Source organism: Zalophus californianus, chromosome 8 (genome assembly GCF_009762305.2).
Source record: "Zalophus californianus isolate mZalCal1 chromosome 8, mZalCal1.pri.v2, whole genome shotgun sequence".
NCBI lineage: Eukaryota > Metazoa > Chordata > Mammalia > Carnivora > Otariidae > Zalophus > Zalophus californianus.
The window spans coordinates 87,381,817-87,453,905 of record NC_045602.1 but is presented as its reverse complement, the minus strand read 5'-3'; the positions used below and the strand labels follow the sequence as shown (position 1 = coordinate 87,453,905).

Genomic DNA, 72,089 nt, shown 5'->3' with positions numbered 1-72,089 from the left:
GCAGGGCGTTAAAGTCCTCTGCTATTATTGTATTACTATTGATTAGTTCCTTTGTTTGTTATTAACTCTTTTATGTATTTGGGTGCTCCCATATTGGGTGCTTATATATTTACAATTGTATCTTCTCATTGGATTCTCTCCTATATTATTATATAGTATCTTTCTTTGTTTTTTTTTTTTTACAGAGTTTATTTTAAAGTTTCTTCTGTATAGCTATTCTGGCTTTCTTTTGACATCCATTTGCATGATAAATGTTTCTCCATCCCCTCACTTTCAATCTGCAGGTGTCTTTAGGTCTAAAATGAGTCTCTTGTAGACAGCATAGAGATGGGTCTTTTTTTTTTTAATCTACTTTGTCAGCTTATGTCTTTTGATTGGAGCATTTAGTCTATATACATTCAAAGTAATTATTGATAGGTATGTATTTATTGGCATTTTGTTACTTGTTTTGTGGCTGTTTTTGTACTTTTTCTCTGATCCTTTTTTGTCTCTTTCTCTTTCACTATTTGTTGGTTTTCTTTAGTGATATACTTGGGTTCCTTACTCTTTATTTTTTCATATCTATTACTATTTTTTGATTTGTGGTTACCATTCGGTTTATATATAGCATCTTCTGCATACAGCAGTCTATATTAAGGTAATGGTTGCTTAATTTTGAACTCATTCTTTAATCCTCTCCCCTTCATGTTTTAGATATTTGGTATCATCTTTTACATCCTTTTATTTTGTGCTTCTTCTTTATCTTACTCTTATTATTATTTTTTTTCCACTTACAGAGTTGCCCTTACCATTTCTTGTAGGGCTGGTTTAGTGGTCATGAATTCTTTGAACTTTTGTTTGTCTGGGAAATTGTTTCTCCTATTCTGACTGATAGGCTTGCTGGGTAAAGTATTCTTGGCTGCAGGGTTTCCCCTTTCAGCATTTTGAATACATCATACCACTTTCTTCTGGCCTGCAAATTTTCTGCTGAAAAAATCAGCTGATAGTCCTATGGGTGTTCCTTTGTATGTAATGATCTTTTCTTTTGCAACCTTTAAAATTTCCTTCTTTATCACTATTTTTTGCTGTTTTAATTTTATTTACTCTGTGTCTTGGTGTGGACCTCATTGGGTTGAATTTCTTGGGGGATCTCTCTGCCTCCTGAATCTGGATCTCTGTTTCCCTCCTCAGATTTGGGAAATTTTCAGGTATTATTTCTTCAGATACATTTTCTGCCCCCCTTTCTCTCTCTTCTCCTTCTAGGATCCCTATAATGCAAATATTATTATGCCTGATGTGTCACTGAGTTCTCTAAATCTATTCTCATAATGCAGTATTGGTCTCTCACATGTTCAGCTTGATTGCTTTCCATTACTCTATCCTTCAGGTCCGTGATACATTACTCTGCTTCCTGTAGTCTACTATTTATTCCATCTATTGTATTCTTAATTTCATTTATTGAGTTCTTCACCTCTGATATGTAATTTTTATCTCTTTGTCAAGGGGTTTACTGATGTCTTCCACTCTTTTTTGAAGTCCAGTGAGTATCTTTATGATCATTATTTTAAATTCTTTATCAGGCATATTACTTATTTCTCTTTTGCTTAGATCTCCTGCTATACATTTGTTCTGTTCTTTCATTTGGGGCATATTTTTCTGTCTCTTCATTTTGTCTACCTCTCTGTGTCTGTTTCTATGTGTTAGGAAAGTTAACTAGGTCTTCTGCCCTTGAAAGTAGTAACTTTATGAAGAAGAGGTTGTGTAGTGCCCTGCAGTTCAGTGCCCCTGGTTCACCAGAGTCTGGCACTTCAGGGTAGTCTCTTATGTGTGTTGCTTGCATCTTGCTATTATGTCTGAGTCATTTTTTCCTTTTGGTACAGGTGTCTGCACTGACTCTTTGCCTGTTGTGGGGTGTGCTTGCTTTATGTGATGTTAGTGAGACCCAGGAAGGCTGGCTCTGAGGGGACATGACAGCAGAAGGGCTTGGGGGCAGGGTGGCAGTGTTAGCAAAATTTGTAAGCCACTCATCATAGGCCAGATCCTCCACAGCCAGGTGGCTGCTGGGGGCATGGTGCAAGGTGGCAGTATTTGTGGTCAGGGCACTTGGCATCTGTGTGGGTGGTGACTGGGCAGGGTGTGTGCATGGTTTTATCAAAATTTGCACTAAACTGCTAGTCCTGGGCTGGCTCCCCTGAGGCCCAGTGGCTGTAGGGGTGCAGCATACAGAGGCAGTGGTTGGGTGGGCAAGTGCAATGTTAACAAAAATTTCGCTGAGCCTAAGGCTGATGCCAGTAGGCTTGGAGTGAACAAACCTCAGGAGAATTCATGGGTGGGGCACAGTGCTAGCAGGTTAGGTAGCAAGAGTCTGTGCAGTGCCACCTCCTGCAGATGGCTCTGTGTTGATGCTGGAAGGTGGGGGAGGAAAATGGTGCCGGCTAGTTCCTTTGTTCCCAGAGAAGTACCCCAGCATGCTCCAAATCAGTATAAACAGATCTCCTTCCTGTTGTGCGAACTGTCACTTCTCTGTTGCCCCTCCTTGGGCTGATTCAATCTCTTTAACTACTATAGATTTATAGAAATTTTCTGTTTTATCTTGAATCATTTAAGTAATTTGTGTGTTTCTAGAAATTGTCCATTTCATCTAGGTTATTGAATTTGTTGATATACAACTGTTCTTAGTGTTCTCTTATAATCCTTTTTATTTTTGTAAGGTCAGTAGTAATATCTCCACTTTAATTTTTGATTTTAGTTATTTGTATCTTCTTTTTTTCCTTTGTCAGTCTAGCTAAAGGTTTGTCAATTTTGTGATCTTTTCAAAGAACAAAATTTTAGATTCATTGATTCTATTATTTTTCTGTTCTTTACCTCTTTTCTAATGTTAATTTTCTTCCTTCTGCTAGCTTTTTTTAAAAAAAAAGTAATCTCTATACCCAGTGTGGGGCTTGAACTCATGACCTCAAGATCAAGAGTTGGATGCTCTACTGACTGACCCAGCCAGGCGCCTCCCCTTCATCTAGCTTTGAGTTTAGTTTGCTTTTTCTCTTCTTCTTCCTCCTCCCCCCCATCCTCCTCCCCTCACCTATCCTCCTCCTCCCCTCCTTTTCCCTCTCCTCCTTCTTCTTCTCCTTCTCGTCCTCCCCTCCTCCTCCCCCCTTTCTTCTTTTTTGTTCTTCAAGGTATAAAGTTGAGATCTTTATTTTTTTTAATGCAAGCATTTACAGCTATAAATTTCTCTCTGGGCATTGCCTCCTCTGTGTCCCGTAAGTTATAGTATGTTGTGTTATCATTTTCATTCATCTTTTTTTAATTATTTTTTATAATGTTATGTTAATCACCATATATTACATCATTAGTTTTTGATGTAGTGTTCCATGATTCATTGTTTGTGTATAACACCCAGTGCTCCATTCAGTATGTGCTCTCTTTAATATCCATCACCAGGCTAACCGATTTCCCCCTCCCCCTCCCCTCTAGAACCCTCAGTTTGTTTCTCAGAATCCATAGTCTTAAATGGTTCGTCTACTCCTCCGATTCCCCCCCCCTTCATTTTTCCCTTCCTGCTATCTTCTTCTTCTTTTTTTAATGTAATGTATTATTTATTTCAGAGATACAAGTCTCTGACTCAACAGTCTTACACAATTCACAGTGCTCACCATAGCATATACCTTCCCCAATGTCTATCAGCCAGCCACTGCATCCCTCCCATCCCCTACCAGCAACCCTCAGTTTGTTTCCTGAGATTAAGAATTCCTCAGATCAGTGAGGTCATATGATTAATGTCTTTCTCTGATTGACTTATTTTGCTCAGCATAATACCCTCCAGTTCCATCCAAGTCTTTGCAAATGGCAAGATTTCATTCCTTTTGATGGCTCCATAATATACCATTGTATATATATACCAAAATTCTTTATCCATTCATCTGTTGATGGACATCTTGGCTCTTTCCACAGTTTGGCTCTTGTGGACATTGCTGCTATAAACATTGGGGTGCAAGTACCCGTTCGGATCCCTACATTTGTTTCTTTGGGGTAAATACCCAGTAGAGCAATTGCTGGGTTGTATGGTAGCTCTATTTTCAACTTTTTGAGGAACCTCAATACTGTTTTCCAGAGTGGTTGCACCAGCTTGCATTCCCACCCACCGTGTAGGAGGGTTCCCCTTTCTCAACATCCCCGCCAACATCTGTTATTTCCTGACTTGTTAATTTTAGCCATTCTGACTGGTGTGAGGTGATATCTCATTGAAATTTTGATTTGGATTTCCCTGAAGCCGAGCGATGTTGAGCACTTTTTCATGTGTCTGTTGGCCATTTGGATGTCTTCTTTGGAAAAATGTCTCTTCATGTCTTCTGCCCATTTCTTGATTGGATTATTTGTTCTTTGGGTGTTGAGTTTAAGAAGTTCTTTATAGATTTTGGATACTAGTCCTTTATCTGATATGTCATTTGCAAATATCTTCTCCCATTCTGTCGGTTCTCTTTTGGTTTTGTTGACTGTTTCTTTTGCTGTGCAAAAGCTTTTTATCTTGATGAGGTCCCAATAGTTCATTTTTGCCCTTGCTTCCCTTGCCTTTGGCGATGTTTCTAGGAAGAAGTTGTTGTGGCTGAGGTCGCAGAGGTTGCTGCCTGTGTTCTCCTTTAGGATTTTGATGGACTCCTGTCTCACATCTAGGTCTTTCAACCATTTGGAGTCTATTTTAGTGTGCGGCGTAAGGAAATGATCCAGTTTCATTCTTCTGCATGTGGCTGTCCAATTTCCCCAACACCATTTGTTGAAGAGACTGTCTTTTTTCCATTGGACATTCTTTCCTGCTTTGTTGAAGATGAGTTGACCATAGAGTTGAGTATCTATTTCTGGGCTCTCCATTCTGTTCCATGGATCTATGTTGTCTGTTTTTGTGCCAGTACCATACTGTCTTGATGATGACAGCTTTGTAATAGAGCTAGAAGTCTGGAATGGTGATGCCGCCAGCTTTGCTTTTCTTTTTCAACATTCCTCTGGCTATTTGGGGTCTTTTCTGGTTCCATACAAATTTTAGGATTATTTGTTCCATTTCTTTGAAGAAAGTGGATGGTATTTTGTTGGGGATTGCATTGAATGTGTAGATTGCTCTAGGTAGCATTGACATCTTCACAATATTTGTTCTTTCAATGCATGAGCATGGAACGTTTTTCCATTTCCTTGTGTCTTCCTCAATTTCTTTCATGAGTGTTTTATAGATTTCTAAGTACAGATTCTTTGCCTCTTTGGTTAGATTTATTCCTAAGGATCTTATCATTTTGGGTGCAGTTGTAAATGGGATTGACTCCTTAATTTCTCTCTCTTCTGTCTTGTTGTTGGTGTATAGGAATGCCACTAATTTCTGTGCATTGATTTTATATCCTGCCACTTGACTGAATTCCTGTATGAGTTCTAGCAGTTTTGGGGTGGAGTCTTTTGGGTTTTCCACATAAAGTATCATATCATCTGCAAAGAGTGAGAGTTTGACTTCTTCTTTGCCGATTTGGATGGCTTTTATTTCTTTTTGTTGTCTGATTGCTGTGGCTAGGACTTCTAATACTATGTTGAATAGCAGTGGTGATAGTGCACATCCCTGCCATGTTCCAGACCTTAGGGGGAAAACTTTCATTTTTTTCCCCATTGAGAATGATATTCGCTGTGGGTTTTTCATAGATAGCTTTTATGATATTGAGGTATGTACCCTGTATCCCTATACCCTGAAGAGTTTTGATCAAGAAAGGGTGCTGTACTTTGTCAAATGCTTTTTCTGCATCTATTGAGAGGATCATAGGATTCTTGTTCTTTGTTTTGTTAATGTATTGTATCACGTTGATTTATTTGCAGATGTTGAACCAACCTTGCAGCCCAGGGATAAATCCCACTTGGTCATCATGGTGAATAATTCTTTTAATGTACTGTTGGATCCTATTGGCTAATATTTTGGTGAGAATTTTTGCATCGATGTTCATCAAGGATATTGGTGTGTAATTCTTTTCATTGGGATCTTTGTCTGGTTTTGGGATCAAGGTAATGGTGGCCTCATAAAACGAGGTTGGAAGTTTTCCTTCCATTTCTATTTCTTGGAACAGTTTCAGAAGAATAGGTATTAATTCTTCTTTAAATGTTTGGTAGAATTCTCCTGGAAGCCATCTGGCCCTCGGCTTTTGTTTGTTGGGAGATTTTTGATGACTGCTTCAATTTCCTTAGTGGTCATAGGTCTGTTCAGGTTCTCTAGTTCTTCCTGGTTCAGTTTTGATAGTTGATACATCTCTAGAAATGCATCCATTTCTTCCAGGTTATCTAATTTGCTGGCATAGAGTTGCTCATAATATGTTCTTATAATTGTATTTCTTTGGTGTTGGTTGTGATCCCTCCTCTTTCATTTATGAATTTGTTGATTTGGGTCATTTCTCTCTTCTTTTTGATAAGTCTGGCCAGGGGTTTATCAATCTTGTTAATTCTTTAAAGAACCAGCTCCTAGTTTCTTTGATCTGTTCCACTGTTCTTTTGGTTTCTATTTCATTGATTTCTGCTCTGATCTTTATTATTTTTCTTCTCCTCCTGGGTTTAGGCTTTATTTTCTGTTCTTTCTCCAGCTCCTTTAGGTGTAGGGTTAGGTTGTGTATTTGAGACCTTTCTTGTTTCTTGAGAAAGTCTTGTATTGCTATATACTTTTCTCTTATGACTGCCCTGGTGCATCCAAAAATTTTGAACAGTTGTGTTTTCATTTTCATTGGTTTCCATGAATTTTTTTCAAATTCTTTCTTAATTTCCTGGTTGACCCATTCATTCTTTAGTAGGATGCTCTTTAGCCTCCATGTATTTGAGTTCTTTGCAACTTTCCTCTTGTGATTGAGTTCTGGTTTCAAAGCATTGTGGTCTGAAAATATTCAGGGAATGATCCCAGTCTTTTGGTACCAGTTGAGACCTGATTTGTGAGCTAGGATGTGATCTATTTGGAGAATGTTCCATGGGCCCTGGAGAAGAATGTTTATTCTGTTGTTTTGGGATGGAATCTTCTGAATATATCTGTGAAGTCCATTTGGTCCAGTGTGTCATTTAAAGTCTTTATTTCCTTGTTGATCTTTTGCTTAGATGATCTGTCCATTTCAGTGAGGGGGGTGTTAATGTCCCCCACTATTATTGTATTGTTGTCGATGTGTGTCTTTGCTTTTGTTATTAATTGGCTTATATAATTGGCTGCTCCCATGTTAGGGGTATAGATATTTATAATTGTTAGATCTTCTTGTTAGAAAGATCTTCTTGTTAGAAAGATCCTTTAAGTACGATAGAGTGTCCTTCCTCATCTCTTATTATGGTCTTTAGTTTATAATCAAATTTGTCTGATATAAGGATTGCCACCCGAGGTTTCTTTTGGTGTCCATTAGCATGGTAAATTGTTTTCCACCCCCTCACTTTCAATGAGTCTCTTGCAGAAAGCATATCGGTGGGTCTTGTTTTTTTATCCAATCTGATACCCTGTGTCTTTTGATTGGGGCATTTAGCCCATTTACATTCAGGGTACTGTTGAAAGATATGAATTTAGTGCCACTGTATTGCCTGTAAGGTGACTGTTACTGTATATTGTATGAGTTCCTTTCTGGTCTATGTTACTTTTAGGCTCTCTCTTTGCTTAGAGGACCCCTTTCTACATTTCTTGTATGGCTGGCTTCGTGTTTGCAAATTCCTTTAGTTTTTGTTTGTCCTGGAAGCTTTTTATCTCTCCTTCTATTTTCAATGACAGCCTACCTGCATATAGTATTCTTGGGTGCATATTTTTCTCATTTAGTGCTCTCAATATATCGTGCCAGTCCTTTCTGGCCTGCCAGGTCTCTGTGGTTAGGTCTGCTGCCAATCTAATGTTTCTACCATTGTAGGTTACAGATCTCTTGTCTTGAGCTGCTTTCAGGATTTTCTCTTTGTCTCTGAGACTCCTAAGTTTTACTATTAGATCTCGGGGTGTTGACCTATTTATATTGATTTTGAGAGGGGTTCTCTGTGCCTCCTGGATTTTGATACCCATTTCCTTCCCCACCTTAGGGAAGTTCTCTGCTATAATTTGCTCCAATATACCTTCTGCCCCTCTCTCTTTCTTCTTCTGGGATCCCAATTATTCTAATATTGTGTTGTCTTATGGTATCACTTATCTCTCGCATTCTGCCCTCGTGATCCAGTAGTTGTTTATCTCTCTTTTTCTCAGCTTCTTTATTTTCCATCATTTGGTCTTCTATATCGCTGATTCTCTCTTCTGCCTCATTTATCCTAGCAGTTAGAGCCTCCATTTTTTATTGCACCTCATTTTGATTTTGACTTGGTTAGATTTTAGTTCTTTTATGTCTCTGGAAAGGGTTTCTCTAATAACTTCTGTGTTTTTTTCAAGCCCAGGTAGTATCTTTAAAATCATCATTCTGAACTCTTGTTCTGCATCTTATTAATAGCTGTATTGATTAGGTCCCTGGCAGTTGGTACTGCCTCTTATTATTTTTTTTTGAGGTGATTTTTTCCATCTTGTCATTTTGTTCAGAGGAGAATAGATGAATGAGAGAAGAAAATGCTAACAGGGTAACAACATCCCCAGAAAATATACTCTAAACAAATCAGAAAAGACCTGAAATCGGGGGAAAAGAAAGGGAAAGAAAGAAGAAAGAAAAATAAAAAAAAAGGAAAAGATAAAGATAAGAACAGAACAAAAACCCCAGAATATTGTCAAGTATGATCAGGCTCGTGCATTGATCAGTGCCACACCCTAGAGTTTGGCTGTATTTTGGTCTGTTAGAAGAAAGGGCTTCCCAAAATTTTAAAGAAAGAAATTTATATATGTACAAAAATAAGGGTTAATATGATGAAGGGATGGAATATGACTCTGAAGATGAAAATTATAAAAAATTTTATAAAAGGAATTGATAAGAAGTTGTTTGAAAAAAGAAAGAAGAAAATTTAAAAAAAAGAAAAAAAAGGGAGAGAATGTGATCAGGCAGGAGACTAGAATAAAGCCCTACACTAGAGATTTAGGGTATATTTTGATCTGTTAGAAGAAACTGTATCTCAAAATTTTAAAGAGAGAACAATAGGGTAACTACTATGAAGAGATAGAATATCACTCTAAAAATGAAAAATTAAAAAAAAATTTTTTAAAAGGGATTGATAAGATGACACGGTTGATACCATTTATTATCTGTTTTGAAACCATAATCAAATATTCTGTATTTACAGGTTAATTCTAAAATCTGAAAACCAATAAATGACATTCTCAGTATCACTACTACATAAATTTTTTTTCATATCTGAGGAGTGTACTAAGATATAATATTCTTCTTAAGGGACCCATTGTCACTAATCCTTGCCATGCCAAGGAAAATGTTTCTATCATAAAAGTAATTCTGATTGTGTTTTACGGAACTCAACCAACTGCCCAAAATCATGCTATGTTTAGTTTGCTTCTTTTTAAAAAAAAGATTTATTTATTTATTTATTTTAGAGAGAGAGAAAGAGCAAGAGAGCATGCACATGCAGGAGGGATGGGCAGAGGGGGAAGGAGAGAATTCCCATGCAGACTCTGTACTGAGTGTGGAGAGCAGAGCCCGTGGTGGGGCTCAATCTCATGACATTGAAATCACAACCCTGAGATCACAACCTGAGCCAAAACCAAGAGACCTAACCAACTGTGCCACGCAGGTGCCCCTAGTTTGCTTCTTATTTAGATTTATTTAGTTTTTTGTATTCCCTGGAACTTCTAATAGGTTTTTATTGTCATTGAGATAAGAGAGATATGTCTTTTCCAATAATTACGATTATCTCCTAGCTTTTTGCTATCTGTTACATGAAATCTTTTCCATTCATCTTCCTGCATTCTTTGGTGATATTCTTCATGGAGCTTTATCATTTCATTTTCTAGTTTAAACCAAGCACTTTCTACTTAGCTATCACCCTATAATTTCTTTTTATTGAATGTTTGGGTATCTTCCTCCATTTATTTTATCCAAATATTTTTATTTCTTGATTTATATCCTCATTTTGCCAGAATACACTTTTAAGTATCTTTCTTGGAAAAGTGTGCATAACAAGGCAAATTTTTTACATTTTTTCATGTCAGAAAAAATGTCTTTCTTTTGCATTCACACTTGGTTAACAGGTTGGTAATGACTGGAATGCTGGGCTTAAAATCATTTTCTCTCAAAAATTTGAAAGAATTCTTTGGTAGTCTTCACCTCCTTGTCTTTTTTTTTTTTATTATCAGCATAGAAATTTATTTGAATTCAAAATAATACAGTTATATTTAGAATAATGTAATAATTATCTAAAGCAAATATCATTGGCTCTGAAACAGCTCTAAAGATGTCATTCTTTTGAAGTCAAAAAATATGTAGTAAGAATGTACAAGGAAGCAAAAATATAAAAAACAAGTTTGCTGAGTATTGGGAACTGTAACAAGGACACACTAAGGTAATGTAACAGAGTCCAAATTATAAAACATGCAGCAAGGAGTTCTCTAGCTTTATCAACTCCCTGGGAAATCAGTGACCTCAATACTGCAAGAATACCACCACTTGGTTAACAGGACAAACTTCCCGAGGGACACAGGTAGTCATTCACTATACTTCCCCTTTTTCTACCTCCTTTCCCCACATCAATTTCTTTTCTTTTCTTTCAGCTTGGTTCCATCCTGTTTGAAAAATATTTGGTTTTATCTGTGAAGTGGAGTAAATAATATCCTGACTGAAGTATGCAACGATGTAGCTGAAGATGCTCAGGGATCAAACTTTTGAAAAAGGTTAATCAGCTAGTTAGCAGAGACCATCAGTGGCTTTCAGGAAAATAAATTCAGATAACATGTTTGCTAAATAGATAAAAAGAATAAGCAGTTAAAAATGGGTCAACAATCCTAGGGTTCACTGGAACCTAGATAATCAAAAGCAGACAGCTGACCTTTGATTAAACCCATTTACTTGTGGAGTGAGCTATAAGGAGCCTCCAAGATAGAGTTTGGTGTCCAACAGTGTCCGTGGCCAAGGGTAAACTCAGAAGCTCTCCTCCTCTCGAAGAAACTGGAAGACGGATGAGAAGTCTTTCTTTGAGTAACCCTTTGCACACATCATCCTGTAGATTTGATGGGCTTGACTGCCCAGAAGGATTGGGCTCTTTGTGCTGGTGGCAGAGTCTTGTGCTAAACCCAGATCCTTAACCATGAGTGTTGCTCCGAATCCACCTTGATAGTTATTAGCTGACGGAACGCCATCCATCACCCCAGGTACGGGATTGTAACTGTCACTTAACCAACACCGTCCTGAGCTCATATTTAGGATTTTAGCCAATAGTTTGGGGTCAAGCCCTAACCTGATTCCAAGATTCATAGCTTCAGCAGTTCCAATCATACTAATAGCTAACAGCATGTTGTTGCAGATCTTTGCAGCCTGCCCGGTCCCAATAGCTCCACAATACACCACATTGGAACCCATGCACCCCAGCAACTCCTGGGCAGCAGCAAATTCATCTTCAACTCCTCCCACCATAAACGTGAGGTTCCCAGACCAAGCAGCTCCCACACCACCAGAAACAGGGGCATCCATGAAAACTGCTCCCATTTTCTCAACTTCTTTGGCCAATTCTTTTGAAACTGCAGGATCAATAGTACTGGAGTCTATCAGTAGTGAGCCTTTCTTCACTTTTTTTAGAATTCCATTTGCTCCAGAATAAGCTTCTATTGCATTGATACTGGTGGGCAACATTGTAATAATTCTGTCAGCTTTTTCAGCTACATCTGCTGGGGAAGACACTACCTGTTCACCTGCATCTTGAAACTCTTTGCATGCATCAGGGAACACATCATAAATAATGAGTGGATAGCCATGTTTCATGAGGTTTTTTGCCATTGGATTCCCCATGTTGCCCAGTCCAATGAATCCAACTGGAGTCTTAGAAGCCATTGACCTAGAACACACCACTGACTGCGAGCGTGCGCCGCAAAGCGGGCAGGATCCACCGTGGCGTGGGGCCGCGCGCGCACGCGCTCTGCAGCTCGGAGCGGGCACCCACCGACGACCTTCACCTCCTTGTCTTACCTCAGGCTATCTGCCTTAAGTATGAAGCTAGGTGTGGATTTTTCACAAATGTTTTTATTTGTAGCTGAAGGATTTGACTTCTCTTCCCTAGTTTATTGAGTGTTTTTATCACGAAATGGTGGATTTTGTCAAATGTGTTTTCTGCATGGGATCAATGTACAGAAATCTGTTGCATTTCTATACATTAATAATGAAACGGCAGAGGAGAACAAGGAATCAATCCCATTTATGCACCAAAACCCATAAGATACCTAGGAATAAACATAACCAAAGAAGTGAAAAACCTGTATTTTGAAAACTATATAGCACAGATGAAAGAAATTGAAGATGACACATGTAAATGGAGAGACAGTCCATGTTCATGGATTGGAAGGACAAATATTGTTAAAATGTCTATAATACCCAAGATAATCTACACATTTAATGCAATCTCTATCAAAATATCACCAGCATTTTTCACAGACCTGGAACAAACAATCCTAAAATTTGTATGGAATCACAAAAGACCCTAAATAGCCGAAGCAAGCTTGAAAAAGAAAAGCAAAGCTGGAGGCATCACAATTCTGGACTTCAAGTTATATTACCAAGTTGTAATGATCAAGACAGTATGGAACTGTCATAAAAATAGACACATAGGTCAATAGAACAGAACAGAAAACCCGGAAATGAACTCACAACTATATGGTCAGTTAATCTTCAACAAAGCAGGAAAGAATTTCCGGTGGAAAAAGGACAGTCTCTTCAACAAATGGTGTTGGGAAAATTGGACAGCAATATGCAAAAGAATGAAACTGGACCACTTTCTTACACCATACACAAATATAAATTCAAAATGGATTAAGGACCTAAATGTAAGAGAGGAAACCATCAAAATCCTAAAGGAGAACACAGGCAATAACCATTTTGACATTGGGTATAGCAACTTTTTTTTTTCAAAGAAAATAGGGAACAGTTAATGAATTTGCATGTCATCCTTGTACAGATGTCATGCTGAGCTTCTCTGTATCATTCCAATTTTAGTATATGTGCTGCTGAATCGAGCACAGCTGTAGCAACTTCTTACTAGATATGTCTTCTGAGGCAAGGGAAAAAAAAGCAAAGATGAACTTTGGGACTTCATCAAGATAAAAAGCTTCTCCACAGCAAAGGAAGCACTCAACAAAACTAAAAGGCAACCTACGGAATGAGAAGATATTTACAAATGACATCTGATATAGGGTTAGTATCCAAAATATAAAAAGAACTTAAAAACTTAATGCCCAAAAAACTAAACACACAAATAATTCAATTAAAAATGGGCAAAAGACATGAACAGACATTTCTCCAAAGAAGACATCCAGATGGCCAACAGACACAAGAAAAGATGTTCAACATCCCTCGTCATCAGGGAAATAGAAATCAAAACTACAATGAGATGTCACCTCACACCTGTCAGAATGACTAAAATTGACAACACAAGAAACAACAGGTGTTGGCAAGGATGTGAAGAAAGGGGAACCCTCTTGCACTGTTGGTAGGAATGCAAATTGGTGCAACCACTGTGGAAAACAATATGAAGTTTCCTCAAAAAGTTAAAAATAGAACTACCTTTTAATCCAGCAGTTGCAGTACTAGGTATTTGCCCAATGAATACAAAAATACTAATTCAAAGAGATTACATGCATCCTGATGTTTATAGTAGCATTATCTACAATACTCAAAATAAAGATGTGGTATGGTCACACACACACACACACACACACACACACACACACACACACACACTGGGACGTTACTCAACCACAAAAAAGAATGAAATCTTGCCATTTATGATGACATGGATGGAGTTAGGGAGTATTAGGCTAAGTGAACTAAGTCATTCAGAGAAAGGCAAATACCATATGATTTCACTCATGTGAGGAATTTAAGAAACAAAACAAATGAGCATAGGGAAGAGAGAGAGGGGCAAACCAAGAAGCAGATTCTTAACTACAGAGAACAAACTGATGGGTTCCCAGAGGGGAGGTGGGTGAGGACATGGGTTAGATAGGTAATGAGGATTAAGGAGTACACTTGTGATGATCATTGGGTGTTGTATATAAGTATTGAATCCCTTAATATATACTTGAAACAAATATTACACTGTATGTTTACTAACTGGAATTTAAATAAAAACTTTTAAAAAAGAAAATAAAGAAAAAAAGTTTTTTCCCCATCTATTGAGATGATTATGTGAATTTTGTTAGTTATTCTATTAATGTGGTGTATAGTCCTATTTATATTGCTGGGTAGATTTTATGTATTGCTGGTATACAGTTGCTAGTATCTTGTTGAGGATTTTTCACATCAGAGATATTAATCTGTAGTTTTCTTTCTTATGATGTATTTGGCTGATTTTGGTATCAGGAAATCATAGGATGAATTAAGAAGTGTTCTTTCTAATTTTACTTCGGAAAGATTTGTGCAGGACTTACGTTAATTCTTTAAATGTTTGGTATAATTCACCAGGGAAGGCATGTAGTCTTGGGCTTTTCTTTATAGAAGTTTTCTTGATTCCTAATTTCTTGATCTCTTTATTTGTTACAGATCTGTTCAGAATTTCAATTTCTTGAGTCAGTTTTAGTAGTTTGTATCTTTCTAGGGATTTATCCTTTTTCCTATGTTATATAATTTGTTGACATACAGTTGTTCACATTATGCTCTTATATAATCCTTTTTATTTCTGTAAGGTAGGTAGTGATGTCCCCTCTTTCATTCCTGATTTTAGCAATATGAGTCCTCCCTCCCCCCTCTCTCTTTTTTGTGGTTTGTTGAACTAAAGAACTGGTATAGCGATTTTGTTGATGTTTTCAAAGAGCTACCTTTTCACTTTATTGATTTTCCTTATTGTTTTTCTAATTGCTATTTCACAAATTTTTCCTCTATTCTTAATTTCTTTCCTTCTGCTTGCTTTGGACTTAGCATGCTATTCTTTGCTAGTTACCTGAGGTAGAAGATTATGTTATTGGTTTCTTCTATGTTACTGATATATATATATATATATATATATTTTAGTATAGACATTTATAGCTATAAATTTCCTGCTAAGGACTTTAAGCTCTGTATTTTGTAATTTTTGGTAAGCTGTATTTTCATGCATCTCAGAGTTTTTAAAATTTCCCTTGTGTTTTCTTTCTTTTTTTAAATTAAATTAAATTTTATTATGTTATGTTAGTCACAATACAGTACATCATTACTTTTTTGGGGGGGGTACATCATTACTTTTTGATATAGTGTTCCATGATTCATTGTTTTCATATAACACTCAGTACTCCATGCAGTACGTGCCCTCCTTAATACCCATCACCAGGTTTTTTCTTTTTTGACCCATTTAGTGCTGTGCTATTTAATTATTTGCATTGAGAAAAATCTTTGTATTAGATTTACTGAAGAGTTGTAAAAATAGCCCATAGAGTTCCCATATACTCTTTTTAAAAAAAAAGTCAGCTTTATTCAAGTAAAATTGACATAAAAATTGTAAGATATTTGAAGTGTACATTGTGGTATTTTGATATACATATATATTGTGAAAGGATCCCCTTCATCATCTCACATATTTATCCTTTTTTTTTTTTTTTGGTAAGAGCATTTAAGTCCTACTCTCTTAGCTAATTTCAATTATACAATACAGTGTTATCAACTATAGTCACCATGTTTTACATTAGACCCTCAGACCTTATTCATCTTATGGTTAAAAATTTGTACCCATTTACCAAACTTTCTCTGTTTCCACCACTCCCCTTCTGGCAACCACTTTTCTACCCTGTTTCTATGAGTTTGACTTTTTTTTTTTAATTCCACAATTAGGTGATACCATGCAATTGTCTTTCTCAGGCTTATTTCATGTAGCATAATGACTTTAAGATCCATTTATGTTGTCACAAATGGCAGGATTTCCTTCTTTCTCATGGCTAAATAATATTCTATATGTATGTATATATCCATCCATCCATCCATCCATTCATCCATCCATCCATCATCACATATTCTTTGTGCATTCATCCATTGATGGACACTTAGCTGTTTTCATATCTTGGCTATTGTAAATAATGCTGCAACATGGAAGTACAGATATCTCTTCAATATCTAGTTTTCATTTTCTTTGGATATATACCCAGAAGGGGGATTGCTGGATCATGGGGTAGTTCTGTTTTTAATTTTTGAGGAAACTCCTTATAATTTAACATATTATTTAACATAGTGGCTGCTTCAAATTACATTCCTATCAACAGTGTACATCTTCACCACAGTTTCCTCCATCCTTCCCAACACTTATTGTCTCATCTTCTTGATGATAGCCATTCTAATATGTGTGAGGTGTTATCTTATTGTTTTTTTAATAATTTTTTATTGTTATGTTAATCACCACACATTACATCATTAGTTTTCGATGAAGTGTTCCATGATTCATTGTTCGTGCATAACACCCAGTGCTCCACGTAGAATGTACCCTCTTTAATACCCATCACCAGGCTAACCCATCCCCCCACCCCCCTCCCCTCTAGAAGCCTCAGTTTGTTTTTCAGAGTCCATCATCTCTCATCGTTCATCTCCCCCTCTGACTTACTCCCCTTCATTCTTCCCCTCCTGCTATCTTCTTCTTCTTTTTTTTCCCTTAACATATATTGCATTATTTGTTTCAGAAGTACAGACCTGTGATTCAACAGTCTTGCACAGTTCACAGCACTCACCATAGCACATACTGTACCCAATGTCTATCACCCAGCCACCCCATCCCTCCCACCCCCACCACTCCAGCAACCCTCAGTTTGTTTCCTGATATTAAGAATTCCTCATATCAATGAGGTCATATGATACATGTCTTTCTCTGATTGACTTACTTCACTCATAATAACACCCTCCAGTTCCATTCATGTCGTTGCAAATGGCAAGATCTCATTCTTTTTGATGGCTGCATAATATTCCATTGGGTATATATACCACTTCCTCTTTATCCATTCATCTGTCGATGGACATCTTGGCTCTTTCCACAGTTTGGCTATTGTGGACATTGCTGCTATAAACATTTGGGGTGCACGTACCCCTTCGGATCCCTACATTTGTATCTTTGGGGTCAATATCCAGTAGTGCAATTGCTGGGTTGTATGGTAGCTCTATTTTCAACTGTTTGAGGAACCTCAATACTGTTTTCCAGAGTGGTTGCACCAGCTTGCATTCCCACCAACAGCGTAGGAGGGTTCCCCTTTCTCCGCATCCCCGCCAACATCTGTCATTTCCTGACTTGTTAATTTTAGCCACTCTGACTGGTGTGAGGTGGTATCTCATTGAGGTTTTGATTTGGATTTCCCTGATGCCGAGTGATGTTGAGCACTTTTTCATGTGTCTGTTGGCCATTTGGATGTCTTCTTTGGAAAAATGTCTGTTCATGTCTCCTGCCCATTTCTTGATTGGATTATTTGTTCTTTGGGTGTTGAGTTGGATAAGTTCTTTCTAGATTTTGGATACTAGCCCTTTATCTGATATGTCATTTGCAAATATTTTCTCCCATTCTGTCAGTTGTCTTTTGGTTTTGTGGACAGTTTCTTTTGCTGTGCAAAAGCTCTTTATCTTGATGAAATCCCAATAGTTCATTTTTGCCCTGGGTTCCCTTGCCTTTGGCGATGTTTCTAGGAAGAAGTTGCTGCGGCTGAGGTCAAAGAGGTTGCTGCCTGTGTTCTCCTTTAGGATTTTGATGGACTCCTGTCTCACGTTTAGGTCTTTCAACCATTTGGAGTCTATTTTTGTGTGTGGTGTAAGGAAATGATCCAGTTTCATTCTTCTGCATGTGGCTGTCCAATTTTCCCAATACCATTTGTTGAAGAGACTGTCTTTTTTACATTGGACATTCTTTCCTGCTTTCTCAAAGATAAGTTGACCATAGAGTTGAGGGTCCATCTCTGGGCTCTCTATTCTGTTTCATGGATCTATGTGTCTGTTTTTGTGTCAGTACTATACTGTCTTGATGATGACAGCTTTGTAATAGAGCTGGAAGTCCGGAATTGTGATGCCGCCAGCTTTGCTTTTCTTTTTCAATATTTCTCTGGCTATTCGGGGTCTTTTCGGGTTCCATACAAATCTTAGGATTATTTGTTCCATTTCTTTGAAAAAAGTGGATGGTATTTTGATGGGGATTGCATTGAATGTGTAGATTGCTCTAGGTAACATTGACATCTTCACAATGTTTGTTCTTCCAATCCATGAGCATGGAAGGTTTTTCCATTTCTTTGTGTCTTCTTCAATTTCTTTCATGAGTATTTTATAGTTTTCTGGGTACAGATCCTTTGCCTCTTTGGTTGAATTTATTCCTAGAGATCTTATGGTTTTGGGTGCAATTATAAATGGGATCAACTCCTTGATTTGTCTCTCTTCTGTCTTCTTGTTGGTGTATAGAAATGCCACTCATTTCTGTGCACTGATTTTATATCCTGCTACTTTACTGAATTCCTGTATGATTTCTAGCAGTTTTGGGGTGGAGTCTTTTGGGTTTTCCACATACCTTATCATATCATCTGCAAAGAGTGAGAGTTTGACTTCCTCTTTGCCAATTTGGATGCCTTTTATTTCTTTTTGTTGTCTGATTGCTGTGGCAAGGACTTCTATTACTATGTTGAATAGCAGTGGTGATAGTGGACATCCCTGCCGCGTTCCTGACCTTAGGGGAAAAGCTCTCAGCTTTTCCCCATTGAGAATGATATTCGCTGTAGGTTTCTCATAGATGGCTTTTATGATACTGAGGTATGTACCCTCTATCCCTATACTCTGAAGAGTTTTAATCAAGAAAGGATGCTGTACTTTGTCAAATGCTTTTTCTGCATCTATTGAGAGGATCATAGGATTCTTGTTCTTTCTTTTGTTAATGTATTGTATCAGGTTGATTGATTTGCAGATGTTGAACCAACCTTGCAGCCCAGGGATAAATCCCACTTGGTCATCATGGTGAATAATTCTTTTAATGTACTGTTGGATCCTATTGGCTAGTATTTTGGTGAGAATTTTTGCATCCATGTTCATCAAGGATATTGGTCTGTAATTCTCCTTTTTGATGGGGTCTTTGTCTGGTTTTGGGATCAAGGTAATGGTGGCCTCATAAAATGAGTTTGGAAGTTTTCCTTCCCTTTCTATTTTTTGGAAGAGTTTCCGAAGAATAAGTATGAATTCTTCTTTAATTGTTTGATATAATTCCCCTGGGAAGCCGTCTGGCCCTGGGCTTTGTTTGTTGGGAGATTTTTGATGACTGCTTCAATTTCCTTAGTGGTTATATTTAGGTTTTCTATTTCTTCCTGGTTCAATTTTGGTAGTTGATACGTCTCTAGGAATGTACCCATTTCTTCCAGGTTATCTAATTTGCTGGCATAGAGTTGCTCATAATATGTTCTTATCATTGTTTGTATTTCTTTGGTGTTGGTTGTGATCTCTCCTGTTTCATTCATGATTTTGTTGATTTGGGTCATTTCTCTTTTCTTTTTGATAAGTCTGGCCAGGGGTTTATCAATCTTGTTAATTCTTTCAGAGAACCAGCTCCTAGTTTCGTTGATCTGTTCTACTGTTGTTTTGGTTTCTATTTCGTTGATTTCTGCTCTGATCTTTATTCTTTCTCTTCTCCTGTGGGGTTTATGCTATATTTGTTGTTTTTTCTCTAGCTCCTTTAGGTGTAGGGTTAGGTTGTGTATTTGAGACCTTTCTTGTTTCTTGAGAAAGGCTTGTATTGCTATATACTTTCCTCTTAGGACTGCCTTTGCTGTATCCCAAAGATTTTGAACAGTTGTGTTTTCATTTTCATTGGTTTCCATGATTTTTTTAAAGTCTTCTTTAATTTCCTGGTTGACCCATTTATTCTTTAGTAGGATGCTCTTTAGCCTCCATGTATTTGAGTTCTTCCCGACTTTCCTCTTGTGACTGAGTTCTAGTTTCAGAGCATTGTGGTCTGAAAATATGCAGGGAATAATCCCAATCTTTTGGTACCATTTGAGACCTGATTTGTGACCTAGGATGTGATCAATTCTGGAGAATGTTCCATGGGCACTAGAGAAGAATGTGTATTCCATTGCTTTGGGATGGAATGTTCTGAATATGTCTGTGAAGTCCATTTGGTCCAGTGTTTCATTTAAAGTCTTTATTTCCTTGTTGATCTTTTGCTTAGATGATCTGTCCACTTCAGTCAGTGGGGTGTTAAAATCTCCCACTATTACTGTGTTGTTGTCAATGTGTTTTTTTGCTTTTGTTATTAATTGGCTTATATAATTGGCTGCTCCCATGTTAGGGGCATAGATATTTACAATTGTTAGATCTTCTTGTTGGATAGACCCTTTAAGTAGGATATAGTGTCTTTCTTCATCTCTTATTACAGTCTTCGTTTTAAAATCTAATTTGTCTGATATAAGGATTGCCACCCCAGCTTTCTTTTGGTGTCCATTAGCATGGTAAATGATTTTCCACCCCCTCACTTTCAATCTGGGGGTGTCTTTGGGTCTAAAATGAGTCTCTTGCAGACAGCATATTGATGGGTCTTGTTTTTTAATCCAATCTGATAGCCTGTGTCTTTTGATTGGGGCATTTAGCCCATTTACATTCAGGGTAACTATTGAAAGGTATGAATTTAGTGCCATTGTATTGCCTGTAAGGTGACTGTTACTGTATATTGTCTGTGTTCCTTTCTGATCTATGCTGCTTTTAAGCTCCTCTCTGCTTAGAGGAGCCCTTTCAATATTTCTTGTAGGGCTGGTTTCCTGTTTGCAAATTCCTTTAGTTTTTCGTTGTCCTGGAAGCTTTTTATCTCTCCTTCTATTTTCAATGACAGCTTGGCTGGATATAGTATTCTTGGCTGCATATTTTTCTCGTTTAGTACTCTGAAGATATCATGCCAGTCCTTTCTGGCCTGCCAGGTCTCTGTGGATAGGTCTGTCGCCAATCTAATGTTTCTACCAATTTATGTTACATATCTCTTCTTCCGAGCTGCTTTCAGGATTTTCTCTTTGTCTCTGATACTCGTAAGTTTTACGATTAGATGTTGGGGTGTTGACATATTTTTATTGATTTTGAGAGGGGTTCTCTGTGCCTTCTGGATTTTGATGCCTGTTTCCTTCCCCACATTAGGGAAGTTCTCTGCTATAATTTGCTCCAATATACCTTCTGCCCCTCTCTCTCTTTCTTCTTCTTCTGGGATCCCAATTATTCTAATGTTGTTTCGTCTTATCGTATCGCTTATCTCTCGAATTCTGCCCTCGTGATTCTGTAGTTGTTTATGTCTCTTTTTCTCAGCCTCTTTATTTTCCATCATTTGGTCTTCTATATCGCTGATTCTCTCTTCTGCTTCATTTATCCTAGCAGTTAGTGCCCCCATTTTTGATTGCACCTCATTAATATCCTTTTTGATTTCGACTTGGTTACTTTTTAGTTCTTATATTTCTCCAGAAAGGGTTTCTCTAATAATGTCCACACTTTTTTTAAGCCCAGCTAGTATCTTTAAAGTCATGATTCTGAAGTCTAGTTCCGACATTGTACTAATGTCTGTATTGAGTGGGTTCCTGGCAGACGGTACTACCTCTTTTTCTTTTTGCTGAGGTGATTTTTTCATCTTGTCATTTTGTCCAGAGGAGAATAGATGAATGAGAGAACAAAATGCTAACAGGGTAACAACATCCCCAGCATATATACTCTATACAAATCAGAAAAGACCTGAAACCAGGGGAAAAGAAAGGGAAAGAAAGAAAAAAGAAAGAGAAAAAAAAGAAAAAGAAAAAGATAAAAACAAACAAATACAGAACAAAACAAAAAAAACAGAATATGATGAAGTATGATCAGGCTTGTGCATAGATCAGTGCCACACACTAGATTTTGGGCATATTTTGGTCTGTTAGAAGAAAGTGCCTCCTAAAATTTTAAAGGAAGAAAGACTTATATGTACAAAATAAGGGTTGATACAATGAAGGGATGGAAGATGATTATAAAGATGAAAATTATAAAAGTTTTTATAAAAGGAATTGATAAGATAAGAAGTTGTTTGAAAAAAGAAGATTGAAAAAAAAAGATAGAAAAGAAAAAAAAGGGAGAGAATGTGATCAGGCAGGAGACTAGAACAAAGCCATACAGTAGTGTTTTAGGGTGTATTTTTATCTGTTAGAAGAAACTGTATCTCAAAATTTTAAATAGAGAACAACATATATATATATATATATATATACATATATATATGCCAAAAATAAGGGTAACTACTATGAAGGGTTAAAATATGACTCTAAAAATGAAAAATAAAAAATATTTTTATAAAAAAGGGATTGATAAGATGTTGGTTGAAAAAGGGAAAAAGAAAAATTCAAGAAAAAAGTCAAACAATTAACTTCAAAAAACAAATGAATCATGGTAAAAAAGCCATGAATTCTATGTGCAGTATTCCCCTAGCGCTGGAGTTCTCCCGTTCTCCTTGATTGGTGAACTTGGTCTTGGCTGGCTGTTTGGGCTGATCTTCTGGGGGAGGGGCCTGTTGCTGTGGTTCCCAAATGTCTTTGCCGGAGGCGGAATTGCCCCGCCCTTGTGAGTCCGGGCTAAGCAAGCTTCTCGGGTTTGCTCTTAGGAGCTTTTTTTCCCTGCAAGCTCTCAGTACAGCTTTGGAGGACCAGGGTGAAAATGGTGGCCTCCCAATCTCCGCCCGGAGGAGCAGAGAACTCGGGGCTCTGCTTCTCAGTGCGCCCCCAGAGAAAAGCAGTCACTCCCGTCTCCCCCGTCTCCGGCTGCACTCCGTGCTCACCCGCCTGTGACCGAGCATTTCTATCTCTGGCACCCGACCCTGTGTGGAGTCTCCAAACCCAGCAGATCACTGTGGTGCACTCCCGCACCGCTCCTCCTGGGGGTGAAGAATGGGAGTCTCCCCGGCTCTGCCGCTTTTTGGTCCCTGCTGGAGGAGCAGTGGCCCGACTGTGCAGCGGATCACAGTTTATGGCAACCCCGAGCTGAGAGCCCGCGCCTCGGTTCCGTCTCTGCAGCTGGCTTCCGCGCTCCGATACCTGGGAGCTCTGCCACACTCAGGCACCCCCAGTCTTTCTGTCACCCCGAGGGTCCTGAGACCACACTGTCCCCATGAGGGTTCCACCCCCAGCTTAGTCACTGGAGCTACATCCCTCATCAGAGCTTCTTTCTTTTTTTTTTTTAAAGATTTTATTTATTTGAGAGAGAGAGAGAATGAGAGACAGAGAGCATGAGAGGGAAGAGGGTCAGAGGGACAAGCAGACTCCCCGCTGAGCGGGAAGCCCAATGTGGGACTCGATCCTGGGACTCCAGGATCATGACCTGAGCCGAAGGCAGTCGCTTAACCAACTGAGCCACCCAGGCGCCCCAGCAGAGCTTATTTCTAAAAGTTCCGATTTTGTGCTCTGCGGCTCTATCACTTTCCAGAAGCGGCCGATGGAGGCCCCCTCCTCCGCCGTCTATCCTCCCGAATATCGCCTCAGATTCACTTCTCCGCATGTCCTACCTTCCAGTAAGTGGTCACTTCTCTGTTCAGAGAGTTGTTTCTACTCTCTTCTTTGATCTCCTGTTGAGTTCGTAGGTGTTCAGAATGCTTTGATCCCTATTCAGCTGATTTCCTGAGACCAGACAAAATCCAGGTCTCCTACTCCTCCACCATCTTGCTCCACCCCTATCTTATTGGTTTTTTTAAAAGATTTATTTGTTTATTTTAGAGAGAGGGGGATAGTGTGAGCAGGGGGAGGGGCAGAGGGAGAGAGAGAGAATCCTTGACAGACTCCCTGCTGAGCATGGAGCCCAATGTGGGGCTCGATCCCAGGACCCAGAGATCATGCCCTGAGCTGAAACCAAGAGTTGGATGCTTAACCAACTGAGCCACCCAGGTGCCCCTCATTGTGGTTTTGATTTACAATTTCTTTAATGATTAGAGATGTTGAGCACATTTTCATGTACCTGTGGCCATTTTTCTTTGGAAAAATGTATTCAGATCCTCTGCCCATTTTTTAATTGGAATTTTTTTTTGCTATTAAGTTGTATGAGTTTTATATATATTTAGGATATTAACCCTTTAGCAGATTGTGATTTGGAAATATTTTCTCCCATTCTGTAATTTGCCTTATCATTTTGTAGACTGTTTCCTTAGCTGTGAAGAAATCTTTTAGTTTATTTCCAGTGTTTATTTATACTTTTGCTGCCTTTGCTTTTGTTGTCAAATCCAAAAATCATTGCTAAGATTGATGTCAAGGAACTTTACCCCATATATTTTCATTTAGAAGTTTTATAGTTTTAGGTCTGATTGTCAAGTGTTTGATTTATTTTGATCTGAATTTTGTATAGGGTGTACGATAGCAGTCCAGTTTCATCCTTTTGCATAGAGCTATCCAGTTTTCCCAGTGCCATTTATTATAAAAACTATTCTTTTCCCATTGTATATTCTTGGCTTCTTTTTTGTAAATTAATTGACCATTTATGTGTAGGTTTATTTCTGCGCTCTCTATTCTGTTCCATTTATCTTTATTTTTTTGGCAATACCATATTGTTTTGATTAGTATAGTTTTGTCATATAGTTTGGAAGCAGGAAGTGTAATCCCCCCAGCTGCTGCTTCTTTCTCAAAATGGCTTTGGCTATTTGATTTTTTCTATTTCCATACAAGTTTTAGCATTGATTGTTCTATTGCTATGAAAAATGTCATTGGAATTTTGATAGGGATTACATTGAATCTGTAAATTAATTTGGCTAGCATGGATTTTTAAACAGTATTAATTATTCCAATCCATGAGCATGGACTATTTTTCTATTTATTTGTGTCTTCAATTTTTTTCATCAATGTCTTCTAGTCTTCAGGGCACAGATCTTTCACCTAGGTTTTATTTATTCTTTGGTGTTTTATTCTTTTTGATGTGATTGTGAATGGGCTTTAAAAAATTTCTTTCTGATAGATCATTATAGTATATAGAAACATAAGTGCTTTTTGTATATTGATTTTGTACCTCCCCACCTGGTCATCTGACCCCTCTCACTGTATACTGATTTTGTATTGTCGAAGTTTGCTGAATTCACTGATTAGTTCTAACAGTTTTTTGGTGGAGATTTTAGGTTTTCTGTATATACTATCATGTTATCTGTTAATAGAGACAGTTTTACTTTTTTCTTTCCAATTCGAATTCTTTTTATTTCTTTTTCTTGCCTGATTGCTTGGGCTAGGACTTTCAGTGATGTTAAATAAAATTGGTGAGAGTGGGCTCTCTTTTTCTCTCTCTATTTTAGAATAAAAGCTTTCAACTTTTCACTGTGGAGTATGATGTTAGCAGTGGGCTTGTCATATATGACCTTTAGTATGTTGAGGTACATTCCCTCTATACCCAATTTGTTGAGAGTTTTTATCATGAATGGATGTTGAATTTTTACCAAATGGCTTTTCTGGATCTATTGCAATGATCATATGATTTTTGTTCTTCATTTTGTTAATGTAATGTATCACACTGATTCATTTGTGGATGTTGAATCATCTTTTCATCCTTGAAATAAATCCCACTTGATCATGGAATATGATCCTTTTAATATATTATTGAATTTGATTTGCTAATATTTTGTTAAGGAATTTAGCATCTATGTTTATTAGTAATATTGCCTGTAATTTCCTTGTCCTTGTCTGGTCTGGTTTTGGTGTCAGGGTAATGCTAGCCTTGTAAAATAAGCTTAGAAATGTTGTGTTCCTTGTTCTATTTTACTGGAGGAGTTTGAGAAATATTAATTATTTAAATATTTGGTAGAATTCACCAGTAAAGCTACCTGGTCCTGGATTTTCATTATTGGGGGGTTTTTGATTACTGAGTCAATCTCCTTACTAGTAACTGGTCTGTTCAAATTTTTATTTCTTCATGATTCAATTTTGGTAGGTTGTATGTTTCTAGGAATTTATCCATGTTTTTAGGTTGTCCAGTTTGTTTGTATATATTTGTTCTTATTATTCTCATGTGATCCTTTGTATTTATGTAGTATTGGTTGTAAGTCTCCTTTTAATTTCTAATTTTATTCATATGAATTCTCTTTTTCTCCACCTTGGTAAGTCTAGCTTAAGGTTTATCTGTTTTGCTTGTTTTTTCAAAGTATCAGTTCTTAGTTTCATGATCTTTTCTCTTTCTTTCTAGTCTTTATTTTCACTCTGAGTTTTGTTATTTCCTTACTCATACTAAGGAGTTAAATTGTTTATTTGAGATCCTTTACACTTAATGTAGACATTTATTTTGCTATGAACTTCCCTCTTTTTTAAAAAAGATTTTTATTATTTATTTGAGAGAGAGAGAGAGAGAGCAAGGGAGCACAAGCAGGGGGAGCAGCAGAGGGAGAGGGAGAAGCAGGCTCCCTGCTGGGATCCAGCCTGATGTGGGGCTGGATCCCAGGACCCTGGGATCATGACCTGAGCCAAAGGCAGATGCCTAACTGACTGAGCCACCCAGGTGCCTCTGAACTTCCCTCTTAGAGCTCATCAAAGAATACTATCAATAGAGTGAAAAGGCAACTTATGGAATGGGTGAAAATAATTGCAAATCATATATCACAAGAAATTAATACCTAGACTACATGGAAAACCTAAAACTCAACAACAAAAAACAAAATAACCTGATTTTTAATGTGAACAAAGGACTTGAATAGATGTTTCTACAAATGGACAATGAATACATAAAGATGCTCAGTATCACTAGTAATCACAGAAATGTAAATCATAACCTACATGAGATATCACTTTATGTCCATTAGGATGGCTATTATCAAAGATAAATTCAAAATGAATGAAAGACCTAAATATGAGACAGGAATCCATCAAAATCCTAGAGGAGAACACAGGCAGCAGCCTCTTTGACCTCAGCTGCAGCAACTTCTTGCAAGACATATCTCTAAAGACAAGGCAAACAAAAGCAAAAATGAACTATTGGGACTTCATTAAGATAAAAAGCTTCTCCACATCAAAGGAAACAGTCAAAAAACCTAAAAGGCAACCTACAGAATGGGAGAAATATTTTCAAATGACATATCAGATAAAGGGCTAGTATCCAAGATCTGTAAAGAACTTATCAAACTCAACACCCAAAAATAATCCAGTAAAGAAATGGGCAGAAAAAAGACATGAACAGACATTTCTCCAAAAAGACATACAAATGGCCAACAGACACATGAAAAAATGCTCCACATCACTTGGCATCAGGGAAATACAAATCAGAACTACAATGAGATACCACCTCACACCAGCTAGAATGGCAAAATGAACAAGTCAGGAAACAATGGATGTTGGTGAGGATGCAGGGAAAGGGGAACCCTCTTCACTGCTGGTGGGAATGCAAGCTGGTGCAGCCACTCTGGAAAACAGTATGGAAGTTCCTCAAAAAGTTAAAAATAGAGCTACCCTACCACCCAGCAATTGCACCACCAGGTGTTTACCCCAAAGATACAAAATGTAGTGATCTGAAGAGGCACCTGCACCCCAATGTTTATAGCAGCAATGTCCACAATAGGCAAACTATGGAAATAGCCCAGATGTCCACTGACAGATGAATGGATAAAGAAGATGTGGTATAATGGAATATTATGCAGCCATCGGAAAGGATGAATACCTACCATTTACATCGATGTGGATGGAACTGGAGGGTATTAAGCTACGTGAAATAAGGCAATCAAAGAAAGACAATTATCATATGGTTTCATTCATATGTGGAATATAAGAAATAGTGCAGAGGATCATAGGGGAAGGGAGGGAAAACAGAATGGGAAGAAATCGGAAAGGGAGGCAAACCACAAGAGACTCTTGACTCTGGGAAACAAACTGAGGGTTGCTGAAGGGGAATTGGGTCGGGGATGTGGTACCTGGGTGATGGGCATTAAGGAGGGCATGTGATGTGATGAGCACTGGGTGTTCTATGCAACTGATGAATCACTGAACTCTACATCTGAAACTAATGATGGCTAATTGAATTTAAATTTAAAAAAATCATTGGGATTTTGATAGTGATTGCACTGACTCTGTAGATTGCTTGGGATAATACTGACATCTTACCAGTTTTAGGAATTCCAATCCATGAACATGGAATATGTTTTCATTTATGTATGTCTTTTACATTTTCTTTTAATCGTGTTTTGTTGTTTTTATTTTGTCTCACTTCCTTAGTTAAGTTTTTTCCTAAATATTTTATTCTTTTTTGATGTTGCTGTAAATGGAATTGTTTTCCTAATTTACTTTTCAGTTTTCTCGTTGTTAGTGTATAGAAATGCCACTGATATTTATGTATTGATTTTTTATTCTCAACTTTGATGAATTCATTTATCAATTTTAATAGTTTTTATGTGGAATTTTTAGGAATTTTTATATATAAGATCAAATCATTGTTAAACAGAGATAATTTTACTTCTTTCTTTCCAATTTGATGTCTTTTATTTCATTGCTTAATTGCTCTGGTCAGAACTTCCAGTACCAAGTTGAATAGAAGTGAAAGAGGGCATCTTTGCCTTGTTTCTGATCTTAGCCTAAAGGTATCCCGTCATTGAGTTTGATATTAGCTAGGGCTGTTGTGTTTTCATTTTCATTTGTCTCTATGTGTTTTTTTGATGCTTCAGTTTTTTTTAAAGATTTTATTTGTTTATTTGAGGGAGAGAGAGAGAGTGCACACAAGTGGGGAGGAGGGGCAGAGCGAGAGGGAGAAACAGGCTCCCACTGAGCAACAAGCCTGATGTGGGGCTCAATCCCAGGACCTCCAGGATCATGACCTGAGCCAAAGGCAGATGCTTAACTGACTGAGCCACCCAGGTGCCCCTAAAGCTTCAGTTTTTATTTAAGTTTTCGTTAGTTAGCATATAGTGTAATGCTAGTTTTAGAAATAGAATTTAATGATTCATCACTTATATAAAGCCCCCAGTGCTCATCACAAGTGCCCACCTTAATACCCGTCACCCACTTAGCCCATCCCCCACCAATCTCCCTTCCATAGGTTTTCTTTGCTGTGGAGAAGTTTTTTATCTTGATGAAGTCCCAATAGTTCATTTTTGCTCTTGCTTCTGGAGCATGTCTATTAAGAAGTTGCTGTGGCCGAGGTCAAAGAGGTTGCTGCCTGTGTTCTTTAGGATTTTGATTGTTTCCTCTCTCACATTTAGGTTTTGCATTCATTTTGAAATTTTTTTTGTGTATGAAGTAAGAAGGTGGTCCAGTTTCATTCTTTTGCATATTGCTGTCCAATTTTTCCAACACTATTTGTTGAAGAGACTGTCTTTTTTTCCAATGGATATTCTTTCCTGCTTTGTCAAAGATTTATTGGCCATATAGTTGTGGGTTCATTTCTGGGTTTTCTATTTGTTTGATTGATCTATGGGTCTGTTTTTGTGCCATTACTACACTGTGTTGATGACTACAACTTCATAATATTGCTCGAAATCCATAATTATGCTGCTTCCAGTTTTACATTTCTTTTTCAACATTGCTTTGGGTATTTGGGGTCTTTTGTGGTTCCATACAAATTTTAGGATTGTTTATTCTAGCTCTGTGAAAAATGCAGTGCTATTTTGATAGAGACTGCCTTAAATCTGTAGATTTTTTTGATTGTATGGACATTTTAACAATATTTATTCTTCCAATGAGCATGGAATATATTTCCTTTTCTTTCTGTCCTCTTCAATTTCTTTCATAAGTGTTCTCTAGTTTTCAGAGTACAGATCTTTTACCTCTTTGGTCAGATTTGTTCCTAGGTATCTTATGGTTTTTGGTGCAGTTGTAAATGGGATCACTTCCTTGATTTCTCTTTCTGCTGCTTTATTATTAGTGTATAGAAATGCAAGATTTCTGTATGTTGATTTTGTATCCTGTGACTTTGCTGAATTTGTGTATCAGTTCTAGCAATTTTTTGGTGGAGTCTTTCAGATTTTCCACATAGAGTATCATATCATCTGCAAATAGTGAAAGTTTGACTTCTTCCTTGTTGATTTGGATGCCTTTTCTTTTTGCTGTCTGATGGCATTCTTTTGCATATTGCTGTCCAAGAGGCTTGTCTCTATGTATTTTTTTATTTCCTCTTTGATTTCTTCATAAACCCATTGGCTATTTAGTAGCATGTTGTTTAGCTTCCAAGTGCTTGTGTTTTTTTCCAGTTTTTTCTTGTGATTAATTTTTAGTTTCATACAGCTGTATTTGGAAAAGATGCATGATATGATTTTAGTCTTCTTAAATTTATTGGGACTCATTTTGTGGTCTACCATGTGATCTATTTCTTCATAAGTCTCTGAGTTACTGTCTAGCATCCTTTCATTTCATCATGCAGGACAGATCTAATGGTAACAAATTCCCTTAGCTTTTGTTTATCTGGGAATATTTTTAATTTCTCTCTCAATTTTGAAGGATGGTTTTTCTATTCTTTTTTTTTTTAAAGATTTTATTTATTTATTTGAGAGAGAGAGAATAAGAGATAGAGAGCACGAGAGGGAAGAGGGTCAGAGGGAGAAGCAGATTCCCTGCTGAGCAGGGAGCCCGATGTGGGACTCGATCCCGGGACTCCAGGATCATGACCTGAGCTGAAGGCAGTCGCTTAACCAACTGAGCCACCCAGGCGCCCTGGTTTTTCTATTCTTACATATAAAAATTATATACTCTCTATTCTGTTCTTCTGGGACTATATTAAAGGACTTCCACATTGTTCTTGATGATCTCTCATGAGTCACTTAGGCTCTTTTTGCTTTCGTTCATACTTTTTTTCTTTTATGCTCTTCTGACTTTTTCTTCAAGTTCACTGGTTCTTTCTTCTGTTTAAGTTTTTTTTTAATAGTTTCTGTCTCTTTCTTGATACCTTATTTCATTCATGCATTGTTTTGCTGATTTCATTTAGTTGGCTTTCTGTGTTTTTTTTTTTTTTAGCTCATTGAGCATATTTAAGATGGTTATTTTGAATTCTTTGTCCAGTGATTCATAGATATCTGTTTATTTAGAACTTATTTCTGGAGATTTATTGTGTTTCTTTGATTGGCCATGTTTCTCTATTTCTTTTTATGTGTTGTGATCTCATGTTGAGATTTAGGCATTTGAAAAAAAAACTGTCACTTCTCCCAGTCTTTATAGATTTGCTTTGTACAAGGGAAGGCCTCTATCAATCAGTCTAGCTAAAAACTCTGGGGAACTCTCATGCCTTTTCTGGGAATATGACTTCTCTGGTCTTGTTTGTATACTTTCCCAGTTAAAGTTTTTTTATTTTTATTTTTTATTAAGAACTTGTAATCTCTTTCTCACCTTGGTATCTTTCATGCTATAGCCTCTCTGGTGCTGTGGTAAGCTGTGGTATTTACCTTGTTCTCAGTGTCCTTCAATCTGGCATTCAAAGTATAGTGCCTTTTTCATTAGTGCTCTGAGTCTGAGGAGATAGAAACCATTTACTTTCTAATTTCCTATTTTATTGTGGTGTTTTTAATCCTAGGGTGAGTTTTTATTTCTCTCACCCTGGATTTAAGTTTGAATTGGTGTGAAATGTATTTTTATTTATTTATTTATTATTTTTTAAAGTGGGCTCCATGCTGGGCTGAGATCAAGAGTTGGATGCTTAACTGACTGAGCCACGCAGGGTGGCCTGAAATGTATTTATTTTAAAAATTATGTTTATATTGGCACTTTACTAATAGACAGGAGCCAGGTAGCATTATGATTCGTTCACACCAAATTGTCTCTTAACATTGCTAAGAATATGTGTTCTTCTTAATGTTTTATATAGAATTATAATACTGATTTTTTTAGCTATTTTACTTCTTTCTTCTCTATACATGTAGTTTGATTTTCTTTAATATTGTCTTGATTCAAACCTAATATTCCTTCACAGGAGTTAAAGGTTATTGCTCACACGTACTAAAACAGAATGTGCAGGGTGCCTGTGTGGCTCCACTGGTTAAGTGTCCAGCTCTTGATTTTGGCTCAGGTCATGATCTCAGGGTTGTGAGATCAAGCCCCATATTGGGCTCCATGCTGGGTGTAGAACTTGCTAAAGATTCTTTCTCTCCCTGTGACCCTCCCTCATACTCTCTCTCCCTCAAACAAAACATAACAAAACAAAACAATACAGAATGTGCACTCTGTATTGGTAGATTCTATGTACCAGAAGGATTATAAAGCCTAAATGCATTATTGTAATTTTCTGCTGAAATGAAATAATGTTGACTAGATCTAGAATATATTATGCTAATCACTAGTTTTGAAAGACTGAAGGGGAGAGACCAAGTTAAGGCCAGTTTGAGTTGGTCTTTTTGGGGCTAGGGCTAAGTAACCAAAATATACAGATTGGTTTTGCTTGCAAAGATTATATAGGTGGTTTGGAGGAAAGTAAGAGACAGCAGCTTGAGTGCAAGGTCAAAAGTCCAAGAGCCATGGACTGAGCACAAGACCCCTTCCCCTGAGTTGTCTATGTGAGGCAGCAGGGCAGGGCATGGATTTTGGTGTCTTGGAGGAGTGGTGGTATGGGGGGTGGGGGAGAACTGAACACAGCCACAGAAGGCACTGCATTCAGATAAGGGCCTGCAGAAATTTTACCCAATTTCAGGGGGAATCTTAGAGATATAAAGGTATAAAGGACAGATTTCAGACTGGACACATGTGGTGGATGTCAAGTGGGAGGCTGTTGTCAGCTTAGGGCTCTGTCTACTTCAGAGCATGTAGACAGTGGGAATGCTTCAGCTATTCAGTAGACTGTTAAGCTTCACTTGATCAAGGTGGGGAATGGCTGACAGTTTGATGCCGGTCTGGTTGGTTTTAGTTTGGGGTCTGAGTTGAGCAGCTTTTAGTTAGTGGTGATCATGATGACCCTGTGATGAGACAGTGGCAGGAACAGGAAGGAAGAGGCTCTATTTTTAGCAGTTAAAAATGCAGATTTGGGAACCATTGGAGCTATGCTTGAAACTAAATGCCAATATTTCTTATTTGAGTAATTTAACTAATATCTCTGAACCTTAGTTTTAGTTTTCTCATTGAGATAATAATGCCATATTCAAAGGATTGTAAAAATAAAATGTCTTGTCCAATGGAAATTTCTCTGATGATAGAAATGTTTTATAATGTCCCAGTGATAGCTACTAGAAATGTGTGGCTACTGAGCACTTGAAATTTAACTAGTGAAAAATGAATAACTGAATTTTATTTAGTTTTAATTAATTTAAATAGCCACATGTAGCTAGTAACTAGTATACTGGACAGCAGCTATAAATGATAGCTGTTATAGGGACTACTTAAAATATAAAAAGTTAGCTTTTTAGAATTTCCTTGACTGATATATTCTTTCAGTTACTAATTTTTGTGCTTGTCATATTTTGTTTGATGTGCAATGAAATATATACAATATTTTTATCTTGTAGAAAAAAACAAACATTTTAATAAGCATAAAAGAGACAATATATACATGCAAGATATATAACATACTTTAATCTTAATCACAAAATAATTATACCAAGTGTATAGGACTTCAGAAAAGCAAATGCTTGTGTTGTAATGAGCACTGAGTGTTATAAGCAACTAATGAACTGTTGAACACTACATCAAAAACTAATGATGATTTAAAAAAAAGAAAAGCAAATGCTCTCTTCAGCTTTCAGTATTTGCAGGAGGAATGAACCACTCACGCTGGTCATTGAAGCATATTATATGTTTTGGATAGGTAGAAAGAAAGGAAAGGAAATTTCAAATGGAGACATGGTGAAAATAAAACTAGTAGGATAGGACCCTGCAAGATGTGATCAGGTCTCAGTGAGTAGGCTTATTTGCTGAAGCATGGAGGTGGTCTAGAAGGTGAAATTAAGCTAGGAAAGTAGTTTAGAAGATGAGCTCCACCATATCATATCATTATAGCTGCCTTTGAATTGATAGCTAAAAAGCATGGATTTATCTTTCAGGCAGTAAAAATTCAGAATCACTGAAGTATTTAGAGCTCAAGAGAAATATAATCAAAATCTTGTTTTAGGAAAGTAACCCTGGTAGGTGTACAAGAAACAGAGAAATGAGTTAGGAAGCTTATACTAGTATGGACAAGAGGTAAAAGTTTTCTGAACTAGAAGGGTGACTATACAAATGAGACTCTGTACAGGTAAAACTGACAGATATTGCTGTGGATGCACTGGAAGGAGGTGAGTCAAGATATGACCCCAAGACTCAATCATAGCATTGGCTGGAGAGAGAGAAAGACTTAAGTATATAGGATGTGGTAAGAGATAGGGATAGATGTATTATAGTAAGAACACTGAGGTGAATTGGAAAGTGTCATGGGGAAACAGAGTCACTTGATGTTTACTTGGCTACCAAGAAATTTCTGGGAGAAAGTCACTATCTATATATTTTAGTGATGCATTGAAAAGTTAGCCTGAACGAACACTTACTCTGAAAACTTTAGTGTTTTTTTATATAAGGAATGAAGCATTTAAAATATGTCAACAAACTCATGATCTGTAGAAAACTTAAATATAGTGATAATCAACAATGATGCCATCCATGATTGTAACAGTAATTATTGAACCTCCTTCCTTCTACTTTGCCATCCTGCTCTCACTCTCCACCTTGCCGCCAATCTCTGCTAGCTTTATCCCTACTTTTTTAAGAGTGAACAAAAGCAAACACAATAATCAACTAGTCTGAGAACCTGAATCCAATATCATGTGGTCTGGGTAATAAAGTTTTATTGATTATTACCAAAAAATTAGGTAATAAACTAAAAAATTTTGGTTCTTTTCTCTTTTTATGAGAATTGGAAGTGGAAAGTTATATTGGTATCAGCCATTTTCTTCTCGTAGTCTTCATTAAATCTCTCATTCTGAGCAACAGTAAAGTGATTCTTCCAGTCTCCAACTGTCCCTGAAACAGTCATGTGGGAGAGAGTCAGTGTGCATTTCTCTACTCTCCTGTTTCTGTTAGAATATTTCTACTCTACTTTCCAGGGGGGCAATATTGGACAAAATATTCCTCTTGCTAACCTGTCAATTTCGTTCTGAAGGGAAGAAGAATTTCTTATCTGATTTGTGGAACAAGGAGACCCCATTACTGAGTCACATTAATGGGGGAAATGAAACTACCGCAATTAAAACAGCAGGCCTGTGGGGATTTCTTGTCTTTTTCTCCTGACCTCTTTGCACATCGAAGTGTGGTAGGTGCTTATGCCCATAGTTTCCAACTATAGGCCCTCTGAGAAGGGCTTGTATGTGGGAGAATTCAAGGTATAGTTTTGAGGAAGAAAACCAAAAAAGAAGATCCCCCAACTTCTCCAATTGCAATCTCTGTTACCTTTCTGCAGATTGTTTTTTTTTCCATAGTGCTTACCATCATCTATTATCCTGGGTATTCTTGTTCATTTTGTTTGTGGCTAGAATATAATTCATGAGGGAAGAAATTTCTGTGTTTTGTTCACTGCTCTGAACATTATCTAGAACAGTGCCTGATACATAGTATCCACTAAGTATTTTTGAATGGATAAATCTAACTGATAGCATAGAGCCCTTATAAGCTCATTATAAAATGAATTCTTTGCCCCATCTGACTTAATTCTGTGTTTTCACCTTGTCAGCCAGATCTCTGGAGAGAAAGGGAGGATAAGGAATTGGATGTAGACACCACACCTCACTCTCCAATTGTTTTCATTTCATTCCTGGTTTCCTATTTCTTTTCCCATAATCATTTGTTATAGATCTTATTTTTCTTAGCCACAGAAAACTCCCTCAAAGCTGTGAAATATTGGACAAAAAAAAATATAAAAACCTTTTCTCATGAATGGAGAAACAGTGTGGTTCATGATTTTAGTAGGAACCGATGAATAGTTTGCCATTGGATTCTGCTTCATAACATCAAATGAGGTGTGATGGACAATTTTATCTAGGACTTCATCATGTAGGTTTTTTCCAATAAATTCTGCCACCTTCTGAATTTCATGCTTTGGATTCTATGATAAGAGTAAACTGGAGATTAGATATAAGATAATTGGTTTAAAAAGAATATTGAAATGAATTAATAATAGTAATCAGTAACATGTCATAAGTTAAAATTAAAAAAAAAATCTTAGGGGCACCTGGGTGGCTCAGTCAGTTAAGCGTCCAACTCCTGGTTTTGGCTCAGGTCATGATCTCAGGGTTGTGAGATTGAGCCCCGTGTTGGGCTCCATGCTTAGTGTGGAGTCTGCTTGGGATTTTCTCCTTCTCCCTCTGCCCATCCCCCTGCTCTCATGCACTCACTCTCTCTCTCAAATAAATAAATAAATAAATAAATAAATAAATAAATAAATAAAATATTAAAAAAAATCTCTCACAAATACTCAAACTATCCAGAAATGACTCATTTTAACATTATGGCCCATATTGTTCTCTTTTTTTTAGCCTGACAACTGTGTCTTCTGCTTGAAAAGCTTCTATGTCAAAAGTAGTACTTAATTTAATTGGCCTCACATAGACTAGGAATCAGCAAGAGTGGTGAGAATATTGAGCTTTGTGTGACTATTCAGGGGACATTCCAGAACATGATCACAGATATATTTAAAAGGGCTCTAGGGACTCTGAGGTTAGACTACCTGCTCAATAAAGTTTCTTCCTGGCATTCATAATACATTAGGATGTACCCTGTTAAAAGGGCATCATTCTTGGTGATATATCTTTCTTTGACACTGCTATGATACATATGGGAGACAAGCATCACCTACATGGAGTTTTCCTATTCCAAGTTTAATAGAACCCTTCCTTCTTTGGCTTCCTCAGTTTCTCATATCTACTCATGAAAGGGAAACTCCCCCCTTATAGCATACAACTCCCTGCCACAATATTTAACTGAGTATCTAAATCTAGAATTCTGTGAGTAGATAACTCTTCGCACTAAACTAGGAATATGCCTGACTTTCTCTGTTTGAAAAAACTATGGAGTGGCATCTAAGCAAAACAACTAAACTCATAGATACAGAGAAGAGATTGATGTTGCCAGAAGTGGGGAGTGGGGAGTGGCAGTTGGGGTGGGCAAAATGGGTGAAGGGGGTCAAAAGATACAAACTTCCAGTTATAAAGTAAGTAAATCCTGGGGATGTAATGTACAGCATGATGACTATGGTTATAATACCATGTTGTATATTTAACAGGTGCTAAGAAAATAGATCTTAAGAATTCTCATCACAAGTAAAAAAATTCTGTAACTGTGTGGTGATAGATGTTAACTGGACTTGTTGTGGTGCTCATGTCACAATATATACAAATATTAAATCATGTTGTACACCTGTAACTAATACAATGTTAAATGTCTATTATATCTCAACTAAAAAAATAGAAAAATTATGCTGCTTCACTCTTTCGATATTCTGTGGAAACAACTAGATGAGGCCCAGCAGTGACCGAACTTAGGAGTTGTGCATCTAAACTAATGTGCCCATAAATACCCTAGGCATCTTATAAAGTGCACATTCTGATTTAGCAGGCCTGATGTGGTCTCTGAGAGCTCCATGCAGCTAATCTGTGAAGCACCTTTTGAGTACCAAGGCTTTCAATGATAAATTGAAGAACAAAGACTGTAATTTTCGTGGATCCCTGTATTTAGTTAAATCACAGATAGTATTTAGCATATTATCATTTATAATATAATGATAGTATGTCATTATATATACTATATAGTATAATGATAATATATATTATATAGTAACTCCCATGAACATCATCTTATTTAGTCCTCATATTAGATTTTGGAAGAGTATCTATTACTACCTAGTTTTTGCGTTTAGGGAAACTAAGTAAGTCTCTAAGATGTTAAGTGTCCTCACCAAGAATAATTGGCAGTAGGTGGTAAATCCAGAACTTGAATTCATCTAAATCATTAGTATTTTCCATTACACCCTAATTTCTTAAACCATTTCTTGAAATTGTAACATTTCTCAAGTACTAATGAAAAAACCCAAAATGTACTAGAAAATGTTTTCCTTTCTAAACAGAATTTTAAAGTAGACATGAAAGAGGAAAAAAGGTATTACTCATATTTTGCCTATCTGGAAAAGGTATACCATATGGGATCTACTCGGGAGCACCAGGAAATTAGAGATGAAACTATGTGATATGTAAACTCATGATATGCCATATGTGTTTTGATGCATGGACAGTAGTAGCTAATGAAATGTAGCATTTTCTATTCCCTGTTTCAATCTGTGAGTCCCCAGTGAGGTCCATATATTATTACCTAAATGTCTTATGGTCCAATGGGAACACATTAGATAGCATTGCCCCTCACCTTCTTCACATCCTCATAGAAGAGGTAGAGAATGCGGTGTTGGTCTTTGGCTTTCCACCATCCTTTCACATGGTCATGCCAAGAACCCCAGCACACTGCAAGGAGGCATGAAAAACAGGGTAATGAATAACAGAAGCCCAACAAATATTCCACTGAAAGGAGAGTTTCTAAAGAGAGGGAGAGTATCACACTGATGATTTCTTCACAGTAACGCAAGCAGAACCCTGGCTGTTCTAAGGAAATGATTTTTTCCTTTTAAAGTGTTTGAGGATTTTGAGAAAGGAAGGAAGCAAAGCTGAATTCTCTTACCTTTCCCAGCCAGAAAATTCTCAAAATACTCTTCCCAGGTTCCTGGAGCAGGAAGAGCTTTATTCATTCTTTGGAAATGGTAATAAGATACCATATTGTCCTTTGGATTTCTTGCTACATAGATTATCTAGGAATGGCAGGAGGAGGGAAAGAAGCAAAAATAGGATTAGACTTATATGTAGTTATTATCCCTACAAATTATATTTAAGTGGATACATTCCATACAGATGAGATTTTCTGATGTTGTATTCTTGTGATCTTGGTTTTTGTGGGACTTGAAAAGGATTCAAATCAATTTGCATATTGATTATTGTGAAGAGATGGACTCTGTTTTTTAACAAGGGAAGTGTTTTTTTTTAAAGATATTTTATTTATTTGTTTCTGAGAAAGAGAGAGAGAGAGAGGTGAGGGACAGAGGGAAAGGGAGAGAATCTCAAGCAGACCACACTCTGAGCATAGAGCCCGATGTGGGGCTTGATCTTAAGACCCTGAGATCATGACCTGAGCTGAAACCAAGAGTCAGATGCTTAACCAACTGAGCCACCCAGGTGCTCCAAAAAGTAAAGTGTTTTAAGAGGAAATTGAAGACCACTCTAAGATTGTTCTAAGGAGTAAACTGTGAATTCCTTTTGCTTTTTACCTTACAGTTTTTTTCTATGAAGGATGGTGGCAGCAAGTGGATGGGAAGATGTGTTTTCAGGGTCCGTGGTGAGGGCATTTCATTAGCTCGGTCCAAACCTGTAAAATTGATTTTTGATCACTTCCCACTATTTCTATTTGCTTCAAAATCTTGCTGCTTCTATTATTACTATTTTAAGAACAATTGAACAATTCAAATCATTTGTGAGAGCACTATAACTGTAAATTTGACCTGAGAGAATATTTCTAGCCTAGAAATGATTTTTTTTTTTTTAGCTGGAACAGTTTTTAACCATAACAAGCAAGAAACTAAATAAATAAGAACCTAAAAAATTCAAACTCTTCCACCATGAATTATTTTACTTGGACTCATCCTTGTGGAATAAAATTAATTTCTAACGTAGAATAAAAACTTAACTTACTTTTGTATAAGCAGTAAGTCCATTAGAAAATGTCTGGAGTACAACAATGGCCAGACATAGTTAAAAAAAATGCAGTCACAGAATTCATTAGTAATTGCTCGAATGCCCAGAATTTAATTTTTTCTAGTTTTTCAAAGTGTTTATATTAATTCTTGTGTCTTTTCTATTAGTTTTTTCAGCTTTAATGTCTAGAATTTTTTTAAAGATATTATTTATTCATCTGAGACACAGAGATAGAGAGAGAGCATGAGCAGGGGGAGAGGCAAATGGAGAGGGAAAAGCAAGCTCCCTGCTGAGTCAGGAGCCCGATGTGGGGCTCGATCCCAGGACCCTGGGATCATGACCTGAGCCAAAGGCAGACATTTAACCATCTGAGCCACCCAGGCGCCCCAAATGCCTAGAATTTTGAGAGGGCTACATGATAGTAAAAATCCTAAGTGTATATTTCAGACCTTAGTCAAGTGTGGCTTTTCAATACTTACCAGATCCTATGGATGGGATTATCCATTCGATGAAAGGAATTCGTATATGAGTAGGTGCTCGTTGACATTTGTCAATATCACCTTCATTTTGTATTAAGTCCACTATTTCCTGAGTCCATGTTGTTCCTTTTTCCACATGTAAGATGATGATGCATAGACATTTAGTATATTACATTTCTTAAAATATGACTATACTTGTTAGAATATCTCTGAACTTTAAAGCTAGGTTTATAGTGGAATTCAGAAAACATCATTTTTTATTTATGTCTTGTGTCATCATAATGTGAATTTTTTATACAAAGGCTGCAATTTGGAGTGGATATTATATTGATAAATATGCAGTTCATTTTTTTGCCTGTCACAACCATTAATTTGGATTGTTATCCTATTCATGTAGCTGCATTGTTCTAAGAAAGACAGAATGAAAGGTCTTTCTCACCTGATTATAATCTCCTGAAGAGAAATCAGTCTGTGATTACTGTTTCCCAAGTACATAGTGTGCGGCTGCCACATAGGAAGTATTTAATATATGTTGGCTGAATGAACAAATGAATAATTATTACCTGGGCTTGATATTGATCATTAGTACTTAGTATCCATTTTCAACTGTTTTTCAATTTTTCCCTTACCTCAGGGACTGAAAGGCTAAAAAGTATATTCCCTAGACTTCTTTACCACTAAGATTTTGAATACTATTTAGATTCTGCTGATGAAATGCATTGAAAGGTGGAAGAGAGGTAGAGGTCATTCTTCCTGAGGTGGTAACACAGATGGTAGCTCCAACAGATAGAAATTTTGCATAGGCCATACCACATTTTCCTGCCTAGTGCCTTGAACTCAAGAAGCCACTGGAAGAACGGCTTCTGTCTCCCAGCCTCAGTTTCTGTGTGCTGCCTGATTCAGACTAATATAGTTCCTACCAAATGAATCTTCATATTTGATGAGGAACTGTTGTGTCAGATATTTTGACAAATCCATGTTGGGAAGATGTTTGACAATTTTAGGATGGTTCTCTGAATCCTGGATATGGGCTGATCTTTCTATATTTTCTGACACCAGCTCTCATTACAGATGCCTTTTCTCATACTGTCAATTCAGTGCTTTTAGTTCTATAGTAAGGGCATAAGTCAGGAAACAATGAAAATATTACATTTTATATCCTAGACGGGTTAGGTCTTTAATAATTTCTGGCACCAACTCTTTCATTACAGGATAAAGGACCAATATTTCTTTAGCTATCTAATAAAAAAGAGAGCTCTTTGTACTGATTTTATGTGTTCACTCTGAATTTATAGCCATTTAATGCCAGCTAACATTGGGGCAGGTTCACGTGTTGCTAGAAGTTTGGGGATGAATGGAATGACTTCTCAATTCATCCTCTAGAAATCAGTGATTTTATAATATATTTTTCTCTTGGCTCATTCCCAGAGTATATGTTATTCTTTTAAAAATTTAGGTGTAAACCACATTTTTTGTCTATGCTTATTTCTTCTTCCCTCTAATAAATATAACTTTTATTAATGGGTAAGGTTTTAGTGATGATTAAATGTTACATTCGCTGGCAAGCATTTTTTTTTTTTGAGTGTGTTATTTGGATCATTCAAGCCCTATTAATAACCCTAACCCTTGAAAACCTTAAATGAACCAAATCTACTGCTCACATTTGGCAGGTGGAGAAAAGATTAATTTTTAAACATTATACTTAAATGATGTAAACATGTACTGAAACGATGATAAAGTAGAGTTGTGGACAAAATTAAGACTGTGAGATGTGATTCTCACCAGTGATTACTTTTACATTCACATTAGGAAAGTTTAATCCTAAACAGGCTCTTGGTGAGTAAGATTAGAAAATTAGGACCCATATGAAACTGATGGGTAAATGAGAGTCTAAGACTCCCATCTGCGGGCAGTCTTTTATCAGGATCATTAGAGATAAAGACTCAAGAGGGGTTTGAACATACAATCTCAGAAATGCTTAGATTTAAAGTTTTTGGTGTGTGTGTACATGTGTGTGTTTCGATGTGAACATCTGTGTGTGTATGTGTGTGTGTGTGTGTAAGAGGAGTTATTGACAGGGAGCTTGATTTTGCAAAGACCAAATGTATATGCAATCTGGGTGTGAATTGAATAGTGTATTTTTAGTATATATGTAGATATGCATAAATATCTGCAGAGAACTATTTCTCCCTGCTCATCCTGAAATTTTTATGATACAGTGGCTGGGCTCAAGAAGTCTTACTTCTACAGCAACTTTTGTTAAACTGATTATTGAAACAAGGAAGTAGGTTCTTGTACAACATACCACAAGGGAAGATAGAAATCAAAAGAGTAGTTCTCAGACCCTGAACAAGGGCTTCTGGAGGCTGCTGAGGTGAAATCAGCAATGCAGGACCAAAGCTCCCCTAATTATTCCCTAAGTCAGCCTTAGGATCCCCTTTTTAGCTTATACACACAAAGCAGTTTTTTACAGGATCTGCAATAAGGGCCTGCGTTGGGAGCAAACAAATCAAATCTAGTCCGTTAGTTCTTGACTGTTTGAGTCACTCTCTCCTGGGGAAGTAAAAAAATATGTACATTATAGGAAGAATTAAATTCTTAAAATTTTGTGCATTATTTTAGTATTTTTTTCTGTAGTTTCTGTAGTTTCAGTTTCCACAAGTGATTTGACTTAGCCATATCACTCTGTCCAGTAAACAATTTTCCAACCCAGATCAGTCTTTATTTCATTATTAATATTTTCCCCACTCACCTTCCTAATTCTCTTCTTCACCTCCCCACTTCCCCTTCCACTTACCTGCTTTAGGATAGGTGGCAATAAGCAGATCGTCAGACCTGGCTTGGAAGTTCCAGATCCGGTCCCACATGTCACAGGTAGGTGTGGGTTGCAGAATCCCCTTCACATAGTCGACAGATAGGCGCTCTGTTCCATCAAATTTAAAATCCTCCATTTTGTTTAAGGCCCTTAGTGTCAGAAATCAGAGTACTGCTCCAGATAAAATGTTACTGCTCAATCAGCACAAAGCTGAATTCTATTTATCATACAGACAATGCAAAACAGACTGCAAGTTCTTCCTGGACAGTCTGGGGATGGCTGGCAGTCAAGGCGGAAAGTAGCTACAGGTCTGCCAGCCCAAGTTCCAGGAAGCTCGGAACTACGGTTTAGGCCTTTGTACACAGGCGTTTTCTTAATGAGCTCCAGCCCTCCTCCCATCCAGGCTGTGACGTAATACCAGAGGCCCTCCCAAACCCTGGCTGCTGTGTCATGTTCATGTTCAGTCCTGCTCTTCTGTGTCAGTTTAACAAGAGTTAGTGCCATATTGTTTATGTTTTTCATCTTTGTGTTCATAAAATAATTCACCGACATTCACTAATTGTTTCTTCTGTGGATTTTAAAGTAATTAAAAAGTTACAGAGAATTTGCTCATGGAATTAGATAGCAATATAGAATAACTTCCCTGAAAGGCTGAAGGGAAATTTCTGTGGGCTCTTGTCAAGAAGGTCCTAGATTTGAATCTCCTAGCACAAATATCTGGAAGGGTCAGTGTTGTTATTTTTAAGAGTAAAATAAAATACACTCTATTAGAGAAGGTTCTCTTCCTTTTGTAGGCTGTACAGTGTCAGTATCAAAACAGGCATGTCTCGCTTAAAGCAAAAGAGACACAGACAACTTGTTTTTTCCTTGGAACTATTTCTGGTTCCCTTTTGAATTTTCTTTTCCTGTTTCCACCATTACCTCTTCTCTGCTGGCCACCTCTAAAACAAGGCCAGATACCTTTTAGTTTTTTTTTTTTTTAAGATTTATTTTAGACAGAGAGAGAGAAAAAGAGAGTGAGCACGTGTACATGAGTTGGGGGAGGGGCAGGTGGAGAAAATCTCAAGCAGACTCTCTGCTGAGTGCAGAGCCCTATGCAGGGCATGATCTCAGGACCTTGAGACCATGACCTGGGCTGAAATCAAAAGTTGGATGCTTAACTGACTGAGCCACCCACGTGCTCCTCCTTTTAGTTTTTAACTGCTAAATATTACAGGTCACCCACCTAGTTTTCCTGTCTCTTACTGTGATATAAGGAATATATCAGGTCTTTGTCTCTTGTTCTTTGCACAGAGTTCAAAAACTCTTGGAAGTTCCTGAGTGATTGGAGTATCTTTGATTATTTATAATGAGTCCCTTTAGACTATTCCTGAGTTTATGCTAATGAGGTGGCTCCTGATGGGCCCCCTAGATAATTTCAGAGGACAGACTGGCCATACCAGAAAGATCAGGCAGGTGACTAGAGGGTTAGAACTTTCAGTCCCATCTCCAACCTCCAGCGAAAAGAGAGGGGTTAGAGACCGAGTCCAATCATGCCACCAATGACATGGTAAGACCTCAATAAAACTGCTCACTGAAGCTCAGTGGAGCTTCCTGGTTGGTGAACACACTTATGTGCTTAGAAGGTGGTATACTCAGATTCCATGGGGAGAAGGCATGGCAGCTCTGTGTTCCTTCTCTATCAAGAAGTTGCCCTGGGCACCTCTTCTATTTGGCTGTTTCTGATCTGTATCTTTTAGGATAAAACTCTAATTGTAGGTATAGTGCTTTCAGTGAGTTCTGTAAGTCATTCATTATAGTAATTTGTTGAACCTAAGGGGTCATGGGAAGCTCCAAATTTATAGCTGGTTTGTCAGAAGTGCAGATGGTTGTGGAGACATCTGAAGTGGAATCTGAAGTGGGGGCAGTTTTGTGAATAACTTTGCCCTTAACTTGGGGTCTGCACTAACTCTAGGTATTAGTGTCAAAACTGAATTGAATTGCAGAACACCCAATCAGTGTCAGAGAATTATTGTTGGAACATCTTTCTTGCCCTAGGCTTTTTTAGAATCCATTCTGTTTCGAGCAATCAGGAATTTCACTTTTGCTTAAAGCCCTTTCCACCCAAACCTTTACAGCATCCCATGAGGGCCTTCACCTCCTATAGGACTGCAGCCAGAAAGGCCTTGTTCCCATCCTGGCAGGCCCCCAGCTCCCTCTTGTGTTGATGCTGCCTTTCTTCTGTGGGTACTGTCTTGGCTGTTGCCGGTTTGGTTCTTGTTTGTTTTATTTTTTGCTTCCTCCAAGTCTTTTTTAATTTCTTTCTTAAATGTACCCTTTCTGGAGAGGCTTTCTTTGAATTTCAGTGTCATCTGAACTAGGTCCTTCCTATTTCCTTGCTTGTGGCACCTCCTTTCCTTTAAAACAGCCATCAGAATTTAGTCTTGTTTGTTTACTTGTTAACATTTTCTGCCTCCTATTCTATACTCTTAGATGTGTAAAACAGGGCCTGGGCTCTGTCTTGTCTTCTCACTCCATGCCAGTTCTATGCCTAGTGCCTAACATGCCACTATTTCTTGAGATAAAGAATGAGTAAACCTAAGTAGAAAATGGAAGAAGTGAGTTCTGTGAGCCATTATTATTGTGGGGATTAGGTGAGCACCAACTCCTAGTAGCTGTGAGCCTACAGACTTGTCACACACTGGGCACCAAAGATGAAGTTATACCCTTTCCTCCTCTAATTCTTCCCTAAACTACTACTACAGTAAACAACTACTACTTTTACCTCTTCTTCTTCTGACTTTGTTACTGTCTTTTTCTGGGTTTGAAAGGAGATTCCAACTCTCAGTGCACTTGTTGGATGTCCCAATTGCAAACTTTAGTACCCTGTTCAGGCCATAAATGTGATCCACTGAAAAAATTATGACGGGGATTTCTAATCTGTTTTTCTTAGAAAAAGTCAGAGTACTGGTTATTCTCTTTAAATAGGTTCTTTTTTAGTGTTTTTACAAAAGGAATTTGTCTAAAATATATTTTGGTTCAGTAAGCTGTTTTAAAAGGCAACTATTGGAAAGTGAGCTGAGTTTGTATTGAATAAAATTTAATTGGAATGCATTCACTCCTTGAATCAATATTTAGCTTAGGTTCATTAAAAATGCCTCATTTATTATGCAAGCTTTCAAACTAAACCAGGAGGAAGGAACAATAAAACCGTAATCAATAAAACCTGAACATCCAGACTGGGCTGGGATTGAGAAACATCTGTGGTTTACCCATAATTTGCTTCCATTCTACTTTATTCTATTTAGATTGCTGAAACATCTGTGGTTTACCCATAACTTGTTTCCATTCTACCTTATTCTACTTAGAGTGTTCTTTTTTCTTTTTAAAGTAGGCTCCACACCCAACATGGAGCTTAGTGTGGGGCTTGAACTCACGATCCCGAGGTCAAGGTCTGAGCTGAGATTAAGAGTTGGACACTTAACCAACTGAGCCACCCAGGCACCCCTCTATTTAGATTGCTTTGTGGCTCTTTGTAATACTCTGTTCCAGAAATAAGTAGGGAAAAAAATGAAACTGAAATGCATTGTATTAATACTTGCTACTTTAATCAACTCCAGAGATTGGGGTTGGTTATAAACTCTAAGTGAAGTAAGGATGTAGGAAATCTTTAATCTCAGATAATTCCTTTAATCTCAGATAATTCCTTAAGATAATTCCAAGAATCCTTTACATTTTCAGAAAAATAAGCTGTGTCAAAACACAAAACACCCAGTTGCATTTGAATTTCAGATAATTAATGAATGAGTTTTCAGTATAAGTAAATCCCATGCAATATTTGGGACATATTTAAACTTAAAATAATTATTTGTTGTTTATCTGAAATACAAACATAACTGGGTGTTCTGTATTTTATTTGGTAACTCTAGGTAGTTAAGAAGATGTTAGCTAAATTTAACTTCAAAACAGAAAAACTGGAAGTTTAATGAGTGGGATTAGAAAGATGACTGAACTAGAAAGCCCTTCAGAATCCCACATAAGCTGAGTGACCTCCAGACTCTTTTCCGCTGGTTTGTGGGCAAATGTGTACTGTTTGCACCTCCCAGTTATTAGCATCTTTGCAGGTTCCTCTTCTAGGCCTAGAGATTTACTCAGCTTGTTTTGTGGAGATGGCACTACTTCATGGGTGACTATGGGTAAGGAAATGACACATAAAAATTTCAGTATGAAAAGCAGTGGATAAACAGAAATTGGCAATCTAAATAGAATAAAATAGAATGGAAGCAAATTATGGGTAAAGCACAGATCTTCCAGTGTCTTAGGTGAGACTTTTATGTATGCTTGGCCCTGATCTATCCTTATTAGTGTTGAGGGATTTAGGGGCAGGGAGAGATAGTGGGCACATGTGGGCACATGTGTTTCATGAGAAGCTTACTTCATTGTGCTACAGCATATCACAATGCAGTGTATTCTCCAATATCCAGTTTACTCAAATGAAAAAAGAAAGAAAAGTATTTTGGTCCCCAAAAAGGAGTCCTTGAGCTCCCAGCACCAGTAAAGAAAGGCAAGAACAGCAGGGAAGCAGCTGTAGCTAACATGTTAGGAATTCTGATTGACTGGTAGGGTCCCTAAAGGGGAAGGGGCACCCTTGTCTCTGAAACAGTTTGTGAGAACCACAAGGAGACCTCCTTCTCTGAACCGGGGACTGCTTTTGCTTTGTCAATGTTCCTAGGTCCTGAGGTTCTGTGGAGCAGCCAGGGCCTGCCTCTGTTCCCAGCAAGTGGAGAGTGAGTAGGGTGTACTCTCCCTGCCCACCCCTCCTTGCTCATTTGAAAACAAGCACACAGGCTCTTTCTCTTTTCAAGCTTTAATGTTCATTTCTACAAGGAGACAGAAGGTTAACAAAAGATAGCCAGTGGGGGATATATAGAATTTGTAATTTTACTGGTCTCTCTTTCCTGACTTCCCTGCTGGACCAGGATTTAGCTGCTTTCAGAAGTTAGAAGGTCAGAGGAGGGAGTCATCAGCATTAACATTGGGAACAAAGGATGGAGACTGGGAGCAGGAGACTTTGGCCATTGATAAAGATATCCCCACAGATGAAGAGGGGAGGAGGAATTCCCATTTACTAAGGGCCTTCCATGTGTAAGATCTTGTGAACTACCTCAGTGGAAAAACATAGTCTCTGCTTTCAGAGAATTTGCAGTCTGATGCAGAGATAGATATGCAATAAAGCAATTAGAATATAGTATGATACTTACTTTAATGGGGTATGGACACAGTGTGGCTAGAGCTTTGGAGAAGGAGCACTGAAGTCACACTGGACTTGGGAGACGCCTTCCGGAATAGAGAAAACATTTAAACTGAGGGCTAAAGGATGAACTGAGGTTGGCCACGTGACTGAGAGAGCAAGGTGGTCTAGGTAGAGGAGCTTGTATGTGCAAAGGCACAAAGAGGTAAGGTGTTTTCAGGGGGATGTGGGCAGCATTGCTGGAGGGTAGGGGGAGTGCAAGGAGTGGTGGAAGAGGAGAAGGGCAAGAGTCAGTCTTGCAAGACCTTAGAGAAGCTATTGAAAAGTTTTCAGGGTGGCAGCAAATGTCATATTTAACCTTTGCTCTAATCCTTTGAGGTAGGAAGTTATGTCTCAAATTTAGGTGGCAGCTCGAAGTAAAATAAGGGCCTCAACTTCAGAGGGTAGTAAATGGTAAAGTGAGGACTCCATTCCATTTGTGTCCGACTGCAGAGTCCAGGCACTTTCCATTTCACAGAGCTCTACAGTCTGGAGATGACGAATATGGGAGGAAGTGATTTTCAAGCCTCTGTGCCCTTCTAAAAGCATGTCTACTAACACACAGGTTAGTGTTGGGTCTGGCTGTCACTGCCTCTAGGAAGACAAGGAAGGTCATTCAGCCCTCTCTCTGGTCCATGATGTCAGCCTCCAAGGTTCTAGCATGGCAACTTACAGTTATAACAGTGAAGTCAACTTCACATGTTAGAAAGGTCTAAAATGGGGCACCTGGGTGGCTCGGTCATTAAACGTCTGCCTTCAGCTCAGGTCATGATCCCAGGGTCCTGGGATCGAGCCCCGCATCAGGCTCCCTGCTCAATGGGAAGTTGGCTTCTCCCTCTCCCACCCCCCTGCTTGTGTTCCCTTTCTTGATGTGTCTCTCTCTGTCAAATAAATAAATAAAATCTTAAAAAAAAAGAAAATCAGTATTTACATGTTAACTTCCAACTCTCTGGAGTGTTTGCTTAGAGTGAATGACTTATTTGAGGAAGGGCCTGTGTAACCTGTATGTTGGTTGGGGGCATTGTCTAGCAATAAAATGAAAGCCTTTGCAAAATGTGGCCACAAAAAGTCTTTAAAGGTTGGGATAGTTGATTGAAGTCACACATGCTATATGATTATTACAGGTTGGAGTCACCAATAGTAGCATTTTAATCCCTGGTGAGGTATTGTGAATATTTTGCCATTGATACAACCAGGACATGTGAAGCAGGAGGAGTGTGCCAAAACTAAAGACCTCTGTGAAATTCACTCTTATCTTGGGTTCCCAAAATTTGAAACTGTAGACTATTAGCAACAACTCTCTGGTTGGTGGTAATTGGTTCAGATCTCAAACCACAGGGAGCTTTATTGAATGAATATAAAATACTGAAGGTGAATGCAAAACACATGGATCGTCTTTACACTCGTGCCCTGGTCTAGGCAAGCTTTCTGTGCTCTTGCAAGGAAAGGAATGCCAAAAAATTTGCTAATATTACTCATGAAAATATTAATCTCATGCTGAAAATATGGTGTGCCTAGTTTTTATCAGAACTAAATAGTAGAATCAGTGAAAATTTGTTCTATTTTTTATTTTTGCGTCATTTACAAGTGCTTTGTTTATTATGACACAATTCTATCAATAGGCATGAACATAATTAATTTGAAATATTTCAATACTTACTCAAATACCAAAGCAAGGATTTTATTCATTCCTCTTCTCTCCTTTCGCCCCTTTTCTTCCTGTTCCCTCTCTTCTTTCAGTACTTCTTATCTCTGAAATGGCTGATTCACAGTACTGAATTGACTGTGTTGGGATGTTTACCTGTCCGGATGTCTCCTGTTGCTGGTCTCACAGCAACGAGGTGAGATAAAAATTAATGGGGTGTTTTGGGGGACTGTTCAATTCCCAGGTATATCTCATTATCTCCTCAGTCATGTCCCATTACTTGAGAGAATATATAGGAAATTGGGAGAGCAATAAATAATGGCTAAATAAGAGGTAATATGGCAGAGACCTGGTAATAATATCTCACATTTGTGTACTGCTTTGCATCATCTCTGTGTTCCGACATATCCACATAAGGATATGCTAGCATGGGTCTTGAGGGGCAAGAGAACATTGCAAACTAAGGGAAATTCTAAATGGCAGATGTCCTCACTGGGGGACACAGGCAAGGAAAACTGTTTCTCTACCTCACCACTTTCCACAGGTTATGATGAGACTAATGGATGTCAAATTCAGATTGCCTGATGAGCATCTCATTGTCCATGCCTACTATCCATCCAATGCCCATGCCTACCATCCATGCATTTTCTTCAATAGGACTTTTTCCAATATCCTGGGAATGATGGAAAGTGGTAGAGGTGGAAGTATCCACACAGAGGGTAGAAAGTATTGAAGTAATGGTTCATGGCACACTATCATCACTGTTCCATACGTGGCTCTTATTTTTTTTTAAATTTTATTATGTTATATTAATCACCATACATTACATCATTAGTTTTTGATGTAGTGTTCCATGATTCATTGTTTGTGTATAACACCCAGTGCTCCATTCAGTATGTGCCCTCTGTAATACCCATCACCAGGCTAACCCATCCCCCCACACCCCTCCCCTCTAGAACCCTCAGTTTGTTTCTCAGAGTCCATAGTCTCTCATGATTCATCTTCCCCTCCGATTTCCCCCCCTTCATTTTTCCCTTCATCTGTCTTCTTCTTCTTCTTCTTTTTCTTTTTTAACATATAATGTATTATTTGTTTCAGAGGTACAGGTCTGTGATTCAACAGTCTTACATAATTCACAGCACTCACCATAGCACATACCCATCCCAATGTCTATCAGCCAGCCACCACATCCGTCCCACCCTCCACCACTCCAGCAACCCTGAGTTTGTTTCCTGAGATTAAAAATTCCTCATATCAGTGAGATCATACAATACATGTCTTTCTCTGATTGACTTATTTCGCTCAGCGTAATACCTTCCAGTTCCATCCACATCTTTGCAAATGGCAAGATTTCATTCCTTTTGATGGCTGCATAATATTCCATTGTATATATATATACCACATCTTCTTTATGCATTCATCTGTCCATGGACATCTTGGCTCTTTCCAGTTTGGCTATTGTGGACATTGCTGCTATAAACATCGGGGTGCACGTACCCCTTCGGATCCCTACATTTGTATATTTGGGGTAAATACCCAGTAGTGCAATTGCTGGGTTGTATGGTAGCTCTATTTTCAACTGTTTGAGGAACCTCCATACTGTTTTCTAGAGTGGTTGTACCAGTTTGCATTCCCACCAACAGTGTAGGAGGGTTCCCCTTTCTCCGCATCCCCACCAACATGTGTCGTTTCCTGACTTGTTAATTTTAGCCATTCTGATTGGTGTGAGGTGATATCTCATTGAGGTTTTGATTTGGATTTCCCTGATGCCGAGCGATGTTGAGCACTTTTTCATGTGTCTCTTGGCCATTTGGATGTCTTCTTTGGAAAAATGTCTGTTCATATATTCTGCCCATTTCTTGATTGGATCATTTGTTCTTTGGGTGTTGAGTTTGAGAACTTCTTTATAGATTTTGGATACTAGCCCTTTACTTGATATGTCATTTGCAACTATCTTCTCCCATTCTGTCGGTTCTCTTTTGGTTTTGTGGACTGTTTCTTTTGCTGTGCAAAAGCTTTCTATCTTGATGAAGTCCCAATAGTTCATTTTTGCCCTGGGTTCCCTTGCCTTTGGCGAGTTTCTAGGAAGAAGTTGCTGCGGCTGAGGTGGAAGAGGTTGCTGCCTGTGTTCTCCTCTAGGATTTTGGTGGACTCCTGTCTCACGTTTAGGTTTTTCAACCATTTTGAGTCTATCTTTGTGTGTGGTGTAAGGAAATGGTCCAGTTTCATTCTTCTGCATGAGGCTGTCCAGTTTTCCCAACACCAATTGTTGAAGAGACTGTTTTTTTTTTTCCATTGGACATTCTTTCCTGCTTTGTCGAAGATGAGTTGACCATAGAGTTGAGGGTCCATTTCTGGGCTCTCGATTCTGTTCCATTGATCGATGTGTCTGTTTTTGTGCCAGTACCATACTGTCTTGATGATGACAGCTTTGTCATAGAGCTGGAAGTCCGGAATTGTGATGCCGCCAGCTTTGCTTTTCTTTTTCAGTATTCCTCTGGCTATTCTGGGTCTCTTCTGGTTCCATACAAATTTTAGGATTATTTGTTCCATTTCTTTGAAAAAAGTGGATGGTATTTTGATGGGGATTGCATTGAATGTGTAGATTGCTCTAGGTAGCATTGACATCTTCACAATGTTCATTCTCCCAATCCATGAGCATGGAACGTTTTTCCATTTCTTTGTGTCTTCTTCAATTTCTTTCATGAGTATTTTATAGTTTTCTGAGTACAGATCCTTTGCCTCTTTGGTTAGATTTATTCCTAGGTATCTAATGGTTTTGGGTGCAATTGTAAATGGGATCGACTCCTTGATTTGTCTCTCTTCTGTCTTGTTGTTGGTGTATACGAATGCCACTGATTTCTGTGCATTGATTTTATAGCCTGCTACTTGACTGAATTCCTGTATGAGTTCTAGCAGTTTTGGGGTGGAGTCTTTTGGGTTTTCCACATACAGTACCATATCATCTGCAAAGAGTGAGAGTTTGACTTCCTCTTTGCCGATTTGGATGCCTTTGATTTCTTTTTGTTGTCTAATTGCTGTGGCTAGAACTTCTAATACTATGTTGAATAGCAGTGGTGAGAGTGGACATCCCTGCCGCGTTCCTGACCTTAGGGGAAAAGCTCTCAGCCTTTCCCCATTGAGAATGATATTCGCTGTAGGTTTTTCATAGATGGATTTTATGATATTGAGGTATGTACCCTCTATCCCTATACTCTGAAGAGTTTTGATCAAGAAAGGATGCTGTACTTTGTCAAATGCTTTTTCTGCATCTATTGAGAGGATCATATGATTCTTGTTCTTTCTTTTGTTAATGTATTGTATCACGTTGATTGATTTGCGGATGTTGAACCAGCCTTGCAGCCCAGGGATAAATCCCACTTGGTCGTGGTGAATAATCCTTTTAATGTACTGTTGGATCCTATTGGCTAGTATTTTGGTGAGAATTTTTGCATCCATGTTCATCAAGGATATTGGTCTGTAATTTTCCCTTTTGATGGGGTCTTTGTCTGGTTTTGGGATCAAGGTAATCCTGGCCTCATAAAATGAGTTTGGAAGTTTCCCTTCCATTTCTATTTTTTGGAACATTTTCAGGAGAATAGGTATTATTTCTTCTTGAAATGTCTGATAGAATTCCCCTGGGAAGCCATCTGGCCCTGGGCTTTTGTTTCTTGGGAGATTTTTGATGACTGTTTCAATTTCCTTAGTGGTTATAGGTCTGTTCAGGTTTTCTATTTCTTCCTGGTTCAATTTTGGTAGTTGATACATCTCTAGGAATGCACCCATTTCTTCCAGGTTATCTAATTTGCTGGCATAGAGTTGCTCATAATATGTTCTTATAATTGTTTGTATTTCTTGGGTGTTGGTTGTGATCTCTCCTCTTTCATTCATGATTTTGTTGATTTGGGTCATTTCTCTTTTCTTTTTGATCAGTCTGGCCAGGGGTTTATCAATCTTGTTAATTCCTTAAAAGAATCGGCTCCAAGTTTTGTTGATCTGTTCTACTGTTCTTTTGGTTTCTGTTTCATTGATTTCTGCTCTGATCTTTATTATTTCTCTTCTCCTGCTGGGTTTAGGCTTTATTTGCTGTTCTTTCTCCAGCTCCTTTAGGTGTAGGTTAGGTTGTGTATTTGAGACCTTTCTTGTTTCTTGAGAAAGGCTTGTATTGCTATATACTTTTCTCTTAGGATTGCCTTTGCTGCATCCCAAAGATTCTGAACAGTTGTGCTTTCATTTTCATTTGTTTCCATGAATTATTTAAATTCTTCTTAAATTCCTGGTTGACCCATTCATTTCTTAGTAGGATGCTCTTTAGCCACCATGTACTTGAGTTCTTTCCGACTTTCCTCTCATGATTGAGTTTTAGCTTCAAAGCATGTGGTCTCAAAATATGCAGGGAATGATCCCAATCTTTTGGTACCGATTGAGACCTGATTTGTGATCTAGGATGTGATCTATTCTGGAGAATGTTCCGTGGGCACTAGAGAAGAATGTGTATTCTGTTGCTTTGGGATGGAATTTTCTGAATATATCTGTGAGGTCCTTTTGGTCCAGTGTGTCATTTAAAGTCTTTAGTTCCTTGTTGATCTTTTGCTTAGATGATCTGTCCATTTCAGTGAGGGGGGAGTTAAAATCCCCCACTATTTTTGTATTGTTGTAGATGTGTTTCCTTGCTTTTGTTATTAATTGCATTATATAATTGGCTGCTCCCACGTTAGGGGCATAGATATTTACACTTGTTAGATCTTCTTGTTGGATAGACCTTTTAAATATGGTATAGTGTCCTTCTTCCCCTCTTATTAGTCTTTGGTTTAAAATCTAATTTGTCTGATATAAGGATTGCCACTCCTGCTTTCTTTTGGTGTCCATTAGCATGGTAAATGGTTTTCCACCCCCTCACTTTCAATCTGGGGGTGTCTTTGGGGCTAAAATGAGTCTCTTGCAGACAGCATATTGATGGGTCTTGTTTTTTATCCAATCTGATACCCTGTGTCTTTTGATTGGGGCATTTAGCCCATTTACATTCGGGGTAACTATTGAAAGATATGAATTTAGTGCCACTGTATTGCTTGTAAGGTGACTGTTCCTGTATATTGTCTGGGTTCCTTTCTGGTCTATGTTACTTTTAGGCTCTCTCTTTGCTTAGAGGACCCCTTTCTATATTTCTTGTATGGCTGGCTTCTTGTTTGCAAATTCCTTTAGTTTTTGTTTGTCCTGGAAGCTTTTTATCTCTCCTTCTATTTTCAATGACAGCCTAGCTGCATATAATATTCTTGGCTGCATATTTTTCTCGTTAATGCTCTGAATATATCGTGCCAGTCCTTTCTGGCCTGCCAGGTCTCTGTGGATAGGTCTGTTGCCAATCTAATGTTTCTACCATTGTAGGTTACAGATCTCTTGTCCCGAGCTGCTTTCAGGATTTTCTCTTTGTCTCTGAGACTCCTAAGTTTTACTATTAGATGTCAGGGTGTTGACCTCTTTTTATTGATTTTGATGGGGGTTCTCTGTGCCTCCTGGATTTTGATGCCTGTTTCCTTCCCCAAATGAGGGAAGTTCTCTGCTATAATATGCTCCAATATACCTTCTGCCCCTCTCTCTTTCTTCTTCTTCTTCAGGGATCCCAATTATTCTAATACTGTGTCGTCTTTTGGTATCACTTATCTCTCGCATTCTGCCCTCATGATCCAGTAATTGTTTATCTCTCTTTTTCTCAGCTTCTTTATTTTCCATCATTTGGTCTTCTATATCAGTAATTCTCTCTTCTGCCTCATTTATCCTAGCAGTTAGGGCCTCCATTTTTTATTGCACCTCATTAATAGCCTTTTGATTTCGACTTGGTTAGATTTTAGTTCTTTTATGTCTCTGGAAAGGGTTTCTCTAATAACTTTTGTGTTTTTTTCAAGCCCAGCTAGTATCTTTAAAATCATCATTCTGAACTCTGGTTCCGACATCTTACTAATGTCCGTATTGATTTGGTCCTTGGCAGTGTGTACTGCCTCTTGTTCTTTTTGTTGAGATGAATTTTTCCTTCTTGTCATTTTGTCTAGAGGAGAATAGATGAATGAGAGAACAAAATGCTAACAGAGTAACAACATACCCAGAAAATATACACTAAACAAATCAGAAAAGACCTGAAATTTGGGTGAAAAGAAAGGGAAAGAAAGAAAAAAGAAAAAGAAAAAGATAAAAACAAATAAACAAAAACAAGACAAAACAGAAAAAACAGAATATGATCAAATATGATCAGGCTGGTGCATAAATCAGTGCCACACACTAGATTTTGGTCATATTTTGGTCTGTTAGAAGAAAGTGCCTCCCAAAATTTTAAAGAAAGAAAAACATATATGTATAAAAATAAGGGCTAATACAATGAAGGGATGGAATATGACTGTAAAGATGGAAAGTATAAAATATTTTATAAAAGGAATTGATAAGATAAGAAGTTGGTTAAAAAAAAAGAAGAGGATTAAAAAAAAAAGGGAGAGAATGTGATCAGACAGGAGACTAGAACAAAGCCATACACTAGAGATTTAGGGTATATTTTGATCTGTTAGCAATATATATATATATATACCAAAAATAAGGTTAACTACTATGAAGGGATAGAATATGACTCTAAAAATGAAAAATAAAAAAGATTTTTTTAAAAAAAGGGGATGATAAGATGTTTGTTGAAAAAGGGAAAAAGAAAAATTCAAAAAATAAAAAAGGACAGTTAAAAAATATTAACTTTGAAACACTAAAGAATCATGGTAAAAAAGCCATGAATTCTATGTGCAATATTCCCCTAGCTCTGGAGTTCTGCTGTTCTCATTGATCAGTAAACGTGGTCTTGGCTGGCTGTTCCTGCTGATCTTCTGGGGGAGCGGCTTGTTGCTGTGGTTCCCAAATGTCTTTGCCTGGAGGTGGAATTGCCCCACCCTTGCTGGGTCTGGGCTAAGTAATCTGCTGGGGTTTGCTCTCAGGAGCTTTTGTTCCCTGCAAGCCCTCTGTACAGCTTTAGAGGACGAGAGTGAAAATGGTGGCTTCTCAATCTCCGCCCCAGAGGAGCTGAGAACTTGGTGCCCCACTTCTTAGTGAGGCCCCAGAGAAAAGCAGTCAATCACTCCCATCTCCCTGGTCTCCGGCGCACTCCATGCTCACCCGGCCTGTGACTGAGCATTTCTATCTCTGGCTCACGACCCCGTGTGGTCTCCAAACCCAGCAGATCCCTGTGGTGCGCTCCCATGCTGCTCCTCCCGGGGGAGGAAGGGGAGTCTCCACGGATCTGCTTCTTGTTGGGTCCCTGCTGGAGGAGAAGTGGCCCGACTGTGCAGCTTATCATAGTTTATGGCAACCCGGACCTGAGAGCCTGCTTCTCGGCTCCATCTCTGCAGCCAGCTTCCCCTCTCTGATACCTGGGAGCTCTGCCACACTCAGGCACCCCCAGTCTTTCTGTGACCCTGAGGGTCCTGAGACCACACTGTTCCAGTGAAGGTTCCACCCTGCACTTAGCCACTGGAGCGACGTCCCTCAACAGAGCAGACTTGTAAAAGTTCCGATTTTGTGCTCCGTGGCTCTATCACTTGCCAGAAGCAGCGGACATAGGCCCCCTCCCCCACCGTCTATCTTCCTGAATATCGCCTGGATTCACTTCTCTGCAAGTCCTACCTTCCAGAAAGTGGTCACTTTTCTGTTCAGAGAGTTGTTGCTATTCTTTTCTTCGATCTACTGTTGCGCTTGTAGGTGTTCAGAATGGTTTGATCCCTATCCAGGTGAATTCCTGAGACCTGACAAAATCCAGGTCTCCTACTTCTCCACCATCTCGCTCCTCCCATGTATAAACTAATCTTAATTGTGAGAACTGACATTCTATACTTAGAGAAACATCCTTTATGTTGTTTTCTAGTATTTTGTTATTTTTAGGGTCTTCTCCAACCAATTTATGGAGAATTTCCATGGCTCTATTTACTTCTGTATGACATTATTTATGTTTTATAATATATTGCTGATTTTATCCATCTAGTGCCCAATGATGACAAAGTTGCCATTGCATATGTGTTAAGTTGAGAATGTTTGGTTTCAAAATTTAAAAAACTTAACATGATTTGGTCAGTTTGGAATTGAGATAAAACACTTGCCATTGCTTCTCTAATTAAAGCTCTTACTGGTCCAAGAAGGATCTGTAAAGGTTTCCTTCTTTTTAGTGAATCTGTTTTTGGCAGAAGTTCTAAGTTGGGCATAAATGAGGATGGATCAAATGGCACAATTTGGGAATCTAGATCTGGCTTGAAAGTTCTGTATTAAATTTCGAGTTATAGGTTACTATTGTAGATTACAATATGACCATGAAAGGTTTTAAAAAAGGCGAAAGATTTATACAATTTGAAGAGAAACCAGAGTATTGACCATGAAAGGTTTTATTAGCACAGGTTCCTCTATTTCTGGGGTTGAAATCTGATGATAGAAGCCTAATGTATACTACCAAGGATAATGATACGTGTTATATGCTAAATTTCCTATATGTTCTCTATTTACCTTATAAGGTATCCCTATTCTTTAAAAATCTGTACATAGTGCCCATAGATCTACTGTTAATTTTTTTAAAGCTAAGTATGAATTAAAAAGCATAAGTTGGGAGTATAATAAATGATCGATTTTTGACTTATTTATATTTAAAGATATAATTGCCCAATTGTTTTCATGTGGATGCGTTGTAACAATGTCTATCCCTAAAGTATTATCATTACCCATGGCTGAAACTACATATTTAGTATTTCATATGGTAAAATCATCTCTATAATTTTAAAATGTTTTTTTTCTATGTTTTCCCAAATTTTTGAATTTAATATTTTACTTCCCACTCTTGGTTTTCACCAGTCATCTATTGATTCTTCATGTGTTCTGTTCCATAAATAGAGCACAGCTTTCCTCCAATTGGCATTGGCATTTTATGGATATATCATTAATGTAATAAATGTTATTTTATTTTATTTTATTATGTTATGTTAGTCACCATACAATACATCATTAGTTTTTGATGTGGTGATCCACGCTTCATTGTTTTCGTATAACACGCAGTGCGCCATGCAGTATGTGCCCTCCTTAATACCCATCACTGGGCGAACCCATCCCCCACCCCTCTCCCCTCTAAAACCCTGTTTGTTTCTCAGAGTCCATAGTCTCTCATGGTTCATCTCTCCCTCCGATTTCCCCCCCTTCATTTTCCCTTCCTTCTCCTAATGTACTCCATGCTATTCCTTATGTTCCACAAATAAGTGAAACCATATGATAATTGGCTTTCTCTCCTTGACTTATTTCACTTAGCATAATCTCCTCCAGTCCCATCCATGTCGATGCAAATGGTAGGTATTCATCCTTTCTGATGGCTGAGTAATATTCCATTGTATATATGGACCACATCTTCTTTATCCATTCGTCTGTTGAAGGGCATCTCGGCTCTTTCCACAGTTTGGCTATTGTGGACATTGCTGCTATGAACATTGGGGTGCATATGGTCCTTCTTTTCACTACATCTGTGTCTTTGGGGTAAATACCCAGTAGTGCAATTGCTGGGTCATAGGGTAGCTCTATTTTTAAATTTTTGAGGAACCTCCACACTGTTTTCCAAAGTGGCTGTACCAACTTGCATTCCCACCAAGAGTGTAAGAATGTTCCCCTTTCTCCACAACCTCTCCAACATTTGTTGTTTCTTTCCCTGTCAATTTTTGCCATTCTAACTGGTGTAAGGTGGTATCTCAATGTGGTTTTGGTTTGAATTTCCCTGGTGGATAATGATGATGAACACTTTATCATGTGTCTGTTAGCTATTTGTATGTCTTCTTCAGAGAAGTGTCTTTTCATGTCTTCTGCCCACTTTTTGACTTGATTATTTGTTTTTTGGGTGTTGAGTCTGAGAAGTGCTTTATAGATCTTGGATACTAGCCCTTTATCTGTAGTGTCATTTGCAAATATCTTCTCCCATTCTGTGGGTTGCCTCTTTGTTTTGTTGACTGTTTCCTTTGCTGTGCAGAAGGTTTTTATCTTGATGAAATCCCAAAAGTTCATTTTTGCTTTCGTTTCACTAGCTCTGGAGATGTATCTTGAAAGAAGTTGCTGTGGCCGATGTCAAAGAGGTTACTGCCTATGTTCTCCTCTAGGATTTTGATGGATTCCTGTCTCACATGGAGGTCTTTCATCCATTTTGAGTTTATCTTTGTGTATGGTGTTAGAGAATGGTCGAGTTTCATTCTTCTGCATGTGGCTGTCCAATTTTCCCATCGCCATTTATTGAAGAGACTGTCTTTTTTCCATTGCATATTTTTTCCTGCTTTGTCGAAGATTATTTAACCATAGAGTTGAGGGTCCATATCTGGGCTCTCTATTCTGTTCCATTGGTCTATATGTCTGTTTTTGTGCCAGTACCATGCTGTCTTGGTGATCACTGCTTTGTAATATAGCTTGAAATCGGGCAACGTGATGCCACCAGCTTTGTTTTTCTTTTTCAACATTTCCTTGGCGATTTGTGCTCTTTTCTGATTCCATACAAATTTTAGGATTGTTTGTTCCAGCACTTTGAAAAATGTCATTGGAATTTTGATTGGGATGGCGTTGAAGGTATAGATTGCTCTGGGTAGCATAGACATTTTAACAATGTTTATTCTTCTGATCCATGAGCATGGAATGTTTTTCCATCTTTTTGTGTCTTCTTCAGTTTCTTTCATGAGTGTTCTATAATTCCTAGAGTATAGATCCTTTACCTCTTGGATTAGGTTTATTCCGAGGTATCTTATGCTTTTTGGTACTATAGTAAATGGAATCATTTCTCTAATTTCTCTTTCTACAGTAGCATTGTTAGTGTATAAGAAAGCAACTGATTTCTGTGCATTGATTTTGTATCCTGCTGCATTACTGAATTGCTGTAGGAGTTCTGGTAATTTGGGGGTGGAGTCTTTTGGGTTTTCCACATAAAATATCATGTCATCTGTGAAAAGAGAGAGTTTGACTTCTTCTTTGCCAATTTGAATACCTTTTATTTCTTTTTGTTGTCCGATTGCTGAGGCTAGGACTTCTAGTACTATGTTGAATAATAGTGGTGAGGGTGGTCATTCTTGTCATGTTCCTGATCTTAAGGGAAAGGCTCTTATTGAGGATGATATTTGCTGTGTGTTTTTCATAGATGGATTTTATGAACTTGAGGAATGTTCCCTCTATCCCTGTACTCTGAAGTTTTAATCAGGGAAGGATGCCATATTTTGTCAAATGCTTTTTCTGCATCAATTCAGAGGAACATATAGTTCTTCTCTCTCCTCTTATTAATGTGTTCTATCACATTCGTTGATTTGTAAATGTTGAACCACCCTTGCATCCCAGGAATAAATCCCACTTGGTCATGGTGGATGATCATTTTAATGTATTTTTGGATCCTATTAGCTAGGATTTGTTGAGGATTTTGGAACCCAAATTCATCAGGGATATAGGTCTGAAATTCCCCTTTTTGATGGGATCTTTGCCTGGTTTGGTGATTAAGGTAATGCTGGCTTCATAGAAGGAGTCTGGAAGTTTTCCTTCTAATTCTATTTTTTGAAACAGCTTCAGGAGAATAGGTATTATTTCTTCTTTGAATGTTTGGTAGAATTCCCCAGGGAATCCATCAGGCACTGGACTCTTGTTTTTTGGGAGGTTTTTGATCACTGCTTCAATATCGTTCCTGATTATTGGCCTATTCAGCTTGTCAATTTCTTCCTGTTTCAGTCTTGGGAGTTTATAGATTTCCAGGAAGGCATCCATTTCATCCAGATTGCTCAATTTATTGGCATATATTTGTTGATAATAATTTCTAAGAATTGTTTCTATTTCCTTGGTGTTAGTCGTGATCTCTCCCCTTTCATTCATAATTTTATTAATTTGGGTCCTTTCTCTTTTCTTTTGGATAAGTCTGGCCAGTGGTTTATCAATCTTAGTAATTCTTTCAAAGAACCAGCTTCTAGTTTCGTTGATCTGATGTACTGTGTTTCTGGTTTTTAATTCATTGATCTCTGCTCTAATCCTAATTATTTCCCTTCTAATGCATGGCCTAGGCATTGTTTGTTGATTTTTCTCTAGTTCTTTAAGGTGTAGAGTTAATTGGTGAATTTGGGATTTTTCTATTTTTTTGAATGAGGCTTGGATGGCTATGCATTTCCCCCTTAGGACCGCCTTTGCAGGGTCCCATAGGTTTTGGACTGATGTGTTTTCATTCTCATCAGTTTCCATGAATTGTTTAAGTTCTTCTTTGATTTCCTGGTTGACCGAAACATTCTTGAGCAGAGTGGTCTTTAGTTTCCAAGTGTTTGAATTTCTGCCAAATTTTTTCTTATGATTGAGTTCCAGTTTTAAAGCATTGTGGTCTGAGAATATGCAGGGAATAATCTCAATCTTTTGGTATCAGTTTAGACCTGATTTCTTACCCAGTATGTGGTCTATTCTGGAGAAAGTTCCATGTGCACTCAAGAAGAATGAGTATTCTGTTGTTTTAGGGTGAAATGTTCTGTATATTTCTATGAGGTCCATCTGGTCCAGTGTATCATTCAAAGCTCTTGTTTCCTTGTTGATTTTCTGCTTAGATGATCTGTCTATTGCTGAGAGTGGAGTATTGAGGTCTCCTACAATTAATGTATTGTTGTCAATATGATTCTTTATTTTGCTTAACAGTTGGCTTATATAGATGGCTGCTTCCATATTGGGGGCATAGATATTCACAATTTTTAGATCTTCTTGTTGGATAGACTCTTTAAGAATGATATAGTGTCCTTCTGTGTCTCTAACTACAGACTTTAGTTTAAAATCTAATTTGTCTGATAGAAGAATTGCTACCCTAGCTTTCTTTTGAGGTCCGCTGGCATGGAAGATGGATCTCCATCCGTTCACTTTCAGTCTGGATGTATCTTTAGGTTCAAAATGAGTCTCTTGTAGACAGCATATGGATGGGTCTTGTCTTTTTATCCAATCTGCAACCCTGTGCCGTTTTATGGGAGCATTTAGGCCATTCACGTTGAGAGTGATTATTGAAAGATATGAATTAATTGTCATCATGTTGCCTGTGAAGATGTTGTTTTTATAGATCGTCCGTGTAAATTTCTGTTGTATATCACTCTTGGGGTCTTTCTACTTTTATAGAACCACCTTTAATATTTCTTGCAGGGCCAGCTTAGTAGTCAGATATTCTTTCAGTTTCTGCCGGTCTTCAAAGCTCTGCATCTCTCCATCTGTTCTAAATGACAGCCTTGCCAGATAAAGTATTCTTGGCTGCATGTTCTTCTCGTTTAGTGCCCTGAATATGTCTTGCCAGGCCTTTCTGGCTTGCCAGGTCTCTGTGGATAGGTCTGACGTTATTCTGATGTTCCTCCCTCTGTACGTAAGGAATTTCTTCACCCTAACTCTCCCTAAGATGGTTTCCTTGGTTCTAAGATTTGCGAGTTTTACTATTACATGCCAGGGCGTTGGCCTGTTTTCCTTATTCTTGGGAGGAGTCCTCTCTGCCTCTAGGACACAAATGTTTGTTTCATTCCCCAGATTAGGGAAGTTCTCAGCTACAATTCACTGAAATATATCTTCTAGTCCTCTCTCTCTCTCCACTCCCTCTGAGATTCCAATAATTCTGACATTGGAACACTTCATGGTGTCACTTATTTCTGTGATTCTATTTTCATGGATTCTGAGTTGTTTTCCCTGGCCTCCTCTTTTCCCTTTTTATGTATTAAATTGTCTTCCAGGTCACTAATTTGTTCTTCTGCCTCACTTACCCTGGCTGTTAGATTATTTAGTTTAGATTGGATCTCATTCATAGCATTTTTATGTTCTGCCAATTCAGCTTTCATTTCTGCCTTTAGAGACTCTATGTTGCCATTAATTGATTTCTCCATTCTAGCCATTGTCTTCACAATTGCTAGCCTGAATTCCGTCTCTGACATCTTGATTATATCTGCATCCATTTGTAAATCTGCAGCATAAGTCATAATCTCCGAGTCTTTCCTATTTTGGGAGTCCTCCTCCTAGTCATTCTCTTGATGGGTGGTTGAAGGCATGTAAAGATTATTGACCACAACCCAAAGCAAGATGCATCTGTTTTCTAGGGACATTAGGGTTCCTGGCCTCTTGTTTCCCCAGCCTGTCTTCTGGGGGAGGGGCCTGCTGTGGTGTTACTCAGGCAACCCTGTTTGGGCAGAGTTGCCCTGCCCCTCTGTGGCAGGGAATGGTCTCAGTGGGAACCAGTTTTGGGGGGCTTTTGTTCTCTGGCATCTTTCCCTGGTGGCTTTCTGTGTCTCTTCCAAGAGTCAGAGACCATTTCCAACCCTCTGCCTCAGAGCAGAGAGATAGCAGTCTGTTCTTCAGTGAGCTCTCCAGGCCACACTATTTCTGTTTCTGTCTGTGCTACTATAAACTGCAGAGTCCTGGGTTGTGCACCACTCCACAGCACTCCCAGTCCTCACCTCCAGGTCGGGGCACGTCTTTGTCCTTTGTGCTTCTAAAACCGCTCACCGCTCCCAGTTCACACGTGCGACCCTGCCGCTCCAGGTTCCATCTAAAGTCTTTTCCCTGTCACTACTGGTCTGCGAGTCTTTGCCCTTCCCCAGCGTGGGAGGCTCTTGCTCACCGGTGGTGTAGGATCCCCACAGCCAGGCTCCCTCCTGCTGCTGTTTATCCTCTGATATCTGCCCATGGAATCATGGCTCCCTGCTTTGTACCTCAAAACCAACTGCCTGCAATATTCTGTTTGTAGAGATCCAGATCTTCTTACATCTCAGGCTGATTTCGTGGGTGCTCAGAGTGGTCTGGTAGATATCCAGCTCAATTCCGGGGACCAGTTGGAATAGGGTCCCCTACTCCTCCGCCATCTTTTCCAAATCCCTGTAATAAATGTTTTTAAACTGATATGACCATGCTCTTGCCCCCCATTTAGTGGTGCTTATATCTACATTATTCCATATCCATCCCAATACATGTATTTGTTTAGAGATTCCTCTTTCATCCCTAGAGGAGCAATCTGCCTGTTCTTCACACTTGTAATTTCTGTATGTTGTGTTCTACTCAAGAACATCTTGTTTGCATATTGTTTGAAGTGGAGATAGTAGTTTATTTCAGGTATTTTTTTGTGGAATCAATAAGTGTCTTATTAAATATATCAGTTGGTATGCTGGGTGTTTAATGTGGGCATTGTTCCTATCATTTTCATCATTGTCATAATAAAAATCATCATCATCATGGTTCCCCACCTTATCCAATGCAGAAGTCCACTGCAATATAGCTAAGTGATATAATACTTTGTATGATATCTGTAAATACCTGTTGTATGTCCCATGAGTGTCTGTGGTTCTTTATATGTCTTTAGCATTTTACCATTCTTGGTCCTGCCAACTGATAAAACGAGTATCTTGCAAGGGTAAAGTATCACTGCTTTTCTACAAATGCACCTTTTGGGTCAGTGTGTAGAGAGCACATATAATCTCTTATTTGCATATTTTTAGTATGTCTGGTCATATTCTACCAGTGTGGTAGATGAAAATTTCTTCTTATCACATGTTTAATTCTTTCAGAGCATGGGATATTAAATTGATGAATATACGTTTATCTGCATAATGGTTTAAACATCTTTCCTAGTATATCCTTATTAGGATGTGTGTATGCAGGCAATTTTGTAATTTCTTGCAGTCATCCTTGGCCTTTTGCTAATGCCAAATATTTGCCTTTATATTGTATAATATTTTGATCTACTTGTAAGGACCAGAGGTATTGCTGCCAGGGTTAACTTGAGATGTTTCAGTTACAGATGTAGTATGTTTTAGGATGGGGAGCACGTAGGCTTTTTCCTATTAAACATGGGATAATTAGCCATTTAAGCAACACACAACATCTGGAGATACCAAATGGTTGGATAACTAGTCTTCAGACGCCGAAAGAGCAAGAGCAGCAAGTTGCCCTAGTATATGAATGACCGTAAGTTTTGTTTTCCATTGGATATTGTTTCATGCCTTGTCAAATATTAACTGGCCATATAATTGTGGGTTCATTTCTGGGTTTTCTATTCTGTTCTATTGATCTATGTGTCTTTTTTGGTGCCAGTACCATTCTGTCTTGATGACTACAGCTTTGTAATATAGCTTGAAGTCTAGAAATGTAATGCCTCCAGCTTTGTTTTTCTATTTCAAGATTGCTTTGGCTATTTGGGGTCTTTTGTAGTTCCATACAAATTTTAGGCTTGTTTGTTCTAGCTCTGTGAAAAATGCTGGTGGTATTTTGATGGGGACTGCATTAAATGTGTAGAATGCTTTAGGTAATATAGACATTTTAACCATATTTTTTCTTCCAATCCATGAGAATAGAATGTCTTTCCATTTCTTTGTGTCATCTTCAACTTCTTTCATCAGTGTTTTATAGTTTGCAGAGTGCAGGTCTTTCACCTCTTTGGTTAGGTGTATTCCTAGGTATCTCATAGTTTTTGGTGCAGTGGTAAACGGAATTGATTCCTTAATTTCTCTTTCTGGTGCTTCATTATCAGTGTATAGAATGCAACAGATTTCTGTATATTGATTTTGTATCCTGAGACTTCACTGAATTTGTGTATCAGTTCTAGTAGTTTTTTGTTGGAGTCTTTTGTGTTTTCTACATAGAGTATCATGTCATCTGCAAATAGTGAAAGTCTGACTTCTTCCTTGCTGATTTGGATGCCTTTTATTTATTTCTGTAGTCCAATTGCTATGGCTAGGACTTTCAGTACTATGTTAATAAAAGTGGTGAGAGTGACATCCCTGTCTTGTTCTTGACATAGAGGAAAAGCTCTCAGTTTTTTTTTTTTTTCCCATTAAGGATGATATTAGCTGTGGGTCTTTAGTATATGGCCTTTATTATGTTGAGGTGTGTTCCCTCTATCCCTACATTGTTGAAGGTTTTTATCATGAATGTATGTTGTCCTTTGTCAAATGATCTTTCTGCATCTATTGAAAGGATCATATGGTTCTTTTCTTTTACTAATGTGATATATCACAGTGATTGATTTGCAAACACTGAACCACACTTGCAACTGAGGAATAAATCCCACTTGATGGTGGTGAATGATTTTTTAGTGTATTGCTGAATTTGGTTTGCTAGTATCTTATTGAGAATTTTTGAACCTATGTTCATCAGGGATATTGGCCTATAGTTCTCCTTTTTAGTGGTTCTGGTATCAGGGTGATGCTGGCCTGAATGAATTTGGGTGTTTTTTTCCTTTTCTCTTTTTTGGAACAGTTTGAGAAGAATAGGTATTAACTCTTCTCTAAATGCTTGGTAGAATTCACCTGTGAAGCCATCTGGCCCTGGATTTTTTTTGTGGGGGGCGAGAGTTTTGATTTCTAATTCAGTGTATCTGCTGGTTATTGGTCTGTTTAAGTTTTCTATTTCTTCCTGTTTCAGTTTTGGTAGTTTGTATATTTCTAGGTATTTATCCATTTCTTTCAGGTTTTTCATTTTGTTGGTATATTGTTTTTCATAATATTCTCTTATGATTATTTGTATTTCTGTGGTGTTGGTTGTTATTTCTTCTCTCTCATTGTGCTTTTATTTGAGTCCTTTCTCTTTTTTTTTCTTGGTAAGTTTGGTTAGAGGTTTATTAATTTTCTTGATTTTTTTTCAAAGAACTAACTCCTGTTTTCATTGACTTGTTTTATTGTTTTTTTAGTTTCTATATCATTTATTTCTGCTGTAATCGTTATTATTTCCTTCCTTCTGCTGGATTTGGGCTTCATTTTTTGTTCTTTTTCTATCTCCTTTGGGTGTAGGGTTAGGTTGTTTATTTGAGATTTTTCTTGCTTCTTGAGGGGCCTATATTGGTATAAACTTCCCTCTTAGAACCACTTTTACTGTATCTCAGAGATTTTGAACCTTGTGTTTTCATTTTCACTGGCTTCCATGTACTTTCTCATCTCTTCTTTGATTTCCTGGTTGATCCATTCACTGTTTAGTAGCGTGTTATTCAACCTCCATGTGTTTGTGATCTTCCAGATTTTTTCTTGTGTTTACTCCTAGTTTCATAGTGTTGTGGTCAGAAAATATGCATGGTATAATTTTGATCTTGAATTTGTTGAGGTTTGTTTTCTGGGCTAATATGTGATCTGTTCTGGAGAATATTCCATGTGCACTTGAAAAGAATGTGTATTCTGCTGTTTTGAATCTATCTGTTAAATCCACTTGTTCCAGTGTGTCATTCAAAGCCATTATTTCCTTGTTGATTTTCTGTTTAGATGATCAGTCCAGTGCTGTAAGGTGAATGTCCCCTTCTATTATTGATTAGTTCCTTTTAGTTTGTTATTAACTGTTTTATATATCTGGGTGCTTCTATGTGGGGTGCATAAATATTTAGAAGTATTAAGACTTCTTGTTGGATTGTCCCCTTTATTATTACATAGTGTCCTCCTTTGTCTCTTGTTACAGTCTTTATTTTATAGTCTATGTTTTTCTGCTATAAGTATAGCTACTCCAGCTTTCTTTTGACACCCATTTGCATGATAGATGTTTCTCCATCCTCTCAATTTAAATCTGCAGGTCTAAAATGAATCTCTTGTAAGCACTATATAGATGGATCTTGTTTTTTTATCCATTCTGTCACCCTACGTCTTTTGATTGGAGCACTTAGCCCATTTATATTCAGAGTAATTATTGATAGATATGTATTTATTGCCATTTTATTGCTTTTTTGTTGTTTCTGAAGACTTTCCCTGATCCTTTCTCATCTTTCTCTCTTTCATGTTTTGCTGAGTTTTTCAGTGATATATTTGGATTTCTTTCTCTTTAGTCTTTGCATATTTATTAGTGGTTTTTATATGTGGTTACCATTGCTATATATTGTCTCCTGCATATAGCAGTCTATATTAAATTGATGGTCATTTAAGTTTGAACCCATTCTTTTCTCCTCTCCTCCTTCCATTTTAGGCATATGTTATTATATTTTATATCATTTTTTTTTGTGAGTTCCTTGACTTTTTACGGAAATAGTCATCTTTACTGCTTTTGTGTTTCATATCTCTATACTGTCACTTTTCGTCTCTCCTTTCCACTCAGAGAATCTCCTTTACTATTTCTTGCAGAGCTGGTTTAGGGGTCACGAACTCCTTTAGTTTTTGTTTATCTGGGAAACTCTTTATCTCTCCTTCTATTCTGATTGATAGTCTTGCTGGATAGAGTATTCTTGGCTGCAGATTTTCTCCATTCAGCACTTTGAATCTATCATGCCACTCTCTTCTAGCTTGCAAAGTTTCTGTTGAAAATCTCCTGCTAGTCTTATGGGTTTTCCCTTATAAGTTACTGGCTTATTTTGTCTTGGATTTTAGAATTTTTTTATCACTATATTTTGCAAATTTAATTACCATGTGTCTTGGTGTGGGTCTGCTTTTGTTGATTTTGTTGGGAGTTCTCTGTGCCTCCTGGATCTGGATGTCTGTTTCCTTCCCCAGATTAGGGAAGTTTTCAGCTGTTATTTTTTCAAATAAATTTTCTGCCCCCTTTTCTCTCTCTTCTTCTTCTGGGACTCCTATAATACAAATTTATGACATTTGATGGAGTCACTGAGTTTTCTAAGTCTATTGTTTTGCATAATTCTTTTCTCTCTCTTTTGTTCAGCTTGATTACTTTCCATTACTGTTTTCTAGGTCATTAATTTGTTTCTGTGCTTTTTCCATCCTGCTGTTCATTCCATCAAGCATGTTTCTCATTTCATTTTTTGAATCCTTTATCTGTGCTGTGTTATTCCTTATCTCTGTGTTAAGAGTCTCACTCATGTCTTCCACTCTTTTCTCAAGTTCAGTGAGTATCCTTATGATCATTGCTTTAAGTTCTCTGAGGCTTGTTTCTTATACTTACATCTCTTTTGAATAGATCTCTGGCTGTGGCCTTGTCCTGGTTTTTATTTAGTATAAATTTCCCTGTCTCCTCATTTTGTCTGCCTCTATGTGTCTATTTCTCTGTGTTAAGAAAGTCAGCTGTGTCTTCTTCTCTTGAAAGCTTTGACTTTATGAAGAGGAAGTCCTGGAATGCCCTACAGTGCAGTGTCCCCTGTTCATTAGAACCTGGCAGTTCAGGAGAGTTGCCTATGTGTGTTGCTTATGCCCTGTTGCTGGGTCTGAGTCACTTTTCCTTTCAGTGAAGTCATCTCTACTTACTCTCTGCCTGTTGTGGGCTGTGTTTGTTCTCTGTGGTGTTAGTGGGACCCAGTCAGGCCAGTTCAGGGAAGGGGGGAATGCCCACTGGGAAATTTAGTTGTGATCTCTCTTCTTTCATTCGTGATTTTATTTATTTCTCTTTTCTTGTTGATAAGTCTGGCTAGAGGTTTATAAATTTTTATTAATTCTTTCAAAGAACCAGCTCTAGTTTCATTGATCTGTTCTACTGTTTTTTTTTAACTTCTATATCATTTATTTCTGTGCTCATCTTTATAATTTCCCTTCATCTGCTGGTTTTAGGCTTTATTTGCTGTTCTTTTTCCAGCTCCTTTAAGTATAGGGTTAGCTTTTGTATTTGAGACTTTTCTTGCTCCTTGAGGAAAGCCTGTATTGCTATACTTCCCTCTTAGGACTGCCTTTGCTGCATCCCCAAGGTTTTGGATTGTCATATTTTCATTTTCATTTGCTTCTTTGTATTTTTTATTTCTTCTTTATTTTCCTGGTTAACCCATTCATTTGTTAGTAGGATGTTATTTAACTTCCATGTACTTGTGGTCTTTCAAATTTTTTCTTGTGATTGACTTCAAGTTTCATAGCATTGTGGTCTGATATCCATGGTATGATCTCAATCTTCTTGTACCAGTTGCGTCGTGATTTGTGTTCCAGTATGTGATCTATTCTGGAGAATGTTCCATGTGCACTTGAAAAGAATGTGTATTCTGCTGCTTTAGGATGAAATGCTCTGAATATATCTGTTAAGTCCATCTGGTCCAGTATGTCATTCATGCCCTTGTTTCCTTGTTGATCTTTTGCTTAGATGATCTGTCCATTGCTGTGATAGGGGTATTAAAGTCCCCTACTATTATTGTATTTTTATCAATGAGTTTCTTTAAGTTTATTATTAATTAATTGATTTATGTATTTGGCTGCTCCCAAGTGGGGGGCATGAATATTAAAATTGTTTGATCTTCTTGTTGGATAGACCCCTTTCTTATGATATAGTGCCTTTTTTCATCTCTTATTATGGTCTTTGGTTTAAAATCCAATTTGTCTGATATAAGGATGGCTACTCCAGCTTTCTTTTGATTTCCATTAGCATGGTAAATGGTTCTCTACCACCTCACTTTCAATCTGGAGGTGTCTTTGGTTTAAATGGGTCTCTTGTAAGCAGCATATCAATAGATCTTGTTTTTAATCCATTCTGATATACTGTGTCTTTTGATTGGAGCATTGTGTCCATTTACAGTCAGAGTAAATATTGATATATATAATTTAGTGCCATTGTATTACCTGTAAAGTCACTGTTCTTTTAGTTTTTGATTGTCTTGGGAACTCATTATCTCTCCTATTCTGAAAGACAGCCTTGCTGGATAGAGTATTCTTGGCTGCATATTTTTCCCATTTAGCATGTTGAATATTTCTTGCTACTGTCTTCCGGCCTGCCAAGTTTCAGTGGACATGTCTGCTGCTAACTTTATGTGTCTACCCTTATAGTTAAGGACCTTTTGTCCCTAGCTGCTTTCAGAATTCTCTTTATCTTTGCATGTTGCAAGTTTCACTATGATATATTGTGGTGTTGACCTGTTTTTGTTGATTTTGAGGGGAGTTCTCTGTGTCTCTTGGACTTGAATGCCTGTTTTCTTCCCCAGATTAGGGAAGTTCTCAGATATAATTTGTTCAAATAAACCTTCTGCCCCCTTTTCCTGTTCTTCTTCTTCTTCTGAGATCCTATGACATGGATATTATTGTGCTTTATGGAATTGCTGAATTCCCTAAGTCTACCTTTGTGATCTGATAGTTTTCTTTCCCTTTTTATTCAACTTCATTTTTTTCCATAATTTTATTTTCTATATCACCTATTCATTCCTCTGCTTCTTTCATCCTCATTGTGATTATATCCAGTCAGTTTTGCATTTCAGTTACAGCATTTTTAATTTTGGCCTGACTAGTTTTTAGGTCTTTTATCTCTGCAGCAAGGGTTTATCTGGTGTCTTCTATGCTTTTTTCAAGCCTGGCTAATATTCTTATGACTGTTGTTCTAAATTCTTGTTCAGATATATTGCTTATGACTGTTGTGAGAAAATCCCTGGCTGTGATTTTTTCTTGA

General features: G+C 37.8%; 2 protein-coding genes and 1 non-coding gene across 3 annotated transcripts; all 3 read right to left on the bottom strand.

The window, feature by feature from the left end:
- Positions 1 to 10,202: 10,202 nt before the first annotated feature.
- Positions 10,203 to 16,316, bottom strand: LOC113937588 (3-hydroxyisobutyrate dehydrogenase, mitochondrial-like). Its single transcript, XM_027622116.2, has 2 exons — positions 16,275 to 16,316; positions 10,203 to 12,044 (listed from the first exon to the last, which is right to left on the bottom strand). Exons 1-2 carry the CDS (start codon positions 16,314 to 16,316, stop codon positions 10,998 to 11,000), a joined length of 1,089 nt encoding a protein of 362 aa, XP_027477917.2. The 3' UTR covers positions 10,203 to 10,997.
- Positions 12,976 to 13,082, bottom strand: LOC113938771. Its single transcript, XR_003524978.1, has one exon. It is a non-coding gene; the product is annotated as a U6 spliceosomal RNA (small nuclear RNA).
- A 17,103-nt stretch (positions 16,317 to 33,419) lies between the features above and the next one.
- Positions 33,420 to 43,278, bottom strand: LOC113937589 (sulfotransferase 1C4-like). The gene is made up of 7 exons (XM_027622118.2): positions 42,901 to 43,278; positions 40,104 to 40,229; positions 39,201 to 39,298; positions 38,561 to 38,687; positions 38,252 to 38,346; positions 35,762 to 35,942; positions 33,420 to 34,864 (listed from the first exon to the last, which is right to left on the bottom strand). The coding sequence occupies exons 1-7, from the start codon at positions 43,052 to 43,054 to the stop codon at positions 34,749 to 34,751; spliced, it is 897 nt and encodes a 298-aa protein (XP_027477919.1). The 5' UTR covers positions 43,055 to 43,278; the 3' UTR covers positions 33,420 to 34,748.
- Positions 43,279 to 72,089: the final 28,811 nt, after the last annotated feature.

Excerpts from the sequence above, each read along its gene's own strand:
- LOC113937589 (XM_027622118.2), bottom strand. The coding sequence starts at position 43,054 with ATGGAGGATTTTAAATTTGATGGAACAGAGCGCCTATCTGTCGACTAT. Across the intron at positions 40,230-42,900 it reads TGCCACCTATCCTAAAGCAG|GAACAACATGGACTCAGGAA; the intron begins GTAAGTGGAAGG and ends ATGTGGAAAAAG. Across the intron at positions 39,299-40,103 it reads AATCCCATCCATAGGATCTG|GTTTGGACCGAGCTAATGAA; the intron begins GTAAGTATTGAA and ends TCAATTTTACAG.
- LOC113937588 (XM_027622116.2), bottom strand. The coding sequence starts at position 16,316 with ATGGAGGAAACTGTGGTGAAGATGTACACTGTTGATAGGAAT. Across the intron at positions 12,045-16,274 it reads TGTACACTGTTGATAGGAAT|CCTGAGGTAAGACAAGGAGG; the intron begins GTAATTTGAAGC and ends TAAGGCAGATAG.